General features: G+C 43.5%; 2 protein-coding genes and 1 long non-coding RNA gene across 9 annotated transcripts; 1 reads left to right on the top strand and 2 right to left on the bottom strand.

The window, feature by feature from the left end:
• Window positions 1-36,715: 36,715 nt before the first annotated feature.
• On the bottom strand, window positions 36,716-39,192 carry BARX1 (BARX homeobox 1). The gene is made up of 4 exons (XM_052678574.1): window positions 38,898-39,192; window positions 37,611-37,899; window positions 37,436-37,520; window positions 36,716-37,233 (listed from the first exon to the last, which is right to left on the bottom strand). The coding sequence occupies exons 1-4, from the start codon at window positions 39,100-39,102 to the stop codon at window positions 37,069-37,071; spliced, it is 744 nt and encodes a 247-aa protein (XP_052534534.1). The 5' UTR covers window positions 39,103-39,192; the 3' UTR covers window positions 36,716-37,068.
• Window positions 39,193-50,840: 11,648 nt separating this feature from the next.
• LOC128078472 (uncharacterized) lies at window positions 50,841-51,655 on the bottom strand. Its single transcript, XR_008205662.1, has 2 exons — window positions 51,001-51,655; window positions 50,841-50,912 (listed from the first exon to the last, which is right to left on the bottom strand). It is a non-coding gene; the product is annotated as an uncharacterized LOC128078472 (long non-coding RNA).
• Window positions 51,656-51,769: 114 nt separating this feature from the next.
• PTPDC1 (protein tyrosine phosphatase domain containing 1) lies at window positions 51,770-70,094 on the top strand. 7 transcript variants are annotated; one of them, XM_052678724.1, is made up of 10 exons: window positions 51,770-51,836; window positions 60,880-60,972; window positions 63,640-63,811; window positions 64,427-64,507; window positions 64,652-64,770; window positions 65,522-65,659; window positions 66,260-67,467; window positions 68,190-68,375; window positions 68,757-68,867; window positions 69,536-70,094. In XM_052678724.1, exons 2-10 carry the CDS (start codon window positions 60,888-60,890, stop codon window positions 69,650-69,652), a joined length of 2,217 nt encoding a protein of 738 aa, XP_052534684.1. In that variant the 5' UTR covers window positions 51,770-51,836; window positions 60,880-60,887; the 3' UTR covers window positions 69,653-70,094. The 7 variants fall into 7 exon arrangements, with proteins under 7 accessions (XP_052534684.1, XP_052534685.1, XP_052534681.1 ...); XM_052678725.1 differs by lacking the exon at window positions 51,770-51,836 and adding an exon at window positions 63,001-63,112 and having other exon boundaries at window positions 60,887-60,972; XM_052678721.1 differs by lacking the exons at window positions 51,770-51,836; window positions 60,880-60,972 and adding an exon at window positions 62,604-62,928.
• The last annotated feature ends 1,327 nt before the right edge of the window (window positions 70,095-71,421 follow it).

The raw sequence follows: 71,421 nt of genomic DNA, 5'->3' as shown, positions 1-71,421 counted from the left end.
CTCAGTTTGCAGATGTATGCTGTATTTACAGTATATGCCTGATTGTTAACATTCAGTTGTTAAAAATGCAGTTTACAGACCAGCTTTAGCTACATCATTAGTACATCTTGTTCTTTGCAACATTTTCAACACATAAACACAAAGCCTAACGCTTAGCAGACTGCTACATTTTAAAGAAATATTTTATTCAGGAATTTGAAATATTTTTGTTCAAGATTTTTGACATGCCTGTGCTTATAAACATCCCGTGCTACAGTAAAGCAGATACAGAAAGGTAAGTTGCAATGGAGTTGAAACTTGGCTTAAACCATGCTTTGGAAAACAGGACCAGTCAAGGATTAATGAATCCTTTTCTTTCAAGTAGGTGGCAGTGTCACAGTCCCACCTCAGCACACTCAAGGCAGACAGCAGAAGTTCTGGAAGATATCTGATCACATTTCTCCCTCATTTATTTAACCACATCGGCTACTGCTGCAAATATTATCCTTCATTAAAGCTCATGATCAAGAGCCTCTCAGCAACAATGTCAGAGCTGTCTGGACTTAGTTCCAACATGACTGATGCCAATTCCATGCTCCTAAAGACAAAGAAGTAACTGAAAGTAGACTGCAATCCCCAGGTACAAAAAAGGACGTAATCCTGTGTGCTGGATATTTTCAGGGCCATGTTTTTCACCTCTCTGACAGAGGATTATCTCTTATTTTCACCAGTAGGAACAATATTTCATAAAGGAGCATGTTCTGTGATAAGACAGCTAGAGATAGGGCCAAATCTTGAAAACAAAACTAAAGAGAGAGAAGTTTCCCAAAAGTTGTATTTTAGGAAAGGAAAAGTTAAGACACAAAGTCATAATAATTTGTTTGCTTGTTTAACCAGGAACCCTACTCAAATTCTGTCTCAACCCCAAGAATCTCAAATAAGAATGAATATACAGAGAACACTGAAGACATAAAGAAGTAAGAGAAGTTAAATTTAAGCAGTCAGAGAAGCCATACTGAATGGTCAGAAATAAAAAATAAATAACCATATACATGGATTTGATTACTGATCAGGAAAACTTTAAAGGAAAGAAGTAGTACAGTCCCTTGTAACTGCCATTGCCCAATCAACAGGAACTTCACCAACAGAAAGAGGAGAATACCCCCAGCAGGCATTTTTTGAAGAAGCCATCACTGCCCCACACATCCTCTTTGCCAAACAGTGCAGACAAATAGCCAAACCCTGTAGACTGAGCCAAACGTGTTCTAGAGACAGCAACCAGTCCTATAGAAAAGTACTTTAGCTGCTTTAATAATGCTCAAGCACCTGGGATGGTACAAAAAGGAACACTCATCCTATATGATTCTTTTCTTTCTATAAGAAAAGCTACGCCAGGCTAATAAAATGCTGTATCTTATGAAAATTCTTTACAGCACTATATAAACATTCAAGTTGTTTGGTTCTTGTTATAAGAGTACAGTGTCCACCTACCTTCTTGCTTCCATTTTCAAACATACCAGCCAAACTCTAGGGGAAGACTACGGGATTCCAGACCTCCACAGCTTTGGAACCAAACCTCAAGATACTTGGAGGTGGAAATTTTGGGAAGTCCACTGACAACCAATTAGTATGTGTCAACCACCAAACACGTCTGCAAAACAAAGTCTCATGATCTGGGTTTCCATCTGCTGGTGAAGAGAACTACAATCTAAGATCTAGAGCTATTGTATTTCCACAGTTAACAGAAAGTACATTTGCAATTGTATTTACGAAACATATCGGAGCACCTTACTCTATTTTTGTGGATAGAGTTGACTGTGATTCCTACTGAATAAAGTTACCTCACAGTCCAAGACACGTAGACTGGACAACAGCAAACCTTATTGTCATGAGAAGCAACACAAACTCCAAGTTACAGAGGCACAGACTTTCATTATAAAAACATTTTACCTCTAGCAGAGAATTTATATTCGAATTCTCAGTTAGAAAACCTTTTGAAAAGGTACTTGATTTCTATGCTGCTCAGCTCTGCAACCCATTCATGGGAGCAGCTGGACGCACCCAATGCACCTCATCTGTGACGCTGACCCTGCTCTCTATTCTGCCTTTCAGCCTCCTGTTTTGTGCAAGCACCTCTCTAGGTAAATCCTATCATTGAAAGCCAACCAACGGGGCAAAACAGTATAAACAAGGGAAGTCAGAAAGGCCCATACGTAGAGAGAAGACAAACCCTACAAGTCCTGTTTGTTTTTAGATCTGTTGATTGAATCTCTCCTTCCCAACAACATATTTACATACATAAAAAGAAACTAGATTGAGAAAAAAAAAGAGACTATTAGGCATGTCTGAACACCTACATTTCTAGATCAGAAATTTCTAGATCATTTCTAGATCATTCAAGGCTGGATGTGCCTCTGGACAGCCTGGTCTAGCAGTTGGCAACCCTGCATGTGGCAGGGGGTTGAAACTAGATGATCTTTGAGATCCTTCTCAACCCAGGCCATTTTATGATCAGGTCTTACTAGCAGATATAAAAAAATAACATTCATTTTTATTATACTGTATCCTTATCCCAGTAGGCTTTGATCGTGCAGAAGCAACTGAAGTAAATTTCAATTTTACTAAATAAAATTGATGTAAAATTAGAAAGCAGAAAACCTGCAGTAAGAGAGAGAAGTCCATGAGCAGAGGAAAAAAAAAAAAAAAGCAACATGATGTCTTGGGAAGGAATATATGATAAGGAGAGAAACAACTTCCAAACACTGAAAAGGTAATGGGTGGAGGAAACCATAGAAAAAGCTCAAAAACTGAAGTGAACTGCCATATAAACAGTCAAATAGGGCATGGAGAAAGAACAGCACAAGGACAGACCAAATGCCAATGAGGTCTTTGATTACGCACACACTTAAATTCACTTGACTTCTGTGGCAGAAAGTCATCTGTCCAGCTGGAAATATGCAGATCATAGCAGGCTTTCAAGCAACTCCAGATTTGGATTTGTTTTTCATCTGAGTATGCCACTGGAGAGGGAATTTGGCTGCAGTGCCACAGAGGATGGAATACCGATGGTGAAACAGCATGCAGATAATATAGAACTGATGAATTCACAGTATCAAAAACACTATGAAAATCTACCAGACAAAAACAATAAGAGTTACATTTTCTGCTAACTGCAAAAATCAAAGAGTATAAGGTGCTTAGAAAGGGAACATTTTTGACAGAAATACTGGGGCTAATTAATGACATACTGTAATTAAACACCTTTTTACAGTCAGTGGTCTCAATTCTGGAAAACTGAGCTTCTCTGACCAGAGCTATTTGTATAAAATTAACTTAATTTGTGTTAGTCTCTTAAGCCCAAGGCTGCACACTGACGGCACTCAGAGCACATGCTGGAACAACAACAGTCACAGAGGTAAAAATTCCATGAGAAATAAAGGAGTTCACAGCTCCTGCCACACAGTTTTACCAACTGACCAGAAAAGGAGGCTCAACTCAAATGAATAACCTTTCCCACCAGAAAAAAAAAAAAAAGATACTCACAAACCTTTAATTTCAGGAAGTTTGTTCTTATGTAAATAGCCCACGTTTCATAATGGGCAGCTTTAACTTTTTAATGCATTATTTTGTAAGAGTCTACGTACAAGCCTGTACCCTGAACACAGGTCCTTTATGCAGTAAGACATATGTAATGTTACAGGCAGGGACAGAAGTATAAAATTAAGACTCACATAAGGAGGAAGCATTTTTCAAGTGAGGAATCATCTGACAGTTCTGCTTGAAACCTTCTGGTTGCAGGGAAATATGACTGCCCACACACTGCCACCCACCCCAGATTCCAGTGCTGCTGCGTCCACATGGATTTGCAGCAGGCACCTGAAGTTCTGCAAAGCTTCCAGGACTTTGTCCCCAAGCCACATAAACATGCATTCCAACCTTACGTTGACACACCACCCCAAAGATGTGAACAAAAGAAAGCTCACAGACAGACGAAGCCAATTCACTGGGAAACGTTTACGACCGATTTTATTCTAAACTTGAAGGCACAACAAACTGTAATCACTGACCTGTAAACACGTTTCATATTAACCCCACAAAAAATGGCCAAGCAATTACGCAAGCGTAGGAAGCAATTGTTAATAACTTATTTTTTCAGAAACAAGATCCCAAATTTTCAGGAATGGCTTCCAATGTAATTGCTGTGAAACCTGAAGAGCAAGCACAGCCACTCTGTAAATAAACAGATTTTACAATTTAAATAAATGGTTATTTTTTTCCCTATAAAATAAAGTGTTACCTGATGCCTGAACATTTCATATGGCACAATAATTAGGCTTCAATTGCACAAAGAAAGGAACTACTTTGTACTGGTAATGGCTAAATGCTATAACAATTTGTAAATTAAACTGTGCTGTAATTGCTGTAGAGAGCTATACAGTAAGTGAGTCTACAGCAGTATCAGGCTTATAAAACAGGGTGGCACATTTTGCATTAGGCTGCTTTAGGAACTGCAGCTGCTTCAGAATGCAGCGTGCATTAGCAGCATTAACCATAACTGCAGTTCCCACAAGCAACACACAGCGCCTCACAGCACCCCATCTCCAATGCAGTCACCTCTAATCCGCACCACCAGAGATTTCAGAAGCCATTATCCAGGTTCCTGTGCATGTAAAGGTACTCATGAGTTTGCTCTCTCCACTCTGGTCCTCGCTCCACATTCCCTCCAACTTAATTTCCTAGCGGTCTCTTTCTTTACTGTGCTGGCTTTGTGAAGTTGAGTGCAGACCAAACCTTTTCTTCGTTTCAAGTCAAAAACAAAACCATACAAAGTCTGATATTATGAATTCCACTGTGCTAACTACCCTCATTCTACTCCGAGCATGCTGAATAATTGGAAGAATAAAGAATGGATGTAAGAATTAAATTACACAAGGAATAAAGTATTTTAAGAAAAAACAGCTAAGCAGAAAACTACTTAGCTGGAGATTATCTAGAAAACACAACTACTATGTTGCAAAATTATGGAGTCAGAAGTTCTAATTTGCTTAACGGAATCCTTTTACTTGTTTTTATTTTATTAGAATAAGAATCTTAGTTGCTTGGCTACGCTCATGAAGTTGTTCCAGAAAAGCTGATGTGCTGTTTAGATTGTCTGGCCTAATCAACGATAATGTCTATAATTAAATCAGAATGCTATCATTCAAACATGCTTAATTTAGAATATATTATAGATTTAAAAGTGTAAACAGTGACAAGGAAATAGTGAGCTTAATACAGCAATTAGAGAAAGGGTTTCATTAAGGGTCACTCCAGCATATGGATTCCATTTCACAGAAAATATCTGCCAAAGCCACGCAGAAGCCACAGGGGTTATTCTGTTACCACGGAATGCGAGTGCATCTGATCTTACAATGCTACAGGAGAAAGAGAGCGTGTAAATACTTGCTCTCTGATGTCAATGGAAAGCTGTCCACTGAAGCCACTGTCGATCAGAGTAAGAAAAGGAGTCGCTTCAAGATGCAAAATTATTTCAGAAGCAGCAATGGATTCCTCCCAGTTACTTAAAGTCAGAGCACCTATTGCCGGGCTGTTCACCGCAACGTGGCTCAGTGCCACTCTTAGCTTACCAGGTAAAATACTCTTCTCCTTCAACTACAGCACTGAGGAGGCACACGTGCTGCTCTCAAGGCACGCACTTTGCACAGCCGCCAGGGCATTGATTCCTCTGTCATTAGAAGCGTTAGACTGGACCTCGTGACAGCATCCTTCTGTAACTTCATCAGATTCCTTTCAACGATAAGTTTTAGGTTCCTCCTTATTTATTTAAAACAAAAACTGAAATAGAAAACATTGCAACGTGCGACTTCTTTGCAAAGCAACCGACAGCTCTGTCAGAGAAAACTTAGACCTCAAATCAACTTTTCAACAACCTCTTCCATACCGCGCTTCAGAATTTGCCCTGTGCTAAATTACAGACACCTTCTCCTCCTTAACACACGACAATCCGTTAAAAAGAGAAGCCAAAAAGCCCGCAGAGCTGCAGGCACCCGGCGCTGCCCCACCGCCCATAGCGGCGCTGCGCAGCGCTGCTCTCGGGCGCCCCCTGATGGGCACCGCGCACGGCGAGCCCCCGCCCCGCTCGCGCCCCTCCGCTTAGGAGCGGGAGGTCTGCGAGGAGCTCCCGGGCTGAGGCGGCCCTGCGGGGCCGTAATGAATGGAGGAGGTTCAGGTGCACCGTGCAAAACCTGATTTGACATCTGAAATGGAGTTAAGGTTTGGCCGGTGCTGTGATGCTAACGGCTCCTTCTCCTCCAGAAAGGACCCTTTTCTCTAGATTGCTAGACCGAAGCATAGCCTTCCGTTAGAAAAAGGCCGCTTCACGCCAGGGAACGGCATTAATTCCGTATTCGGCCCGCTCCCCGCAGGCACAGAGCTGTACTCGTCTCCTGCAGTCGCCGTGCAGCTCCGTGCTCGGGTCCTCTTGGGTCCGGAACCCCTCCTTTCCCACACACGAGGAGCCTGACGGCCGAATTCCCTCTAAGTAGTTCTAATATTGGTTTGGAACAGCACTTAAAATGCGATGATACTAGCTCATTAGAGTTTGTGTTTCCAGGATGTTTTGGGATTAGTGGTTAAAAAAAGCAGTCCCAGAAAAGCTAGAGCAACTGCTGTGTATTAAAACAGGATGGAAAAAGTTATTCTATTGATGCCAGCTATGTTAGTCCACTGGCTAAATGATTAATGTTGATAATTCCCCTCCAGCAGACTCATTAAACCTGGACTTATTTTTCTTACAGACCTTTGACATTTCCTACTTTCTTAATATCAGAGGTAATGACAGTGGCGTGATTATATACTTATTCCTTTCCACCTTCAAGCAGTTTTCTTTGGCAGGAGTTACTTTTTAAGCAGAAAACCTGCACACGAGTATTCATTCTTTCCCAAAAACTGTTACAGCTCCATTAGCAATACTAAATGGCAGCGCCCGAGAGGAATGCACAACAACTCCTCTAAAAACTCAATAGTCGAGGTATTCAGAGCAATACCTTGAGAACGATATTTTCAACAAAACTGCAGTTTATAATGGTTAGGGGGTTACTGCCCCATTCCCCCACGTTTCTTTTAGATCCTGTTGTCAGAAAATGTCCAAGTTAAACAAAGAAGAAATTACAGAATGAATCTGGAGCTTAGCCTTGAAGAATTAGGTTTCACTCTAATTGAGATCATACGCTGCATGTGCAGTTTTGGCACATAAGCCATATTAATCAGAAACTCTTTAATCGTGGATAATTTCTCCTGTGTGTGCCAGATCGGGCATTCTGCTGCTGGCCCAGCTTCTAAGTCTGTTTAAGAGTCCACCTTTGACTTCATAAACACCCGCTTACAAAATTGGGGTCAACTTCCTCCTATAAAGGTATGCTGCGCTGGCGCTAAAAAAAAAAATTCCCTTAATGATTAAATTGCATCTCACATGGAAATAAAAATGTGCAGATTCCAAAGGAATGACTATTTCTAGTGATTACAATTTGCGTTGGAAGTAGCCCTCACTCAAACCCGTCTGTGAAGTACACAGCAGATGAAAACCAGGGAAGATGATCCAACAGCCACAGTTTGAAATTTGATGACTGCACTGAGCATCATTTAATCTACTGTTATTATACTACTGCAAGTCCAGAAAGAGTAAACAGGGCACAAAATAGTTTTGTGCATTCCATTTAAGATGCAGTAGGCAGTGTGAGTAATAACACCTACTGGATTTTCTTACCTTTATTACAGGAATGAAGACGGAACTTGCAAAGCAGACAGCGAGGTGCCCCATATGCATGGATGAAACCCTCTTCCCACCAAACTAAAGTAAATTATGAACTTTTATTCGCTACAACCTCGATGGAATCCACAAACTTATTCCAAAAGTTCGGCTGTTTTGCAAGAGGTGAGATTAACTGCATTCCTCCTACTGAAAAATGCTGTTCCTTGCATCACTTATGTCTTTCACTGGATTGTCAGAATACTTAAACTTTAATATTCACAATGAATATGTAGAAGCATAAAACCTAGCTGAGATTTGTCATAAGGCACAAGCAACCTCGTACAATAAGTGGATCTTTCCATACATTTCTACACCTGTAGGTTCAAAATGAGCTTTTGTCTCCAGAGCTACATTTCATATTTAAGTTACTCAACAGCATGACTCCCATGATAAAGATAAAATTACTACTCCAGAGTTACCCTGATAGGAGTTTTAAAGTAGTAAAGCAAAACAAATTGCAGCACAATGCATAAACAGAAAAAGAAAAAATTAAGGGAATCCTCTCTACCCAATCATACCACTTCCATAAACATCAGATACTCTGCACTAATGTCCATAACTTGTTTTAGTGGTGACTGCTAGACTTTCCATTATAAAATTCCCAGCTTCTGATGCCCCTCCTTCTTCCTACAGCTCTATTAACCACCTGCAGCCTGCCTTATGCATCGCATCCCTCTTCTCTCGCACTTCTCTACATTAAAATATTGTGTTCTCTATCTCTCTTCAAACATTATGATCCACCTTCCTCTCTGCATTTCATGGAAGTACGCTGTTCCAAATGTTAGTCTGTTCTTATTTCAACCTTTTAGTTCTACAACACTTTCAGCAAGAAGGAAGAGCCAATTGTAAGATTATGCTAGAAACCCAGAAGTTACCATTGGACACAGAAGCTGCCAAGAAGCCTGTATGGCAAGCACAGGCAAAGCAGGAATGAGAGAAAAATAAGGAATTGCTGTAGCACTACCCACTTACTTTGCTGGTTGCTTTCCTTATGTACCTGTAACTTGCAGGTGATTTCTGCAAGCAATCAGTACACTTAGTACATATGTAACTCTGCTCCTCATCAGTTTTACCACACATTTTAATGAGAGAAATGGACCAATGGTACGTATTTATAACAAACAAGCAAACTTTAGGTATAATGACAGCCAACCCCTCCTGTTTCATTGCTGAGCACCATGCCATATGGCATGAGATACCCTTGTGACCAGGTTGGGTTGGCTGCCCTGGTTCTGTCCCTCCTGCTGGCCAGCAGGGCAGCATGGGGAGCCACGAGCCCTCAGCCAAGTGTAAGCACTGCTTTGCAACAACCAAAACATAGGTTTTTAATCAACTTTATTCTCATCCTAAATCCAAAGAACAAGAGCACACCATGAAGGAAACTAACTTTATCCAAGCCGAAACCAGGACAATGACTTATGAAAACTCCAAATAGTACACGTTGTATCTTAGAGGGATTCCCAATGATTACATCCTTCTTCCTATTTATATTGCATTGCTCCAAAAGAAACGCAGCAAAAATAAACCCTCAGAAGCACCATGAGATGCACAAAATCCACCTCGTTGTATTTCAGTTGCTGCCCTACACCTTCCTCTGAAAAAGCACAATACAATTTGAACAGAAAAATGCTTCCTGTTCTGAAAATGATATTGTAAACTCTTCAGAAAACAAACAAACAAACACACACAGTATTACAGAAAAATGGGAATGAATGCTTCAATTTTACCAATTTACCAAGACTTCCAATTAAAACTAAGCCTCTATCAGGCTTCACTGGAGATCACTCTCTCAGAAAGCTGATTTTTTTCCAAAATAACAAAGACAGATCCCAATTAAAAGTGTAGAGATTGCTACCAGGGAGGTTCAAGCAGTCCCCCGTGATGAAACAGTGGTAATTCTTGCGCTTCATGAACAGAGGTAAGTTCTGTTAAATCCACCTCCTTTTCTAACTGAACTGTGTTTCCATCTGAAGCAGGATTATGGCTATGTGGAGATTCAAAGAGAATTCGAAGAATTCCTGCATATTACAGAGATTACCAAAAAAAACCCAACCAACACCTCTAAATATCTAAAAGTTTCAGTATCTTTCAGTGGAAGACAGGCTGTGAAGTAACTACCAGAGGCTTTTGTGGTCCTTGCACAGAATGGGAGAAATTCTGAGGAAAGAGTGTGAGAGTTTCATGCTCTTTTAATGCTTTTCTAATGGCAGAAGGCTCCAACCGGAAATAAGCAAGTCTGCTGTCCCAGGCAGTTCAATGTTTCCACCAGGAAATAGAAAAGGAATGAGCACATTAAAAAAAAAAAACAAACCAGAAGGATGGCAGAGAACAGAGAGAGAACTGCAACAGATTCTGCTCACTCAGGTAACCTGGAACGAGTGCCTTCCCCTTCTGAGTACCCAGGCCACAATCCAGGTGCTAACAGCTGAGATCTCTCCCAGGCAACCACTTGTACAATCAACACACAGAGGTTGGATTTAGTAAGATTATCACAGTGGAAAGATAATCAGAATAAATGGAAATGCTCACCAGTGTCATAGGCTCGCAGTAAACTCCACAAGGAGCAATCTCTAGAAGGAGACCCTTCCTCAGGGGCAGTCAGCCCTTAAATGGGATCCAGGAGAGGTGCAGCCAGCCTCCACCCCTTCCAGTACCACAGATGATTGCCTTCACCTGTGCTCCTGCAGCTGACTCATCGCTCACCTCAGGTGGTCAATCAGAGGTTCAGGCCGTGATCAACAGTTCCCATACCCCACTGAATGCTGATACCATGGTAGATAGGTCAGAAGCAGAAAACATATTCAGTTAGTCATAAAAATAAAGCCAGATCTCAAACTCAAAACCAAATCACCTCATCTCAGAGACTGCACATCAGCAGTCATGGCGGCTGCCTGTGTGTACTCTCTTGGCTTGCAAAACAGGTAATGCCACGAGGTGAGAAATCTGAGTTAGAATGATCTAAATAGCATCATGATTTGCTGTGGGCCAGGAAAATTAAGATTGAGGGTTACCACTGATCATTTGAAGCACTGATTTCAATCACAGTAATTTTATTACAGGTTACATGAAAACTTTATTACAGGCCATGAAAACTCTGTAATTGTGTGCAGTCTGGTAAAGCTGTGCTGTTGGTTGTTGTCTTCTTGTTTAGGAGTCAGGAAAAGAGATCTTTTAGATCTTTGTCAGATGCTGAATTTGATGTTTACGTCAGACCAAGGATCAGGTAGGACTTAACCAGTGCTTTCAGAGTGATTCTTTGTTGCCCCCTGATTCAGTACAGCTCAGTGCTGTAGTGAAGTCCAGGCTTCATTAAAAAACCTGGGAATGGGTTAGGGAGATATCAGACTAGAAATGGGTAACTTATAACTGCTGAGAGCTGCTGTACAGTACAAGCCTGTAGTCTGACTCTTGAAGCCTGTTTTGTTTAGTTACAAGCTCAGTTTCTGCATTTTTTCTTCACTTAAAAGCTTTAAACCTCCTGTATTTCAAAATGGTTTTAGAATGATGTTGGCTTTTGTTAAGCATTATACTTTTTCTAGACTTTACCAAATTTGCTGTGTAAATAACAAAATTCCATTCATAAACTGTCTTATCTAGAAGAAAAAAAAAAAAAAGAAAGAAAAAAATCCTCTTGCATTGGATCAGCTAATGACAAAGGGTAAAATAAACTGCCTCCTTGGTTTTGAACTGGGAAAACCAGAACCAGAGAGTAGGAAACAAAGGACCACCTCACCAGATACAACCCATGGCAAATTAGTTCTTTCCGTCTGACTTTCAAACTATCGTGGTTTTTCCTTATTAGTATACCTAATTGTAATAGGAAAAATGTGTAATATCACCAACTTATGGTGAAACTGGCACTAGTTATCTCACTATTTCTTTTAGTAACACTTAGCAAAAATGGTCGAGTAAACCTCCAAAGCATAACAGCATGCTATTAGCCAAACGTCAGAGCCATATTTCAAAGCTCATTGCTTGGAGTCAAAGAGAAACTCGTTGCAAACAGCTGTGCTCATCAGTAATTTCTTAGTATTTAATATAAGAAAAAAATATAAAGACTGAAATCTTTGATGGAAATGAATGGAAGTTGTATCCGGATTTCAGCAGGGCTGAGGTATCACTGACGGAACTATGAAAGCCTTTGTCAATGGATGTAAACTAGTAAAATGTGCCCTCTGAAAGAATGTTAACTTCCAAGTCTCTTGTCAGATAATGGCACTATTCACCAGCAAGAATGACATGTTTAATCTGATGGATTGAACATCCTTTAATCCTTCCAGCTATCCATTAAACTGTTTATTCTCAGTGTAAATTGTTCCAGCCATAAATTTACACCAGCTAAAGTGCCTATCATGCTGGTTTACGCTTGGCCACGTCCACAGATTTTGTGTTATCTGACACACATCTACAGATTTTCAAAGTAAGCTTGTACTGTCTAAATTTTAAATCCTTAGGCAGGCCAAATTGAAGCTTCATTTTCCAATAGGAGTATTCCAACATTTAGGAAAAGCAATCTGTTTTTAAGGGTCATGCTTCTTATATTGCACCTCAAATGCTTGTGTCTCCAAACTGGAGGAATTTAGCCAAAAAACTCATTGAAAATGTTCGTATTTGTATTGCTCTGGGCTCAATTAGTATTCACTTAAGTTAGCACGATTCTTGACTACATTTTTTGGAGAAGATTGCAGTCTCGTTAATAGTAAGTGTCCATTATACAGTGAAAACAAGGCAAACATTTCCTTAGCACAAACTACTGAAAAGTTTTCTAGACAAGTCCAAGATGTTCTTCTTGCCTTTCTGCCCCCAACCTTCCCTTGGTGACATTTAACCTTTTTCTTTCCAGTTTATGGGATTTTTGTCTGCCCTATAGGGCATTAATTCTCCCTGCTTTATTCTGCTGTTATTTTGAGTGGTAAAAATTTTATACCAAAAATTTGTCACATCTCTTAATATATTTATCAGGAATTTTGTTGTGTGTTATTGACTAGAAGTAAAACAAACTTGAGTGCTAATAGGAATCGACATTACTCTCCTTTTCTCTAACTTGCAAGCAGCAAAGGAAACAGCAATGATGAACACACCAAATTCATCTGACATTTTGAGGCCAGTCTCTGATATTTCATGTACTCTGTCACTGTTTGCTAAGGGGCATGATATTCCTAAATGTCAGACTCAAAAGCACGGCGTGTTTGCTGATCAGTACAAACATGCAATCTACCAATTTGCACGCTATACGCTTGCATGATAACTATATCACAGACAGCATGAGCCAACTACAGTTACCAACTAGGATAGCAACTCCATCCCAGCTGCAGACTGGATTTTTATGGAGCAAATCCCACATTCAGCTCCTGGGAACTGACAATGGCAGAAGTTCTATGCAAAATCCAGGAAGCAAAAAGCCCAGGTGCCCATTGAGTTCTGCTCCTTACCTGCTCTTTTTTTTTTTTCACATCTCATTCACCCAGCACCTTGTTTACCATGGTCACCAAACATCCTGTGTGATTCACACTCTGCCAGGCAGAGGGCTACTGAGAGTAAAGGAATCATTTTTGTCTTAAAGTCAGTGATTCTTTGCCGTCATATCTGCCTGGAAGATTTCAGCAGCCTAAAGAGAAAATGTGGGTTTTTTTGTGGGTTCTTGATGATTATCACTGAAGTATTCAGAGAAGTAGTTGCAAAACGCTCACCCGAGTGCCAAATTTTTGTATTAAAACTTGCTTTTGTCTGTAAGTCTGTTTTGGAAGCATGCTCACAGTTTTCATCTAATGCTACAGCAATGGAAAGTAGAGGTGTATTTTGTTAAATACAAAATCCAACTGTCATTTTGAATTATATGTGAAAACAAATCTCCATACGGAGATCTACTTCACCATTTTTTCATATAAAGCTCTGATTTTCAGTCTTTCTATTTCCAATATTGACAATAAGCGAGGATTAGAAATAAAGTTAGTGAAATAATTGTTTTGCATCACTTCAAAGCATTTCGGAATTAGCTGCATTTCACGTTGTTTTCCCTTTTCTGAATTGGTTCATTGACTGGGGACATGTTTCTGCAGGGCATCAGGAATCACGTTCCTTATGTTTAATGTGCAGCCTAGCCATCCATTTCATCCACTTTTTTTTTTTTCTTTTTTCCCCATTTCCTACCACACTTCCATTATTTGATAGAGAAGTGTTCTTTTTTGTTTGTTTGTTTGTTTAATAAAGACTTGATTATTTGCTAGTTTTGGGATGTGCCTTTTTAAAATATACTGGCATGTTATGCAAGGCTTTGGAAAGAAAACATTACTCCGAGACACAATTTTAGCAAAGCCTGTAATTTTCTGTATCCCTTTTCCCTCAATTCTCTTCAAAATTGCAGTGAAGATGTTGACATTTAAATTTGATCTTCCTTTAGAATTTTTCCAGCTCCACCTTTATTAACCCCTTCCTAAAATTAGCACACTTATGTCTGTAAGATATCAAACAGGCTATTTTGCAGGAGAACTGCAGTTAGGAAAGTTCAGTCTGACTTTCAAACATTTCCAGTTTCTTTCAAACACACCCCAGGAGGAATAAAACAGGAAGTGGCACCTAAAAGTTGAAGCTAACATGAAACATCATCAGTGGTTCAAAATTCTGATTCTGGAAATGGACGCTTAATGCTTCACCACAGAACCATCGCTGTTTAAGAGAGAACCAAAACTCTCAAACTCCAACTGACTTAAAGAAGAAAAAATCCTATTCTGAATTACCTGAGTGGTTGAAGCTGATGACAAGAATTGCACATCAGGACTGCCTTATTTCAATTTCTGCATTTGAAACAGATGAAGACCTTACTCCCTACACATCAAAGTTCAGTACATGCCAGAGCATTTGATATAATTTGCAGCCAGCTACGAACACTTGTGTAGAATGAGAGTTTATTTTAAAAGACAATGTCCTTCTAGGCTCACTTCCCACTCTATTAAATAACTTCAGCTGCATACTGTCTAAGCATTTAGAAGAAAAATCTTAATTGTTATTTTTTTAAGTTATCTCATCGGTGGCTCTCTGGCACATCATCAAGCAACAGAGATATCCTGACCAATGCAGTGTGTTTGCTTCTAACCACCTGTAGCTTTCATGTCAAAAGAGAAAAAGCTTCCAAAAAATCCAACCCAGTTAATTTAAATGAATTTGCAAAACTGACAGAAGTTATACTTGTCTGTAACATCTCTTTTAAGGAGTAAATGCAGTTCAGATTAGTGTGGGAATGAACATAAGCTCAACATGGCAGTCTTCCATGTTTGCATTTGATCACCATCTACACAAGAATGCATGAGGAATACACGCAGCCCATTTGACAAACACCACTACTCTTGTAGCACCAGGCATGAGGATGAGCATTGCACAGCCAGCAATAAAAAGGGCAACAGCTGCTAAAATCCCCAGCAACTATTTGTCCCAACAAATTGGGATGCTGGAAGAGGAGCGTATTACTCAATCCATTCATTTTAAATCATTCTTGTTTGTTTGTTGTTTTTGTTTTACTTACTTTACTTTATAAATGCATATTTGCTCTTTGCTGCCGATCCCAGATTCTGTTATCAAAGTCTGCATAGAATTCTCTTTCTTACAATCAGTGGCTGAGATCCACCACTAACTGCCATCTGCCTTCTTATTTCCTCCAAGTCTACTAACTACAACACATAAACAGCTAGTCTTGTTTGCTCTGCTAGCTCATTTAATTTTACCTAATTGTTGCCAAATCAAACACCATTTTTACTCACATAAAGTTAAAAGAGTGACATGAGAGAAAGAGGAAAAGAACGGTTTTACTCACTTTGGATTTGTATTTTAGGTAAGATATATTTTTGCAGTCTTGCACATTTAGCGATGATTTTACTTTTAACCTATCTCAAAACAAGATTATTTCAATGCAGCTTGAAGTAGCACTGAAAAATCATTAATTGAGTCTTTGAATGAAGGGAAACATTACAGAAATTGTAATGCTAGCAAAAGATGATGCAGAGAACTTCGTTCCTAAGTATTTGGGAGAGAGGACTGGGGAACCCATTTCACACTTACCAGACACTTCAGTGACTACTGAGGCAGTATTTAAACAGCAGGAAAACAAAAACAGTAAATCATCTCCACTATGACTGGCACTGCTGCAGCAGACTAGATCAGTTCTTGGAAATACAGCAGGGCTTACAAGCTCAGTTAAACGTGCCAGCATACAGCCTTGAAGCTAAGAAAGATTAATGGAGAAAGCCTGCATGCCACCTACTCCTAGTGATGTTGGTATCAGTGCTGAAGAACAGAAAATTGATTCCAAAACCACAGCATCGTGTTCACACACAGAATGCTGGAGGTGTCGTTTTCAAGAGACTAAATTCAAATTCCTTCATCACCATCACATAAAAAATTTGAGGTTCAATTTGCAGTATGCATGTACGTTCTTTTGTATGTCAGAAAAAACTCAGCTGCTGTGCTAACATGGACCCTTATTGCAGTCTTTCAATACCTAAAGGGAGCCTACAGAGGGGAGGGGAATCAACTCTTTGAAAGGGTTGATAACTGCAGGACAAGGGGAAATGGTTTTATGTTGAGGGAAGGGAGATTTAGGCTGGATGTCAGGGGGAAGTTCTTTACAGAGAGAGTGATGAGGTGCTGGAACAGCTGCCCAGAGAGGCTGTGGATGCCCCAACCTGGAGGTGTTCAAGGCCAGACTGGATGGGGCCCTGGGCAGCCTGGTCTAGTATTGAATGTGGAGGTTGGTGACCCTGCCTGGGGCAGGGAGGTTGGACATTCAGGATCCTTGAGGTCCCTTCCAACCCTGGCCATTTTGTGATTCTGTGACCCAAAGCATGCTTGCCCCAAATGTATGAAATGTAATTCATGATTGCAAACAAAAGTTTCCTTATTTCCTTTTCTTTGTGGAATGCATCTGAGCACCTGGAGAGCTGGTGCTCCTGCTTTCTGCCTAATTGTTATGGTGCAACATGGGCTTTGCAGAATCACAGGCTGCCTGTACCACTTATGCTCCAGTAGTAACTCTGGCTTTCATGGATTTCTAAACTAGTTCAACAAATTTGTCCTAGAGGCAAAGTAATGACCAATCTGCCCTTGTCATTTTTGTCATTTCAGGAACTATATCATTGCAAAAGTCAGTTCTCACACAGGCTAAGCTTTTAAACAGTTCCCTGCTGGGGCATTAATATTTCTCCTGGGCTGTTAAATACTTGGAACACAACCCAACATATGGTCATAAGTAACAGGTGATGACCAGATATGCCTGGGGGCATTGAAGTTCCCATACTGTCCTCCAGAAAATACTATAATGCCTGTTAAGTAGTCAGTACTATTTGCAGTGCTTTCTCTGGGGCTTTCTTGTTCTTTTCTCTACTTTAACCTCCAACCAGTGACTACTGGGGATAAAATGATTTCAAATCCATGTATCCTTCAGAGAACTTACTATGTTTGGTGACTTGAGTTGTCCCTAGCATGAGAGTAACAGTACTATTCTCAGTATTGCTGTACTACTCTTTAACAATAATTACTATTTTTTAGGAAGAAAAAAGACTCTTTTCAAAATACAACTTAAAGAAAGCAGGAATTACGTACCAAAGCAACAACATATTTTAATATTTGTACTTGATGCAATAACTAAGAACATAGTAAATTTATGCAAGCCATTTAAAAAGAACAAAGAAAATAATTCTACTTGATGTTAAGGCAAGCACTTCATTGTAACAATTGTCGTATTTTCCTGTTCCTAAGTGCAGCAAGACAGACTTTTGTCTTGCATTGGTAACAGTAAAACACTCTGCATTTCATCTCACATTCACACTTTAAGTGACATCTCTGTAAAAACTGGGAAGTTACTTTCTTGGTACACCATCAGTGATGTCTAAAAAACTCACTTCTTATATAAAAACGTCTTGTTTCTGTACATTTGTAATAAACATTAGATGATTTAGAAACCTTCTTATATTCTGCTGGGAGAAACTTGGCAATTTTTGTGCTGAAAAGCACATTCATGTTAAGAAAGTGATAATTAGCTTTTGTAAGGATCCAGATATGGGTTCTACACTGAAAAGGTTTCTTCAAGTGAGATGAAATAGGAAGTAAACAAACAAACAAAAAGTACTCATAGGCATTATCAAACTAGTTCGCTTGGTAAGATCTTCCTTTCTAGCACTGTACAGTTATGTCTCAGCTTCTGCTGGGAAGGCATTCAGAAGCTGTGTCTGAAGTTAATATTCCCGTAAGATAAATGTGATAAATATTGCAGTCTTAGTCATTTTCAGAGGCTGTTGATGACACAGGTCCATTCAGCAGCCCATCCACCTTCCCTTGCTTGAGGCAGCTTAGGAACCCAAAGACAATCATCTCGCTGACCATAGAAGAAAACAAGCCTGACTGTCTCGTCCACACTGATCGAAAAGAGGTTTGGGTCTGACTTTACAAGTGTTTTGCACTCAGAGCTTCAGCTGAAATCAATGGTAGCTGAGGTAACTCAGCACTTTTTAAAATTAGGTTTCCTGTAAAGATTTATAGCAAGTATTTATTTCCATCTCTTTGCATTATTTCCTATATGTATGTATTTTAATTCCCAGGAAAAACAAAACAACAAGAACACAAAAAAGTCAAACACATGGAAATGTTCATGGCATCTCAAGGGACAAGAACACTGCAAAAAGCCAAATAACAGATTCTATTCATTTGAAAATTAGTCAAATGCATCTACAGTTTTAAATGATGGATAAATTGGAAATGCATTATCTTGAAGATAAAAATAAAGGTATTGAGAATGTCTCATCAGCTGTTAATCCTACTGGCTCTGTGTGAATTACTATGCTGATACAAAAACTTCACCCTTTTTTTTTTGTCACTATTATTTCTGTGTGGTTTTTTTAGGTTGATTAGTTGGGATTTTGTATGGTTTTTTTTTTTGTTTATTTGGGTTTTATTTCTTGCTGGTTTTTAGGTGGATTTTGTTAGTTTGTTGGTTGGTTTGCTTTTAATGTAAGTGCTGCCTACATGGTAACTCAGACATAGAGCCTAGGCCCATTCTTCTACTGTCTTTGACAATCCTTACTCTGAAATTTTAATTCTTATTCTTGCCGAGGTTTCTCTCGTTCCCAGTGCAAGTTTTGGGCTCTGTACACAGTGAGCACTGACTTCAGAAACTGAAATAGTTCTGCAAGACGTGGTTTCTGTGGTCTTCTAAAGGAAGACAAAATTTGATGCTTATGTTATTAGAATAGTCCTATTCACTCTTACAGGAAGTCTGAATAACATCCATAACCACCTGTTAAATTACCCCCTTATCACAAGAAGCAAGTCCCCCCCAGGATCAAACGCTGTTTAGAAAACTCTTAAAATTGTCATTGATATTATTAAGATCAGGCTATCGGATCACACACAAACTGAGATAACTTACAAAGCAATAACTAAAAACTAATGTTAGATAACCTTCTGTAAGGAGGTTATGTCTGTATATGTCTGTACGTTAGGGACTCAGAAGACAGAAGCCCTGAGCTGACAACCCAAGCTCCCAGATGCTCTTCTGCCATGTCAAAAGGCTGCAATTTGCAGCCACTTGGCTGCAGTACAGATAGCACTGCCTTGATGCAGCAACTGAACTGGATGAAAGACTCTGTGTATGTGTGGGGAACATAAATGGGATATTAATTATTAATTTTGACAAGTCTGAATGCCTTAATAATGTATTATTTTAAGCTGCAGGGTTTTTAAAAAGCCATTGAGGCTAAAACAAGCTGACTTTGTGGCTTGGGCTCTCATTCCTCCACTTATACCAAGCGACAACAAAATAGGTTGTGACAGACTTTGGTGAGAGCGGTCTTGTTTTGTATATTTAATAAAGGGTTGATAAATACAATGTTTAAAGCATAAGGTTTGGAATAAATCAGCCAGAACGCACTATGTGTTAACCAACCTGACACACAAAGCAATTTAAATTCATACTTGCACAAACTGACTCATTTGTTGATCCCCTCCTGCCTTATTACTTCCAGTAACGTAGTACCAATGCAGGTGACATTATTTTTAAACACAAATGTAGAACTGGTGCAGCAAAATGTGTCATATACTAATCCTACTTGATTCTGCAAATGATGGGAACTATGTTAGACCTCTACCATGTAACAACCAGCCGTTAGGAGAAACTGCAGGTTTCATCTGAAACTGGGAGGGACTTGAAAGTCAACAACTAAATAGAGCACAGAAATAATAATGGATATATTTTAGAATTGAAGTCAAGTTGCTTCTTCCTTTCATCCTATGCAACTTTTGAAAGGTTTTCCAATTTGATTAATCATACTTGTTACAATTTGTAATATCAGGATGAAGTAGAAAGTTCTCATCTCCAAGAATGGTCACAATACTATCTGTTGTCTGTGCTACCTGTTAGTTATGTTTTACCTTGAGCATTGTAATGATTGGTTTGGGTCTTTTGATGTTTTGGGGGTTTTTTTGTTCGTTTGTTTTGGTTTGTTTTGGGTTTTTGTGTGTGTGTTTGTTTGGTTTTATAACCAATAGGAAATTCAATTGAGCAATATGTCCCAAGTCACATAGTTCAAAAATTCAGTGCCAAATACATAGGAATATTTTAATGAATTTGATATTTTCTGAGTAGAAATGGAGAGAGAATTTTGGAGTTAGAGGAAACAGATGAGAAAACAAATTCTCTTCCTACTTAATTCTACCATCATCACACACAAAATGAAGGTAAAAAAAAAAGCTGACCCTCCAGTTGGTCAGTAACCTAATGAAGTCTGTTCTCCAGTGGTTTTCTGCTCTATACTCTTCTGCAATTCTACTTTGCCCCAGTTTCAATGCAAACAGAGCTTACCAGCAAATCCACTAAATCCTCACACAGCCACAGGGGTTAATGACTTCACAAAAGATGCTGGAACTGGCATGAATTGGAAAGGTTGATAGAAAATGTGCTCGTGTATGTCTTGTTTCCTTAGAACAGAGATAGAAAAATCAGAAAACAGCAATGTTTCATTGCAGCAAACAGGAATTTTGGAAGGAAATCAATCTTCTGTCAAAGTTGCTTGTTGCCACGGCCAAAGAACAGGTCTGCCTATGAACTACTTCCAAAGACAAGTGCCCCATAGTTTCCTCTTACTTCCTAGTTAGGGTAGTATGGTTCAGTCGTGATTGGACTCAATGATCTCTAAGGTCATTTCCAACCTGAGTGATTCTATGATTTTATGATTCTAAATTCCCTTTTTTCTCAGCAGTCACTCTTAAAATCTTAACAGCAACATCAACCTTTATGAAGACAAACAGACCATTTTCTTCTGCATAAACAATGTGCTTGCAACCAAGGATACATGCAAATGCTACGTCTTTTTTTGTTCCAGTTAGTAAACACTAAAGATCTCCCTATAAATAACTGTGACACATCAGTTTGCACATCTCCATATCTTTTATCTTCAGCTCTGCTATTCCCTTGCTTCATTTCAGAAAATGTGATCTTGAAAATGAAAACAGTTCAGAACTAGGCCACTATTTTGGTAAGTCTTTAAAAGACCCGAAAATACCATTTGTGCAGACATCTCTAACAAGCTTAACTAGTCAGTATGTAAGGCAGCAAGTTGGCTGCTGCTGGCATCCTACCCACAGAAGCAGAGTTCTGCACCACTTATTGGTGTTGTGGTTGACCAGTCAATACTGCAGAGTACAACTACAGCAAAAATTTAAAAAAGTGAAAAAAAAAAAACAACTAGGCACTCTACTCTGCAAAAAGCAACAGGGATATCTATATAACATATTTATTATTATTTATAGGAAGGTGCAGTTAACAGGTATCAACCTATGCATAATAAAAGAGAGCAAAAGGGAAAAAAAGAAAAAAAAAAAAGAGCCTGGCAATATCAGAAGATCAGCACGTAGTGCTCCCTGGACTAAGGCAGCAGACTGATCTGTGATTTTTAATTGGTGCAAATTATTCACCATTCTCTGCAGCTTAGTAAATAATCTGTTTCAAGGGAAAAATAGGTGGAGTTCTGTCAATCTAATTCTCAGAAGTGGCAGTCAGAAGTCTGCATAACAATATAGCAGCTAACCTGTGTGCACACGTACATCTCATTGTCTATTTCTAGTCCTGCTGGATAATGATAGCATGAAATGAAAAGAACAGTTGAAACTCAAGTTGCTAAGACAGGAAAAAACATTTCTTTAAAAGAAAAACTCACAATAATGAACTCACAATAAGCATTAACCCCTAAATTATCTGAAACAATAAGAAGAGCATTCAGTTAGGTATGATTAGTAGAATTCCCTATACAGTAATTTTCATTAAATCTAATATTAATTGGATAATACCTAGCATTACCAATTAAGCCTAATATTACCCAACCCCTTATTATTAAAGCAGAGCTAGCTTTAAACCGCATCCTAAGACCTGTAAAGGCAAGAATCTTGGTCATCTTCTACCAAGCACTGCTAATCTCGAGTCTGTAAAACACATTCTTAAAATGGATTCAGCCAAGCCCTGAAGCACGTGCATAATTCTGAGCCCTGCTGGAGATCCAGAACTTCAGAGCATGCTTTTAAAACAGGATTTTTTGCCAAACTAAAGGCTGAGATTTAACAGGAACAAAGCAACCTAAAATTTAAGCAAAGCCCTAAAAATAGCTGTTTCTTTTGTGAGGAAAGTATTGTCGGCTTCTTCCTGTGTGTTCAATTAATCAAAAAAAAAAAAAAAAAAAAAAAAAAATCCTTTTAAGCAAGGATTAAATTGCAGTTAATACCAAAAACCTTAGCAACGTAGGCTATTTAAATGGCTTTTGGACTGAATAAACTTCTGCCTCTGTTTTTATACCCAATTCTGAACACAAGAATTATTTCCCAGTCACATCTGAAAGATGCATTATAAGTGAAATAAACGTACCTTCATCTGTCTCTGTATGATACAACATTCTTCTGATGTTGTTAACCACGCTTCAAACACTGGAGGAAAATGCTTGCTCCTTAAAGCATCCTGCTACAAAACTGGAAGACTTTTATCCTCTAAATACACTGCTAAAAAATCTGAGTCACAAGAGTCTGTGGTAGACATTCATATTAGGCCAAGTTGTGTCCTGCTCAACACACAAAGTTAATTCTCAGCTTTGAAAGCTAAGCAGACAGATGTGTCACCCAGAGAGATAAAATAGAGTCAGTAGGCACAAACATCTGAAATGTTGCCCAGCTGATTCCTGCCCCAGGCATTCAGAGGTGCAGTCTGACCCAGCCCCCAGCAAGCTGCTTCTAGATATCTCCAGCCAATTCACTCTGATTTCACATTATGCAATGAGAACAGGAAAGAAGTTTCTCTGTTTACAGAGACACATATTTACAGTGTTCATTCTTCTTTTTGGATATGAGTTCAGCTATAATCCATATCTTTTGTTCAATTACAGATATGAAGTCAGAAGATTTCACATTTCCCAGACTCGACTCCAATGAAGCAGTTAGCAGGTGTGCTGCAGATGGCTCAGCATTGGCACGCAGCTCCACACAGGTGTTTTATTTTACATTTTGTGCTAGCCAGCACAAAATCCAGTCTTCTGGGGACTGAGATCCATGTTTGGTCCTGAAGATCAAGAATCTTCCTCGCTTCCTCTCTCACTACCAGAAGAGGCTACAGCTTTATTTATAAAAAGATTAAGCTATGAGCCCTGAAATGTTTGGGTTAGATATTAGGAGGAAGTTTTTCACACACAGGGTGGTGAGGCACTGGAACAGGTTGCCCAAGGAGGCTGTGGATGCCCCATGCCTGGAGGCATTCAAGGCCAGGCTGGATGTCGCTCTGGGCAGCCTGGTTTGGTGGTTGGTGACCTGCACACAGCACAAGATGATCATTGTGGTCATTTTCAACCTGGGCCATTCTATGAAATGTAATACAGAACACGTGGATTACCTAGGGAAAGTCCATGTCAATGAATGGAGGAGTAATCTGTGCCCTAAATGCCACCCAAGTACCTCAGAGCATGGCAGACTGTAGAGGAGATGTACTGACGTAATCGTATTATCAACACATTATCCTGAATGGAACCTATATAAAGCACAGTTCTGAGTAAACGTTCCTTCACACCTGTTGCCTTTACCTTCTGTAGATCTACAAACTATGTAGATGCGGATGTAATGAATCATTTCCTCCACGTGACTTCCCTGATGAGGTGGTGCAGTTATGACCACTGGAGTCCTCTCCTCACTAAATGCAAGCAGCAGCAATGCACGTCACTTAATGCCTCTCAGCCGAAGTGCTTTAAGTAAATCTCTACTTCCCAGCCGCAGCTGATGGCACAGTTTCCACCCTTTTACTGCTGAAGAAGTTGCTAACAAGTATCCAGCTAAGCCACACTGAGCTTCATTAGATGTGCGAACTCGGATACTTACGCAGAGAACGCTCATTTTGCATTAAGTAAGCAGACTGCATTCTGCAACAATTTTCAACCAGTCACTAACAACCCGAGCAAGAACTACCCTGGCTATCTGCAATTACCATGTTTATGCCAGCTCCTCTAATTTTCAACCACATTTTAAAGACCATTGCCTTGTTATTGACGTGGAACAAAGGCTAAATTCTGCTGTGAAAAGACTAAATTGTCTTTGAAAATCCTGTTCTCTTATATTTCCTGCTTTCTGTACAAAAAGATCTCTTTAGAAGTAGGAGATGAATATGCAAAAAACTCTTTAAGATAATCAAACTCTTTAAGAACTGGCAGAAAACAAATCACAGTAATAAATGTCTTGCATCCAGAGAAGCTGAGGGTATCCCAAACTACCTACTAAGCATTTATTTATTTACGTTTTCCTCAAATGTTCAATGAAATTTAAAAAAAAAAAAAAAGTTAATTTTTGAATGATCTTCTGGAGCTGCCACAGATAAGACAGAAATCATTTGCAGACATATAAGACTAAGGAGTCAAATTAATAAGGAAACCAGCTTCAGCCAAAATCTTCTTCCTAAGCTCAGAAGGATATGCAGCTATTACCCATGGAGAAGTTTCTTGCTTAACAGCAGTGTCTGACAAAACAGGTCGAACACCACATAAAAACAAGCAAGAAACCACTGCAGCACCGAAACCAATGACTGTCAACAGAGATCCTTTCATAAATACAGAAGATGGACACTTTCATAGACCTTCAAATATTTGATATGCTTTTTAATAAATATTCAATAGGAGCATAATGCTATTGTATATTAGACACAAATAACACAAAGTGAGCACCTATACTGACAAATAGGCAATTATTACCTAGCTTAGTCAGGTATATCACTTAAAAAAATGGCAAATAGCAATACAACAAATCACAGCTCTGTCTCAGACCTGATGTGAGGAAATGTGACTGGCAGTCTTTGGGAGTAAAGACTGCAGTGACACTCATGGTAATGAAAAAGTAATTCTTCAGCTGCCTCCAGTGAAACAAGTTTCTGCTTCCAGTGGACAGATGAAACGTGCTGAAATCATCCTTAAAAGTGCCATTTCAGTGGGACAGTCTGAGAAGAGACTACAGATAAAACAGACATTCAAAAACTCTGTTACAGGTCAGAGGTGAAGCGCGTTGGCAGGGGCCCATGAGGAAGTTCAAGCAAGCATGGCCATGATGTTCTTGTTCTGCAGCCAAGCAGACAGTCTCCGAGGCTGCAGATCCAGTATTTTTCATAAGCACAGGATTCAATTAAAAAAAAAAAAAAGTGATTTAACTGTGAAAAAACGAGTTTCTGTTAAATGCTAAACAGTTGCATCCCTAATACTGAAAGCTCGCTGTGCCTTCCATTGCCAGAGCCTTCAAATAAACTAAGCAAACTTGCTTATATAGCTGGAAAAAAAAAAAAATTAAAAAAAAAAAAATCAGATATTTGAAATGCTGAGACCGTGCCAAATGCATCCCAGAGCCCTGTGTTACCACGAACTGTCCAACAGTCATTGCAGCTGAGACCAGAGCTGGTTTCCACATTGCTTTGTTTATATTGACTGCATTTATGATGCCTCAGAAGTTGCCAGTAAAATATTTATTTAGCAGTTAAAACGTTCTGCAAATGATTTTGCTGTCCCAAAAGATAAATATTTCTCAGCATGCTGAAATGATACATTGGTGTTTTTGTTAAGGAAATTGCATGTTGATAAAATTTTCTCAGATTACACTCTGTCGTTCCTTTGTATTTGAAGTGGCCACATTAATTTTTTGTGATATTTATTGTAATTGTAAATTGCACTGAGATTAGAAACATTAAACTTACCATAAAATGAAACACATTTCAGCTATTTCCGAATCATCTATTTAAGGGCTTGAGGACACTTTTGATCCTTCAGGTGGATCCGAGCACTCCAAGCTTTCAGGACAAGGATCCAACACAAACCAGAATCCCACTCTTAACCATTTGGGAGTTATTTTATTCTCCTTTCATTTCTTCGTTTTTATTAAGTTATTATCCAGCACTACTTCAGTGCATCCCTGTGCTGCAAAATTTCAGTCTGTGGTTTGCAGCAGATTAGAAATTTAAGCAGACTGTAAAAAAAATAAAGAGACACCACACTGCTATCTTCTCTCCTTCCTTTCACTTCTTTTATCTGCCAAATAACATCACATCCATGGTTTTGGTTAAGCTTAACGGATTTAGGCAACAGTAGTATATCTCCAGACAGGGCCTGAAACTGCAAACAAATGAGAGTTGTCAGTAATTGATGTTATCAAGGTTTCCATTACACAGTCAGGTCTTTGTGCCTGCTCCCAGACAGGCAGGGCATTGGAATTACATATCAGGTCCACGTTAACCAACACCACATTATCCTACATTATTGTACGTGTCTGAAAAGTAGCTTCACTTCCACCCACAGGTGACCCCAAATTGAAATCTTCGGATGCAAAACAGGAGCTATTTTTGGTTTAACATCTGCATTAATGTATTAAACTTCAATTTTTGGCTATTTGTGTATTAGGCATTAATAAAAGCAAAGAGCCATCTGAAAAGTAATAGAAGAACCAGATGTCTTTCCTCACTCTAACACGAAGGAAGCCAGTCTTTGACTTCTCTGCATATCTGCAGAGGTATTGTGGCTTAGCAAGGCCAGGAGGGATGCTTGCTTCAACAGACTCAGTGCCTCATCTAGTACAGAAAGGACCTCCAAGGAGCATCACACCTGGCAAGTCAAGTTTTACCAAGAGCATAAAGACACCTCAGGTGATGTATAAATACATCAATACGTGAAATTCTCACACTGCATGGACTCACACAGAAAGCTGCTCTTTCCAAGTGCAAATAAATACACGCACATTGCTCAATAAAACATCTTTAGTTTGCTCCTTAGATTGCTGTACCATGGGTCTTTATGGGTTGTTTCATAAATCCTGGTGTCAAGAGACTACATCGTCTTCATTCTGGAAGCATTAAAAAAATGAAGATTTTGCAGGATTTTCTTATGTATTTTCTTTTATGTAAGTGGATTTATTGTCATTATTACTATTACTTAGTAATATTTAGCTGCATTACCTACAACCATCAGGTAGTATCTCTAACCAATCATATTATTTCATGTAATATTATCAATATCTGATCATGTTATATCAATATCTGTGTCAACTGAAACAGGTTTCTTAATTTTATGCTTAGAGTCTAATCCACAGTGGATCACAGGCAAAGTAGAAGACACGTTTTCAGCTGGTGCCATCTGAAACTCATTCCTATCAATAACAGTAGTTTGCACTTACGTGCTTGATTTCCCAGCCACAGATCTCAAGCATTTTATAACAGAAAAGAAATAAGCATTACTCACATCCATGGCCTATTTAGGCACAAAGACTTTGATGAACATGCCTGCAAGTCACTGCAGCATGCTGACCAGCATTCCAGTTCACCCCTCTAAAGAAGAAAGCTATTCCTAGCTCTGTCATGGTCTTCCTCCTCAACCTTTGGTCTTCAGTTATATCTTACGACATCCTGAACACATTGCCTAGATGCAGTCAGAATATATTTGATAAGATGGCAGGATCCCAGATATCCATTTGAATTCAGAGCAGTTCCAGATTCATCAGTCAACAAGAAAATTATTCTACTTCCCCCAAAATTCTCATCTTCCTTCCTCACCAACCTTTTAATTCATCAGATTATCTGGGTTTATAATAAAACCATTTTCCAGCATTTAGAGGGAGACCTTTTTCATATCTCCCTATGCAATAAACATTCTTTTTGCCTTCTTTTCTTCCTGTAGGCTTTTTTGTGCCATCTGACTTTACCAAGCATCTCTGTGAATCCATTGGGAACCTGCATGGACATAAATTAAACATTGAACACACAGGAAAAGAAGTTCTGATTCTAGCTGCTTTCAGACCAATTCTTCTAAACAGGCGATACAAACTTTTCAGTAACTGATCTTGAACATCAATGAATTCCAGCTCTTAAAATGTGCATTCATTAAGAGAAATCAAACCCAGCTTTATAAATGAACATGGTTGCAACCACAATCTACAAAGAGGCTTCCACCCTTTTCTCTGAAAGCAAGGATGCACCCCTCAGCCAGCACACGAACCAGAGTAAAACACTGAGGCCTCTTCCACAGGAATTTAAATAAGTCCTCTGGTAATTAGAAGGCCTGGGAACATCCTGAATCAAAGCTAACCAACAGAGGGCAACAGGATTGCGCGAGGAGGGATTATTCTGAGGCAAGGACTGGGTTTCACTCCAAGGACACTGATACATGGGGATTTAGGATATCACAGACTGATATGAATTTACAGCCAGAACTCTCCATCATACATGGAGACACACAAACCAGAACATTCCACACTAGTGATTTTTTGTTACTTTAAGAAACACTGTACAAGATCATTGGTAGATACTCTTCAGCTATGAACTAGGACTATCGCATCACAGACCAAATATAGTGTCAAAAATCAGTACAAACTCCCTGGTATGGCTGAGACGTGGGGAGAGCAGAGAGATGCTGGAGGAAAAGTTGGCACAGTCCCACAGAACAAAAAGTTGCACAGAGAAAAGGAGGATATTGTCCTTGTCAGAACATGATCCAAAATACATCAAATGAAATTAGTGAGTGGCAAATTAAAAAAGCAAACAAGAAGTCATTCTTTACATGTTGCACAGATAAAAAAAAACATGTTTCCAGACAATGTGGCATATACCAAAGCCTACTTGGTTGGAAACAACAAATAAATGCAACAGATGACTACAGGCTAATTGGCACTTTTACCTCAGAAAACCCCTGAGCAACAAATGCCTGCAAAGAGACAATTTACTTACCTCTTTTTTACCTGTCACTGAGCACATGACTGACTACTACCAAATGCAGCACACAAAACAGATTCAGATCTGTCCTCAGATTCTTAGGAAATCCTGCTTTCTTACTGTCACCTTTCTCAGCAGATAAATACTACCTTGACAGAAAAGTGGTGAGGGTAGGGATGCTGAAACCTTCAGCACACGCTGATATGAATAAAGATTGAAGTGAGCAAGAGAAAGTATAGATAAATAAATGTGATAACTGAATTATCTCATTATTAATCTTCTAATATTTGAATTAGAAGTGGCTCACCAGCTAATGTCAGCTCTTGCAGGTACAGCTGCACAGGAACTAAAGGGATCTGATAGAACAAATCAGACTCTACTCATGTGGACAGAGATTGGCAAGTGCAGGGAAAACACTTCTGATTTGGAATTAACAGGACAGGACCTATGCCCACATCATTCTGGAACAACCATTATTTCCTATCCTCTACCCCCTACCGAAGCTTCTTTATCAAAACAGCGCATATATGGATTCAGGATTAAACTTACAAGTTTCTTGTGGGATGAGCAAGTGCTTCCCCCATATGCACCTCCCAGCTGTGGCAGATCTAGTTGTAACACCTTTAGCATTGAAAATTACCCTTCCTTTGAAGCTTTTGTCTGCACTGAATGCAGAAACAGAATGTGTATCTGACAGACTTTGTGGGACATCCAAGGACACATTTACCATAAATACACAAATAAAAATATAATCAGGGAAACGCACCTGGAAAACATGAGATGTGCAAACCTAAGGTCAAAGAAGAGAATTTGTACAGAGTATATATAACCAAGCCTGAGAAAGCAGAGAATTTTATTCAGAGGGCAGAAAACACAGCTTCATGCCAAAGTCTTTGGCCCACTTTTGGGTATCACCAATTATGGGCTCTCTGATAGAGAAGTATTCTCTTCTTATCCAGTCCAAACATAACTATTCCAAATTCGTAAAGGGGTAAGACCTTCACTGGAGGTCATCTCATCTAATAGACTGTACACAGTCCAAAACATTTGTTTTAAAGACCTCATTTTTCTAATTTCTTTTTTTCCAAACCCAACGAACAATACAGTTACTTTCTATTAACTGTAGCATTTTAGAACTTCCTAGTTCTGTCAGGATGTCAGTTGCTTTTATAAATCTCTTAGTAAAAATTAAAGATTGCAACACACACAAAAGAGAACACAGCAGGATGACAGTGCCCACCTGACACTGCAACAACCAGAAGACTGATGTTGGTCAATGAGTGGAACTCCTAAGAATCAACATAGTATAAATAAACCCTCAAACACACTGTGACTGTTTTAATAATGGGAGGTCATACAATACTTTTGCTTACAGAGGCTTTTTTCTCCCTGATAGATGTTTCTGAGCAGCATTTGCACGTGTGGTGCTTTGCTTCTCTGTTAAACAAGATCCAATAGGTTTACACTAGAGGCTACAAGGCTCACAGCAAACCACAAGGATCTCATCATTGCCTTCATGGCAATCTGCTTTTCATTCTGAGAAGAGTCATCTTCTGAAATAAGAATTAAGTACAGTTTCTAAACCTAAAAAATACACCATACAACAGAATGAAAAGGGATCTACTGAAAGAGTAAAGATCAAAGGGTAGAAGGAAAGTGCAGCAAGTTAAAAAACGGTTGTATATATAAAAACCCTGCTTGCAGAATGGTGGAAAGCAAGGAAACAAGAAAATGCCTTCTACGTGTTTAAAAGCCTGGAAAACAGAAAACACGACCCTTTCTGAGAAGAGGAATTTGTGAGCCCAGGGAGGAGACAGTTGGTATGACTTTCTGACCACATGAATGCCGCAAACACCCTCTCCAATGCTACAGCTCTTGGCAGCAGACCATCACTCTTCCACTTCATCTACAGCTTTTCTGGCCATTTGTGAGAATTTCTGGCTGTCCGTGGGCTCAGTGGGAGCATGCACTACGCACTGAGTCCATCACCTTCCAGATTCCTCGGGCTACTTTTGCGCTGTAAAAACAGTGAAAGCAGAGGGGAGTATCAGAAACCCAGAGCAGAAATATAAGCACGAGTCTTATTTTAAGTATCAGGAAAATAGATGTAAGACCTTCATAGAAACCTGTTGTCATTCAATATTTCCTGGTCCACTGGGATTAGAAGAACAGCAAAACTAAACAGAAATTCCCTGCATCGAGGATGCTGAGAGGTGGCTGACCCAATGCTGCATGCTGTCTCCAGAGCACATCATCCAGCAGTACCAATACAGCTTGCCCTGACCAAGCTTGCCAGCTCCTAACAACCTGTGTTCCTTTGAAATTCAACACTCTTTCTTGACTTCTGCTCCTCATATTTCTCCAGAATACTATCAGATTTCTTTCACTGCTTCCACACACAACTCTCTGTCTATCCTGATTTCTTCCTCTTCCTTTGAGGGAGGGAGAAAAGAATTAGAATGAATAAATGGCAACTTTCCCTCTCGAAATTCGTCACTTACCATGACCTAATAGTGTGCACCCACCCCAGACTAGCAACACTACAATTAAGCAATCTATACAGACCCAGCATCACCCAATCCATTCTGCAAGGAGAGCTGTGTGTTAAGCCTGATACATTCCTCCTTCCCCACTCCAAGTCATGCTTCTCCCACACAGCCTGTTTTCACACTGCAAATACAAAATTTGGCTAAGACAAAGTTTCCTGAAGACTGTCACAAATTCCTTAACTTCCATTCAAAGAATCAGTTCTCTGGAACAAAGGGAGAAATCTTGACTTACAGAACTTATCCTGAACTGTGGATCCTGGGGTTCAGCCTTCACGTTGCTCCTGCTGGGGATGAAAGAGTCAACCAGACACTATTTTGTTTGTACCTGCTAGCCAGCGAAGGTTACAGACCACTAATTGATGTGGTTATGTAAAGTTTGTGATGTTCTATGTATTTTTTAAGGGTTTTGTTTTTGTTTTTTTTCAAACTTCCCTGTATTTTTCCATTTAAACTAAGGATATAAAAGTTAAATCCAGTGGGCTTAGCTGCAGTTTACACACTGGGAAGTGTAAAGCACTGGAATTTACAAGCTTTCTGTACCATACACACACACACATTACAGCTAAACCAAAATTCTGCAAATATTCATTAAAATTCAGAAGCAAATTCAGTCATATTTATAGCTGCTTCACTTTTGATTTCTGCAAATATTTGAGCACTTGTACTTTACTAGTGCAAATACCAGTGAATAATGAACTTTAATTTCAAATCACCTATGACCTTAGCAGAGGACATTCAGATATGAAACGTGTGGTCTGTATGCTATTCCGATGAGAAATGCGTGCTGATCAAGAAACAAGCAGTACTTCTAACTTCTGGAATTGGAAGTATCAAGTCTGAATACATTTTCACACCCATTAACAGGGAACTTTCATCACAGAATTAAAAACAAAACAAAACAAGGACAACAAAAATCCTCACAGTGGCATCTCCATCTCAGCTGTGGCAGTAACACACCTCGAACAGCCAGAGCCAGAGGAGGCTGAACAACAGCAGGAGCTTCTGAACCTCTGTGGGGACTGGTGCACAGCCCAGAGCTCCACTAGGGCCCAGCATCCTAAGGAGAGCCCCTGCCCAGCAAATGGGAGCATCCAACAGCCCAGCTGTCGCGTTGACAAAAAGGAGAAGAGGATGATCATTGTTCAAGCATTTACTGAAAACTATTTTAATGTACTTCAGATACTATTCAGTTTGGAAAGCAATGTAAATGGGAGGTTAGCATCCAAAACTTGTGGTTCACGTTCAGCTCTTACTAAGTAGCTCAGAAAATTCCAACTGGGGGATCAGCTGGGAGCTGGCAGTCAGCTGGGCGGTAGAGAAGGAAAAAACCCCTTAGCCCAAATGGAACAGCCAGCTTCTTGCTTGCAGACCTTGCTGTGTTTTGGGAGTCACTTCCTAGACCACCAAATCAGACGTAACCTGCTGCTGTAGGATGACTTACACACACTTACCTGACACAACAGTCACACTACACACGGTGCGAGTTTGGAGGTTGCTGTAAGCCATAGAAGAATAGCCACTGCAGGGCTTGGGTTGCCAGTTCTAATGATTGCAGAATTGCCTCCAGAAAAGAATCGGAGCTGCTGTGACACAAAGCTTTCAGTGTGTAAACAACCGCTGCACAACCGCCTCTTCTCCTCATGGCTCTGTTTTCTTCATCCTCGCGTCTCTGACGGAGAGGGATTTTGCACGGGCAAGTTCCCAGGCTATCAGCTATGAAACATTAGATTGGGATCAGTTGTCACAAAGAAACATTATTTTAACACAATTTTCCACTGCAAGTCATGCTCGAGTAACTTCTGAGTATGATAACAAGTATTTTTCGAGTATGAGTAATGCTGTAAGAACATTTGCACCTGAACCCAGCAGGCACTCTGTGGCACTCAGAGCCTCCCTCCTTGAATAGCACCCTTACATAGAGCACACGGGCTTCAGTATCTGTTTAGAGAGCGAGCTACACTGCCAGCAGCCCTGGAAATAACCAGCTGGGGGGAAAAAAAAGCGTCGGAAAAATAAATCTTTTCATTGCGGCTAATGCCCAACCTTCAGACACAGATAATCTCCTCGTGTTCATTCAGCTTCCGTGTCATTTCGTTCAGGCAAGTTTCCACGTTCCCAGCCTAAAACCTCTCTTAAAAACGCTACGGGCTTATTTTGTGGTTTGTTAATATAGGTGCAATGTAAACAACGGATTTGAGGATCTCGCATAGAAAGAACCCGTTTGGTACATAATCGTGTTTTAATGGACGGCGTTTGTAAACCGGTGAAACCGTACCGGGCTGTGAGCGCGTGTTTCCATCAGCGCGGAGCTGGGCGCTTACTCACACACGTCTCGGGACACGAAATCCGCCCCCTGACGAACGCCATCGATGTCACCGGAGGCGGTCATCGCACGGCGGAGCTCCGGTTCTGGCGATTCCCTGCGGATCGCACGGAAAGGTGCAGCCCAGCGGCGGGCACAGCCCCAACCGGCCCACGGCTGCCCTGCACCCCGACCCTCCCCGCAGCCGTTCCCCTTACGCGGTGCCAAGGGCCTTCCGTCTGTCTGCCCGCGAGGCTGTTTGCGGCCGGGAGCTGACGGAGGGCAGAGCCTGGCGTGGGTTTCCTCGAGAAGCTTCATAAAAAGCGAATGTAGGGCGTCGGAGCTGAAAACTCACCTGAAGGGCGTTTTGTTCAGAGAGCCGTCATGACGTTCGCCGATTAACTGTGACCTGATCGGTGCTTAGACGTACGAAGGAACCGCTTTGATGGTGCTTTTCCAGCCCTCGGTCCACGCCCTTTGCTTTGCTTACAGAGAAAACATCGCCCGCGGCACCTCTGCTGCTGCGCTGACAGCGGGAGAGCTCGCAGCAGCGGGTGCGGGCCCGGCAGGGCTCACACATAGAGCACAGCACCGTGCCCAGCGCTGCGAACGACCCCGGGCGCGGACAGCCTCTGCACCGTGGGCCCCGCAGCTCCGAGCCGCTGTGATCGACAGCCGGCTGCGCTCCGTGCCTCCGCGTCACGCTTCGTTCAGCTGTGAGAGGTAATTAAGAAACGGAGCCATTGGGCTGCATTGGGAGTGTCTGCGTTGGCACCAACCTGCTCGCTGCCGTTCCCTCCGGGCGGGCGGCGGTGCGATGCGGCTCAGAGCGCCGGGAGCGCAACGCGGAATGAGCGCAGCGGAACGGCTGCAACAGAACAACGTAGAAACTCATTAAGACATCAGTGGCTTACAGCGAACCGAGTATTTTATACAAAATATATATATATTAAATATATATCGATTTTTTTTCTTTAAGTCGGATATAATTTCGTTTTCTTTCGGCTGATTTCTCACGTAGTAAGAGGAATTTGGTTTTAATTCTCATCCGTGTGGCCGCTCTGTTCCGTTCGCACGTCGCCGTGGTGCGGGCAGCTCTTTCCGAAAGGAAAGTTTGTCGTCAAAGTCAGCGCTGTTAAAACAAACGTTTTTAGGAGAATAATTCCACCGATGCGGAGGTCGCAGCAGCGCGGTGCCCCGCACACGGCTCTCCATTCACACCCCGCTCGCACACCATCGGACTGCCTGCTGGCAGCCAACATGAATACCGCTCGGGGCCGCCCGTCCCGCAGCCGCCAGGAAGTTCCCGGCCGGGCCCGTAGTGCTGGAAGCTCCCCGGGGAGATCTTTCCTTCTGCCGGGAGAAGCCTGAAGCCTTACTGCTCCACCTCTGCAGCTCCCGGGCCGGTGGAATGCTGCCATCGCCCCGCGGTGCCACACATAGGAAAGCGGCTCCGGGCGGCTGCTCGCGGCTCCAGAAGGGCTCCGTCGCACCCCGCCTGCCCCAGTCCCCAAACCGAGGGCAGCAACCCGGGAGGACGCGCCCTGGTGCCGCTGCGTTCCCCTAGCGCTGTCTGGAGAAAGAAAAAAAAAAAAAAAGAAAAAAAAAAAGAAAAAAGAAAAAGAAAAAAGAAAAAAATAAAGAAGTAAAATGAGTTTTCTTATTTAACGCTTTTACGGACTGTGAAAAATAATCACTTGTTCACCACTTACTCAAATGTGAAAAGAAAATATTAACACGATATCACAAGTGCAACAGGAATAACGTTTCCAAAGCGCTACTTAACGTTGGGCACAGCCTGTCTGTCCGTTAAGTCAGGTAAAGGCAGCCGGGAATCCGCCTTCTAATTACACGCGGTTCCTCCTTTCGGCTGCGCTGAAGCTGCTGTGCTGCAGCAGAACCACGGGCTGAGAGGAGACGGGAAGAGGCGGACGGACCGCGGGGTTCCGCTCCTCGAAAGCGCCGTCCTCGCCCTTCCCGACGCTGATCCCCGTCCCCAGGTCACGCCGAACCTTTCCAGCTGATTGTTTGTTTAAATCCAGGAGTCGTTTCAATGTAAGAATAAAAGCTGGCTTCCTGTTTACTCAGCACGGCCGTATCCTACGCTTACCGACGCCCCATCGCTCGGCCCGGCGGTTTGCTTAACGTGCTCCGGCAGCGGGAACCGGGAGCACCTGGGGCAGGCAGGGCCGGGGGAGCGGGCTAATGACCGCCCGTAATTACACAGCAGGCGAGCAATTAGCGCCCTGCAATTAGCGTTCCGCAGCCAAGGCTCGGCCTGGCCCTGCAAGGAAAGCCCGCAGCCCTCGGGGCCGGGCCCTGGGGCGGCTCTCCATCGCTCCCTGCCGCTCGCCACTTCCCGCAGCGCTTCTGGATTTTGTTGTTGTTGCTCTTTTTTTTCCAGGACGATGATAATTACATGTCGCTGTAGATGTTCTATCATTCGAAACTTCGACGGAAAAAAAAGTACAGCAAGGAATCAGAAAATTAAAAATAAAACAGTGCCACGGCTCCTTGCTACGTCGCCGCAACGAGCGCAGAGCCCCGGGGTCGGTGGAAGTTTTCTGCTCCCTGTGCCCGAGCTCTGCCCAGAGCGGCACCAACAGCGCTTTCCCAAAGCGGCGTTTAGATGTGCCGCCGCATCTCAGCCGCCTGTTAGACGGCAATGACGCATTTCTTAGAGAAATGACGACCATCGTCTCCCCCTCTGAGCGCGGCCGAGGCCCGGGTGGCCTCCGGGTGTGACGCGTGGCCGAGAACGAAGAAAAAAATAAAACAACAAACAAAATCAAAAACATAAAGAAACGATTAAAAAGAAAATAAAAAGCATTACTCAGAGCAATAGTCCATAAAATACTTTATTGAAATAAAGTAAATATCTTCGCATTAATAAAACCGATCATAAAATGCAGTTTTCGAGTAACTGGGGGCACCACAGGGTTTCACGCAGCGAGCAACGCCGAGGGCGGACCCGGTGCCCCCCGGCCGCAGCGCACCGCGGATCTCAGGGCCGGGACCCGAGCCGTGCGCTCTGTGCTCCGACCGCGGCCCCACCGCCCTCTGCCCCCGTCCTCTACCGCCCGGGCCGCTGCACACAGAGTTCCTCCCGCCCGGGGCTGCGCGCTCCGGGGCCCGGCGCGGCGCTGGGAGTCCCCGCGCACCCGGGCGGCGGCGGTGGGGCCGGGCCGTGCCCTCACTCCTCCTGGCTGACCTCAGCTGGCGAGCCCAGGCTCTCGGGGGGTTTCTCAGCGTCCCGGGCGCGCTCCTGCTCCGAGAGCTGCTCGCTGCTGGGGATGGAGTTCTTCTTGGGGCGGCCCTTGGGCTTGGTGGGGGACTCCAGGCCTCCCCCCTGCAGCACCTGCGGGGCGGGGAGGTCACAGCGATAGCCGCGTAAAGCAGCGCTCCGGTCTGCGGTACCGGTGGGGGAAGGTCCCGCTGCCCGAGCCGTACTGCGCGGAGCAGGGAGCGTGCTGTGGCCGCATGGAGCGGGGACATAACACGTATCAAAACATACATATATATACTTTTTTCCCCCTGGAGGGCCCGGCGCCGGCACTTACTATTTTCTTCCATTTCATACGCCTGTTCTGGTACCAGGTTTTCACCTGGAGCTGGCTGAGCCCCAGCGATTCGGCCAGGTCTATTCTGCGGGCGGGAGAGAGGCGGTAAGACCCGGCCCGGCCCGCGGCTTCCTTCTGCTCTCCGGACGATGCCCCCGCGCCGCCCCGCCGGTACCTGTCGGGCGTCGAGAGGTACTTCTGCTTCTCGAAGCGCTTCTCCAACCCCATGAGCTGCAGCTCTGTGAAGACGGTGCGGCTGCGGCGGCCCTTCTTGGCCTTGCTGCCCGGCTCGGGGCCGCCCGGCTCCAGCTTGCCGCGGAGGTGCAGCTCCAGCGGGAGGTGGGGCGAGGCGGAGCCGCCCTGCAGCCCCGAGCCGGCGGCCAGAAGAGCTGAGCCCAACCCCGAGCAGCCCAGGGGAGCCAGCGGGAACTTGAAGACTGCCGCCGGCTCCGCCTTCAGAACGGCTGCGGGAGAGAGCGGCCGTGAGAGCCGGGCGGCCCCGGAGGCTTCTCGCGTTGGGCTCCGCGCACGGCCCCGGGCCCTTCTCCCACCTCAGCCGCGGGGTCACGCCGTGCCCTGCAGCCGGCGGCAGGCAGTCACCCACCCAGCGATCCTCGCGTTACCCGCGGAAGCCTTTAGGAACCATTTAGGATCTGGTGCCGACTGACAGATTCAAGCGCTGCCGGGCCCACAGCCGCACAGTCAGACTCGTGCTCGGCCCCGACGTGCGGGGCCCTCCCGAGCGCCCAGGGATCTCGCACGAGTGGGCAGATCACGCTGCCCTATGTAGCACCGCGACCGCTATCCCAGCACCGAGCACGGCCCGGGGGCTTCGAAAGCACAGGCGGGCCCGGCCCGAGGAACACACACGGGCACACACTGGTGCGGGCCGGCATTTCAGACCCGTGTCTAAAACAATCCTGAATTCCCAGAGCTCCAAATACAGGTACTTCCCCATTACGGGGCTCGATGCTTTCCTGATTTCTTTTTTAAGAGGAAAGCAAAAATTTGGAATCCTCCCGTTCCATTCGCTTCGAGGGATAAATGAACTGCGTCTCTGCAGATAAAGACAGCTTTAGAAGCAAAAGCGTTTGCGATCGCAGATTAAATATTCGCGTTAACATAAAATAAACGTAAAATAAAATAACAAAAATCAACAACAAAAAAAAAAAAGCCAACAAACAACCCCCTCCAAAACCGAAACACAACAAGAAATCTGTCCTTAATACCCTATCCTGCACCACGTCCCGACACCACACCGCGCGGCTCGTACTCTCCATCCCCCATCTCTCCACGCACAGCACCGCTCCCCACGGCCCCACCGCCGCCCGCGCCCCGCACATGCGGCCCCGTCCCCGCCCGGAGAGCTGCAGGGAAGTTCCCAAGCTCTCCTCCCATAGGAGCGGCCTCACACGCGCCGGGAACCGCGGCCCCGCTCCCGTCCGACCCCGGCGGGACATACCGAGGTGGTTGTGGTAGGGCCGCGCCGATAGCAGCGCCTGCACCCCGAACTTGAGCAGCTCCCCTGGCGGCGCCGCGCCTTTGGCGTCGGGGGGGTCGGTGAGGATCTCCTCAATCATGAAACTGCGATAGCGGTGCGAGCGGTGGTCGGGAAAGGCTTCGGCCGGGAAGTAGTGCGCAGCCCCCAGCTCCAGCGGGTGCTGCATCCTCGCCGCCGCCCGGGCCGTGCCGAGCCGAGCCCGGCCGCCGGGCCCTAACGCAGCCCCCCGGCCGCTGGGAGCCGGGCAGCGGGGGCTCTGCCCATCGCCCCTACCCCGCCCTACCCCTGGGCAGGGCCCGGAGCGGGCCCCCCCCCCCCGCTCCGGCTCCGCGAGTGCCTCGGGACCGCCCCGAGCGCCGCCGGCCCGCGGCCGTTCCGCCGCACGCACGCACGGGGCGCGGCACCGGGCAGCACCTCCCCAACCCAACCCGGCCTGACGGGCAGCGGCTCTATTATACGGCCCCGGGGGCTGCGGAGGGCGGGGGAGGGCGCGGGAGGGGCCGCGGAGGAAGGAAGGGGCCGGGGCGGGCGAGTACCTGGAAGCGGGAGGTTACGGCGCAGCATTTGATCAGCTGCCATATAAAGCAAACGGGCCCCAAGGCGGGCAGCGGGCAGGCACACACCCAACCGAATGCGGTGCCGGAGCTGCCGTGTCCCCCCCGCCCCCTCCTCCTTACGGCAGGGCGCTCCTGGCACGGCCCGCCACCTGCCCGCCCCTTCCCCGCTTCCTCCCCTCTTCCTCGGACACGGCCCCGCTCGGCCCCGGGCAGCGCAGCGCAGCGCAGCGCCGGCCCCCGCGGAAGGACCCGAGCTCGGCCACATCCCTATGGAGATGAGCAGTTGGTCGGGAAAAGAAACAAAGCGCAGCGCGGAGTGGAACGCTTCTCCCGGCGTTTAGAGCCGTTTGACGAACGTTGCGCTCGGCACAGCGGGGTTCGTTCCTTTCTCTCCAAGCCGTGCCGCGCACCACCGCACGGTTCGTGCTCGCTGCCTGAATGCCCTGAGCGGGGCTCTGCGGAGGGGGTACAGAGCCGTCCTCCGGTAGCCGCCGTCGGGGCCGATCCCGCAGCCCTGCATCCCGTCGCTGCCCCGGGCCCGGTGCAGCGGGAACCCCACACGGAGCGGAGGGCACTGAGCCGGGCCGGTCACTGTGCCGGTGTCACTCTCGGTCTGCAGTGCTGTGCCTCCTACAACAGCCAGGTGCTCTCAGCTGCTCGATGCTCCGTCCCGCACTGACTCCCCCGTAACCCGCACAATGTGCTGGCACGAAGCTGTTCTGCTCGGATTTTCTGTTTTCTCCGCGTCCCGTCAATTTAAAACGACGCTCTACAACCCGTGAGAGGGCTTTGGGGAACACCCTCCCCATCCCCCTTTTCCACTGCGGGGTCTCGAGCGTCCTCGGCAAAAATGTATTCCCCTCCCCTCGCCTCCACCCCGGGGCACAGCACCGACCGGGCACTTCCGACAATTCGTGGCCCCGCAGACGCCGACACGGTCGAGGGTCGGAGCCGCAGCGGTGCGGATCGGTGCGGTGCTCCGCTGCGGGGCGGTGACGCTGTTCTGCGGGAAGGACGGGAGCTTTCACCCTCCGGCTGCACCCTAGGATAATGGTTTAAAATCGCTGCAATGCGAATCTCTCCGCCCAAAGAAAATACGTTGGTGTATATACATGTAAATATATAGAACTATTTTTAATCGTGACTCTTAAAATGACGGAAATCGTTTAATTCACAGAACCCTCAAATTCGAGCACCGATGTCGCACCTCCCGCCCGGCTCTGCGCCGGGGGATGCGATCCTCTGCTGCTTCCCAGCCAGCCCCATGCCGTGGGGACGCGCTGGACATTGTCTGCCATTCGGCAGCTATGGGGCGAACGAACGCAGCCCCGAATTACGCGCACTTCGTTTTCCATCTACTGCAAGGGAAGCGCCGTGGTCTTCTTAAAAAGAAAACGCTCCGCATTTGACGGGTGCTTGTGTTGTTTGCACCAGGCGAAGCGTTTATCGTACCGTTAGAAATGCAGGATATTCCTAAAGCCACCTCACTGTTCGCAATTTGTTTCTATTTTTTAACCAAAACGTTCACATTCGTTTCGGGACTCATAGGTCCCTCCTAGGGCACACTTCACAGCCCTCTGCCGCTCACTGTCACACCGCGGCTGTTCCGAGGGCTGAGGGAGAAATGGGGGGAATGGAATCCCCGCGGTTCCGCATCTCTCCCGGTGCTGCGGGCGGTTCATTCCCGTTTTGAAGGGAAGGAGAGTTTTGTCTTTTTTCCCATCTTTCTTTCGTTAAGATCCCATTGCGTTTCCCTGCTCAGAGAGACCATAACACGAAAATTAGCCAGAGAAACGCTCTCGCATCGCGGTACTTTAGGAAACGCCCTGAGTGCAACGGGGAAAGCGATTTTGTGCAGAAAGGGCGACGAGTGGGTATGGATTAGACAGAAGTATATAGATACAGATAGATACAGAGATTATATATATATATATATATGGATATGGATATGGATATGGATATGGATAGAGATGTAGATATATAGATATAGCTATGGAAATAGAGATATAGAGATATGGAGACAGAGATGGAGATGGAGATGGAGATGGATTGACCCCACCGTCCCGTTCCCCTCTCCCCCCCCCCTCCCCTCTCACATCCCCGCACCACCGGCCCCGTCCCCACGGCCCCGGGGCGGCCTCGGAGCGCTGCGGGCCCCGGCGCTGCCTTCTGCTGGCACTCGGCGTCCAGGAAATCCGCAAAGCGGTTGGAAAAGAGTGGAAGCCGTGACATCACGCGGGGCAGGAGGGTGAGGGAGCGGCTCCGTCCGAGCAGCGCGCTGCTCTCGGGGCCGCGGGGAGCTCCGTGCTGACACGCGGACCTCAAAAGCGATGCTCGCGGCCACGCGGCCCGGCCATTCCTTCCTTACGGCTTCGGGCAGAAGTTGCGGAGCTCTGTGCCCCCGCACAGAGGCAAATCCCCGCTCCGCCGCCTCCGGACCTCTTTCCTCCAAACCCTGCAAACGGACGGAATCCATCTCCGTAGCTGCCGCTCTCTGGAGAGATCTGTGCCCGTACCGGGAGCTGCCCTCCGTGCGACCGCCGTGCTGCGGAACAGCACGCACAGTGAATAGTGTCCTACTGGGATAAACGGTGAGTCCCTCACTTTTCTTACTTTTCTTTTTCTTTCTTTCCTTTTTTTTTTTTTTTCCCCCCCTTTTAAAATAGCGGAGTTCTGCTTGTTTGTTTGTTTGTTTGTTTGTTGTTTTACTGTTGTTTTCCTTTGTTTTGCGGTTGTTTTGGTGGATTTGTTTTCCTTTTCCTTGCTTCACAGAGGAGGGGAGCAATTCTCGGAAGCACAAACCAGCCGCGAGCGTCGGTAGAGGCAGCGTTGGGGCTGAGACAGCTCTTCCAGGCACTGCCCCATCCGCACATCGACCTCGGGGCTGACACGGGGCACCGCTGGCTCAGCTCGCTCAGCTGCCCCGATCAATGTCACGGCTGTCAGAGGGCCGCGGTTACGCTTTCCCCTGCTGACAGCTCATACAGAGCTGTCTTTCTCCCTTCTCCACCCGGACCTGCTATCAAACCCAAGAAAACTAGCCAACCGAAAGAAATAGCAGAGTCGTCTGCATTGCTCGGGGCAGCTCCTGCACTGTCCTGCCCAGCAGCGTCGCAGAGGAGCAGTTCTGGGGTGCTGTTATGCCCATGCTGACACAGTGCTGACACGGTTCTGGTACGGCCTTTAGCACCCAGCTCTCCACCTGTCACACACAAAACCAACGTATGGCTTTGATGCACAGCTCCAACACGGGGAAATGGCGCCGAGCCCCTCAGTGACGTGATGGGGAGCAGGAGCAGAAATCTTTCATTGTGGGACTTCGGGATGGCTGTGCCACACTTCCAGCCACAACCAAACCCTGCACAGCACTGCCACAGCCACGTATGGGCACGGAGCCACGTGCAGAGCTGCAGGCAGCGAGTGTGCTCTATGATGGCCGGGCACAAACACACCGTGAGCCAAAGGTGGGTGCACCAGGTCAGTAATTACAGCCTGTCTGAAACCACAGCTATGGCTGTACCAGTTATTTCTAGATGCTAAACAGGCCCCAAACAGAAAGGGGCCTGAAAGGAACTGTCCTTATCACCCCGGTGTTCAATTCAAGCAAGCCCCACATCTGCTGCCGAACAAGAGCTGCCCTCCTGATATCACATCATCCCCTATGCTGAGAACAGGTGATGAGTGCTGAGGCAGCCCACTGTTCACTGACTGGAATAGGGTAGTTTATAAAATCAAGTTAATGATTACATCTGTGTGGAGCGGGGCCTCCAATTTTAACAGAGAGACGAAGAAACAGAGCAAACCCCACATTCTGTGGGTTTGCAGCAGTGTTGGTCTCTGGTTCCACCTGGTTGTGCCTTTATGGAGCAGCGGGGAGGTGCTGCAGGCATTTAACACAATAATGGCTAATTGAAACTTTTTATTTCTAAAATAGCACCATGTTTTATACATATTAAAATCATATTAAAGCTGACTTGCCAGACTCTCCTGAGCACCACTACAGCCAGTTAAAAAGCCTGTTAAGAGCCAATTAAATTCTATAACGAGCACACAATATAAAACAATTAAGTGGTGGTGGCTCTTTTCTGTTAGCTTATTTCTCTGCCTTTGCATTTCTACGCAAATCTTATTTTAAAGTGTTGTACAGACCCACCAAAGTGCGCTCCCAGCAGAGCAGGAGCAAAATGTCTCCCCACTCTCATGGAACTAAGTAGGCTGGAGCTGGATGTGCTGCAGAGTGCGCCCACTGAACGCTGAATAAAATCACACTGATGAGAAATGCTTAAAGTAAAGTTCCCAAACTGAACACCCAGATGTCTGAAGTCCCTGCAGGGTGGGCTCGGTGGTGCCAAGCTGGGCACCAAGCAGTGCCTGATGTCCACGGCCCCAGGCAGCCTCTGTGGCCACCACCAGACCAGGGCATGGCCAGCAGCTATGCGGAGCTTCACCTGCAGAAGGCAATGGGAACTGGGGATCCTAGGCACAGCACACACAGAAGGTTAAACTGATTTACTACCTTGGGATGGAATAATGTTTTTAGAATAAAATTATGCTACATGGATTAGGATTTCCTGTATGCTGTTTACATTCCTGAGAGCCTTTATCTGTTTTAATCTCTATAGTTTGGCTGAGATTCAGTGGATGCTTAAAAATGAAACTTTTGCTGCAGGAATCTTGGTCATAAGGGTGCAGGGCTTGGGCACAAGGAAACTGAGGGATGGTAGGGAGCAGATGGCACTGGTTTGCCACAGATGTGTGCATGGGGGGAGGATTGCCTTTCCTGTGACACGGAACTCCACAGTTGCAGCAGTACAGGTGTGCTGCCCAGAGCCATCTCAGTGCTGTACGGCCAAGCTGAGCAAAGGTGCTGCGCCTCCTTGGTGCCTCACGCCTTGGCAGGAGAGATCCCACTAAAACCTTCTTTCAGGACTTTGCCCAACACTGGTCATGGAGTGGTGCGATGACACGAAGGCTGGTTTCACCTTGCTTGCTTCAGTGGGTACTCAAACAGCTGTGCCCTCAGTGGAGGTGCACACCTGGTGATCTCCCAGCTTGCACCAAGGACTCCAACAAACCCCCATCCTGGGACCCCACTCAGGGTGATGCTCACACTACCAAACACCTGTTTTGGTTCCTACTGATGTTGCTGTGGTGCTAAAGGAAGTCAGGCAGCTCCTGGTCTGCACTCTGTGAGGGCAAAGGCTGCCTGCATCAGTGCAGTGCCACCACCTCAGGCCAAATGAGAGCTGTTTTCTGCCCTGTCTGCCCTGCAGCCTGCCGTTTGATACGACACATTTCTACTTACCACATCCAGCACAGAACCATAAACCCATACATGGACACAGCCGCTTAAGAAGTTTAAACAATTTTGCTTTTCTGTACGTATATTATGACACTTCCAAATTTTTTGGACGAAATTCCACCACCCGATAGCGATCTGAGCCGCAGACGGGTTCGCTTAGCTCAGTTCTAGGCCTCATCCGCCAGCTTCTTCCCTTCGCCTCCCGCTCACTGCGCAGGGCCGGGGGCTCCCGCAGCATCCCGGGGCTGGGGATCGAGGGCCGGGTCCGCGGCTCAGGGCCGGCGGATCTCGGGCCGCGGGTGCCCTCTGGCGGGCCCCGCCGCAGCGCCAGCCTCCCCGGTACATCGCCAGGGATAAGAGCAGCATCGCAGCGTGTGACCGCCTCAGTCGGATCTCTCCGGCAGCTTTTTCATCATTTAGGTTCCAAAAAAGAGGACTCAAAAGCTGAGACTGTAAAAAGCCTAATTAATGAGGATCATTGTCTCAAAGAAAGCTTAATTAATGAGGATCATTGTTTCAAAGAGGTTTGACGTCGGTGGCAATAGAAACGCCTCTGCGCATCGGACCGTTGGGATACTGGCACCAGCAGACCAACTGCAATGTTCTGAGATCCTCCAGCACCAACGAAACTCCTGTTTAATCTCAGAGATGCCATGGAAGAACCAGAGTGCACGGCAAGACACAGGAGAACCTCCTCAAACCCATGCTGCTGGTCCCTCTTCCTGCACACCAGCTCACCAGCTGCCTCCTCCTAAAGCTCCAAGCTGTACTAAAGCAGCATGCTCTTTCCAACTTCTCTCCCTCACCTCCCCTCCACCATTTTGGTCCTAACTCCTACTCCTGCCTCCCAAGGCTCTTTGAGATCTCAGTCCATCCCAGATGCACTCCCAGAGAGCTCACATACCAAACCAAGACAGCAGTTTCCCAAGCCCGTTGCTCTTACAAAGCTCCCGCACGCTCCCTTTTCCCAAATCCATACCATATGCTCCAGCCATGCTCTCTGCTGATACTTTCTTTGATTCCAAGGCAGGAAGCTGATCAGCACTGTTAGGATTGGGCCCAAGGACTCCAAAAGCTCTGCCAGCCTGCCCTTGGCCAATGGCTTCCAGCACAGCCTTGTGCTTGCAAACAAACGGCACACACTTGTGATGATCCCTTGTCTTCTCCTGACCCCTCATTTGTCACCCTGCCAGCCCTCCCGTAAGACAGCACCACTCAGCTGCAAGGAAGGGTTCCCTTTCCAACACCCTGCAGCAGACAGCCAACCGTACTCAGAGCTTCTTTTCCTTCCAGTTCATGCTGAGCTCCTAAGCAAAAACTAAACGGTGGTGATCAAAACCCACACCCCTGGGAACCAAATAATTCTGCAGCTGTTTCCTGATCTTTTTAACCAAGCCCAAGTTCCCTCAGCCTCCTCTCAGCCTGCTTGCTGCTGAGAGTCCCAGTGAGTGGGAACTGGGCATCAGCTTCCAGCTTTCCTCTCCGAATGACAAGCCTTTGAGTTTTAAAGGATAGCCTGTCCTCCAGCAAGCTATGGAAGAGCCTTTCAGTTTGACATTTTTATAAACACCAACCTTTTTATCCTCACTGTTTGTTGTTGGAGGAAATCCCTTCTATTTCTTACGCATGTATAACATACAAAACAATTGAATTAATACCATATGGGGGTAGAGGGGTGAAAAGTCACGTCTACAGCCAAAATAGTTCAGGAAAACTGTACAGCTGAGGTTTAAGATTGCCTACAGTGACTTTGAATTTTGTTTAGACATCAGTGTTAATACTTCGTATGGATTATGTGGAGATTACAACAGCATGTGCTGCACGCTGTGTAATTTATGAACTATTAAACTTAATTCTTATGCTTTGGGGTTGTGAGTTATAACCGAGCAGAATCTAAACTACCACCAAATGGAAGACTTTCTCTTTTTCTTGATTAACATAAAACTTCAGTGAGTTGGCAGGGTGTGCAAAACCCAAGGCCGAATACTTGCATTCTCATCCTCAGCAAGCTGATAGCTCAGGTTTTAGAAATTTCAGTATCTTCTACACCCTTCACAAGTATAACAGCAGCGATAGAGTTCCCAGCAGTGCCATCTGACTGGCTGAGTGCTGTATGTGAGACTGAGGGTGGCAGTGAGGAAGTGCTTTTGTGCCTCTGAACGACAGAGGAAGGGCTGATGGTTACACTGAGTACTGTGGGTGTGTTCATTCAGAAAATCTGCAGGCATCCCGGCAGCATTGACGACGAGTCTGCACAGTCCTCAAAAACAGAGCTGCAATTTCTTGATTGTGGTGGAATGGAGTGTTTTTTTCACCTAGCTTGACTAGACACCAACCCAGCGGTGACAGCAGGGAGCTCAGGGCAGGCCAAGCCTCAACACTGGCTTACTTGGGCTCTCGTGAATGACATTTCTCACTCCCAATCCACGAGTTTACACAGCAGATCTCCTCAGCTCCGCAGAGGAGAAAGAAGGAACCACTATAAAAAATATACCTGGAAATCCTGAGCAGCAAAGAGGAGGTGCTGCTACTGCCCCGACACAAAGCTGCAGGCAGAGGTGGCCCCCACAGCCCTCCTCAGCCCTATCTCACCCATCTATTGGCACTGCTCAGAGAACAACCAAGGTTTGGCCGGATGGAGCTTTTGTTCCTTATGGATATTCAGCATCTGGGGCTCTATCCAGCAGCTGAAACACCATAAGGACTTCTACAAATTACACCCTTCAATAAATTATATTTTACTTTGACACATTTTGGTGTTTACAAGGTTTACTCGGGAGATGAAACAAAAGTTAATTACATCAACTGATACGTCAAGAAAATGGATGGATTTGATATCCCCTCCAGATGGGCTTCCTTTGCCTGGCAGCACGCACTGCACATCTTACAGCAGGAGGCAGAACGCGTTAGGAAGGCACATCTCAGCCATCACACTGACACTTCTTCATTACAGCGTATTTATTTTTTGTCACGTGCTTTGACAGAAGTCTCATAAAGTGTTACGCTCCTTCTGTAGGGTCAAAGTCTGGTGACCCTCCATGATTTTACAGAGAAGGAACATAATTTTAGAGGGCATGTTTATTATTTCTGAAAACAGTCCGTTTTCTATGCCAAGAGAACAGTTTTTCTGGACATACTTAGATGACAGCTCCACTCCACTGGCTCGCCCTCCTGACGAAGTCTCTCCTGCCAAGTGGTTTTGATCACAGTCTGGCAAACAACACCACATTAATAGCAGAGCTGAGCAAATAACCTCCAAAAAAAAACTGCTGATTTTTTAAAAACTTCTTTTCACTGCCTGCATGATATCCCCGAATCAAATGCGGTTTCCTTGAGCGCTGAAGGACTCTAATTTTAATGAAGAAAAAATGAAATCCATGCTATCAGAAGGGCTGTTTGCAGAATGGTTGGCAGTGATGAAGCAGCCCGTCTGCTGAGACCTTCCTGCACAACTGCACGTGGCTGTCAGTTCGAGCTCTGGAAACACAGCTTGCAGCTGTTTGTACTGACACAACCTTCACAGAAGGGGGCAATGAGATCACAGCCAAAGCAAACCTGCTTTAAAATATAGCTCCCCAGCAGCACTCCCATCTCCACATGAGAGCTGCCCCTGCCCTCTGCATACCCAGCTCGAGGAGCATCAATGGATTCGTAGAATCAGGGAATCATTTGAGTTGGAAGGGACTCCTAAAGGCCATCTGGTCCAAGTCCCCTCCACAGAGCAGGGACACCTAAAGCTCCATCAGGTGCTCTGAGCACAAGCAGCCTGACCTCGGATGTCTGCAGGGATGAGGCACCTATCACCTCTCAGGGCAATCTGTGCCACTACCTCACCACCTTTATCCTAAAAAACTTTTCCTTATATCAAATCAGAACCTCCCCAATGAGAATTCTTCCTTTGAATATGTGTAATTCCCTCTGTCAAAGCCTAATCCTGAAGTCTCTCTGGGTTCTGTTCAGTGCCTTGAAAACCATTAACACAAGGCTTCACATCTGCAGCTCAGCCTTCCTGATCTCGCCTTCCTACACAAACTTTGGGACAGATTGCTCTGCTTTGGCAACTAAAACCAGCATAGAGCCATCGTCCCACTCTGCTTCTCAGCCATCCCATGCAGTTTGTCAAGAAGCAATTCCTCCTTGTCCTTGTTCTATCTTTCCAGGGGAAAAATAAAACAAACAAACAAAACAAACAAACAAACAAAAACTTCTTTAATCCCTCCTCTTTCAACATTTCCCTTCATTTCCCTTAGGAAGCGGCCATTCCACAGTGTAAACTTGTTTTCCTTAGAGGGAAAGAAAACTATTATTTAGTTAGTAACCCACTCTGCTATCAGATAGCTGCTTTCATGCACTCAGAGGCTCTTAGCAGGCACTGATTATTAAGAAACTGATCACATGCGTGCAGAGGTGACTGAGAGCAGTCACTTAGCATCACAAGGATTATGGCATGTATCCTTTGTAGGTCCACCAACCCAAGCTAATGTGGAAGCCATGGAAAACCCCCTTTAATTGAAGGCTTATAAAATCAAAGAGAAAAAAATTTAAAAACACCAAAAAGCTGGAGCCTGTAGACTAATAAGCTTTAATCATCCCCAAATCACCACTAGATTGAACTACACCTCACTTAACATATTTTGTTTCTAATGCTCAAGGCAGAGTGGTAAGAGAATATGGTTTAAATTAGCTCCCTGCAAACTTACAGCTGCTATGGTATCCTATTAAAATTTATTTCCTTCCATTGTGGCTCATATTAAGTTGCAGCTATTGGGTTGCATGCAACTCCAACCATTACAGACTTTATAAAATGAAAAGTACTTAAGGATTTTTTTTAGAAGATCCAAAGATTACCCACGGATGAACGATGAAAGCAGATTACTAAAATAAAGACCAGGTCACATCTTCACTACTGCAGCAGCATTTCTTGAATGCCTCTTTGGAAAGCATTGCCACCTTCCACTGAGCACCCCTCCAACTTCAGAAGCAGCCCCTGCAGCTATTTTTTCTTGCTACAGCTTTATTTCACTGCATCTGCTGATTACCCCTTTCAGCCTTTTGTTCCCTTCCCATAATACTGACGTTCACTGTGAACAAGAGAGACATTGTCCCGTGCAGTGATGCGCCTGCATAAGCACTGCAAATCAAAGGCTTGCAGTGAAAGTCTAAATCATCTTTGTAAACGCTGTGTTTACTCTGGAAAAGGACACTGTGACAGTAAGCAAGTGGGACTTGAAAAAACAAAAGCAGGAATAACACATTTAAATTCAGTGCTTGCACAAGAGAGGGAAGCAGCAGGAGCTACTCGGATGCAGAAATCATGGTACAAGTTTGAAGGCAAACATCCTGTGCTCCTCACAGCGTCTTACTCACCAGATTAACCAGGTACAGTTTTCACCAGCTAACTGCAGGCTTTGAACTGGAAAGTGCTCAGCATGTCTCGCCAACAAACACTCTTTATTTTGGCAGAACATGAGATCAAAGTGCAAAGCATCACAGGTGGATCTCCAAAAGGCGTACGAACTACTGCAGTGAAGCACAGGAACTTTGAGACGAAGCAATTTGAGCCCCCAAATACAAGGCACATAGAAGGAAGTATCTTAATAAGGAATAAAGTGTGAAGAGTTGAGAATGAATCACACAGACACACGCTGCTAATTTGCCACAAGGTGGCATGTGCTGATAATAATAATAAATTTCAGCCAGGTAAGGTTTTTAAGATCCAAACAGCAGGACATAGATCTGGGAAAGGTGGGTTCAGCCTCATGGAGTTACTCCACGGGTGTCTGCTTTGAACTCAGCCCTACGGAATCTCACTAATGTACCCAGAAACATCACCAAACTTGAACGCATGCTTCTTCCTGCAGGAAGTTTGTGTATCATGTAATTACACAAGCACCAATGTGGGAGCAGGTATCTGAAGTCACACACAGCTCAGCATTCCAGGCCAGGCCCAGCAGAGGCTCCACCACCTGCCAGGGCTGCCCATGGCAGTGCTCCTGCTGAGGAGCAGATCGAAGAAATCGATGCCTAGAAACTTAACAGCACAGGTTTGTTACCGTTCAGTCAGGCATTCTTTATCAGCAGTGCCAGGAAGCGCTGGGGATATTTCCACCATGAGTGCTTCAAAGATGACATGATTCAGAGTCCATCAATTTGCACAGATAGTACATATTCATCATTACCCATGAGATAATTAACATACACACACCTATCTCGGGCAGTGATTTATCAGGTTTCCAGTCTTCTATTCCATGGTCTCTTCTACCGTCTGGTGTCCGTTTAGCATCATGACAGCCCATTCAGCAGCCTTTTCCTTCATCCTGTGGTCTTCTTCACTCACCCTCTACATGAACTCTCTTCACTGACACATGTTCAGTATGAGAATGGCTATAGGAAGTAATTTACAGGTACCAAAATTGTAGTGTTTGCTCACTCAGCCCTTATTTCTGAGCACCTGCTTATTCTTGGATAGAGGTAAGTTTGGCAGCCTGCCTTCTAATGCTATACACCGGGGTGCTGGAAGACAAGGAGGCTTCTTTTGATGCCTGGCAAGCCTACTCACATGGTTTCAATTATTGTTTCTTTTGCTGTAAAGCCGAATAGCCTTACAACATGCTTTCTAGTCTATAATGCTACATCCTTAACTATTCACAACATCTAAAAGCCATTACAGTTTTGCAAGCAAGAACTAACCACGTAATACAATTCAACAGCTGTATTTCTAAAATTTTGCTACAAATCATTGCGCCTTTACTTCTTCAAGCCAGCAGGAATTCTTCCTCTCACCCAACCTCGCTACTGACGCAGCCTGGGAATCTGCCTCGGGACGCCAGGCAGCGCCTACGGGAAGGAAGCAAAGCGGTGCCTCGGGAAGCGGTAAGAGATGTTACACCGCATCCCAGCTTCCCACCGCCGCCTCCTCGCCGCCCTCCCAAGGCCCGGCACCGCCACACTCCGCTCCCCCGCCAGCAGCGCATGCGCCCGGCCCGGCCCCGCCTTCCCCACGCCGAGCGGCGGCGGAGCGGCGGCGGAGCGTCGGTGCAGGTGGGTGCGGCGCCCCCAGCCCTGCGCGCGGCCGTCCCGGCGCCGTGCCCAGCGCGGCCGATCAGTGGCGGCGGGTGACGCCACGCCCCGGCCGGAGGCGGCCGCGCCCGAGGCGTCCCGGGCCGCCGGGGCAGCGCGGGGCGGGGTATCCGTTGGGTAATGGAGCCCGAAAGGACGCGCGCAGCGCTGATGCTGGCGTTTGCAATGACGTGTTGCTTGAAACATCCGTCCCTCTGTGCTTGTCGTGGGCGGTTGGTGTAATAAAACATACACAGAGCCACATGTGCGAGGAAACAAAGGCAAAGCGAGCGGCGGAGGCGGTCCTCGAGGCCGTGCTGTAAGAACAGCGCTCCAGAGCTATAATTAGCGGTGTAATCCTCTTACTAGGTTTGAGACAGCGGCAGCGCGGGCCGACCCTAACGGCGGGCCGACCCTAACGGCGTGCCTTCAGGTCTCCGTCAGAAACACGGGAACGGCTCCGAGCGCGGTTTGCCGGGGAGCCGCGAGCGGACGGGACAGCCGCCGAATGGCGCGGGGAGACGCGGCGCGGGATTGCGGTGCTGCTGCCCCGCCTCGCACAGCGCCGGGGTGCTGCGCAACGCCGCGTTCGCACCGCAGAGAACGGGAACGGCGGTGCCCGAATGCTGGCTGTGCTTGTTTGTCAGAAGAACTTGTAAACGACTTTGCTCCTGGTTTTGGATAGCTGTTTGTTGTAAATAACATAAAATCGTACCTGCTCCTTCAGTTTCTCTCCAGTGGAGCACTTCCTGGCCTGAATTTCATCCCGAGAGCCAGCAAAGCCCTCATGAGCGGCTGTGTCCCTCCTGACACTCCCTGATGCTCCCTGGCCAGTTTGCTGACTTGCTCTGCTTCTTCACTCCAGCAGTCCTCACATGGCAAAGCTCGAGCATTTTGTTCCTTGCGTGTGTTTTTAAAAGGACTGCCTACCTCCCATCTCCTTCATTTCCTCACCAGTCCCTCTTTGCCACCTTATGTGCTGTTCTTGAACAGCTGAGCTTTGTTGTGTGTTTCCTCCATACCTGTTCTGCTGCAGGGCCTATGTTTGCTAGATGTCATGCATACATTAAGCAGTGCTTTTGGAAAGGTCAGCACAAATTAGCAAAGCCTGTGGTGGCTCTTCAGAAGTTGTATGAGGGAAGGAATTAATTGCCTAACTTTGCTGTTTTCCAGCAACCCAACATTTGGTGTTTCAGAAATAGAGCTGCTAACCCAAAGCAGGCAATGACTGGATGAGGGCTTTGCCTCTGTGCTCCATGGTCAGAAAATGAGCTGTCTCACAAAGCAGAGCTGCAGTGGGTTGCTGTAGCCCAGTGGCAGCTCTCCTCTCCCTTTTCAACCTGTATTTCCTTGAAGTTGCACTTCTAATTTCAAAGCCTGTGGCTGAACAAGTGCCTGTAGCCTGTTTCCATAGCTGGTGGTCACCTGTTGCATTGTGAGCGCACTGAATGATCTATAAGTAACACGTGATGCAATTTGTCAGTTTTAGAATGCTCTTGAACTGAAATCTTCAGTTCTGCCTTTTCCTAACATTTCACTGCATTTCTGTTGTATTCCATCTTGTCAGTTTTATCCAAAAGTGGAACAAAAGAGGAAAGGAATGAATGTAGGAAGTACAGATGACAAATGAGGCCGGGGCTCCTCAGTGGGCTGTTGCTCTGGGATCTCATGAAGCATCTACACGTGTATGTGTCTCACAAGAGTAACAGTGCTGGTGTAATTGAGGTGCTTTTATGATCAATTTACAGTGTGATGGCAAAGCCTGTAAGAAGTCTTTAAAAAAATTTCATACTGTTTCTGAAAAACACAAGAATGAAAGCATTCCCTGCAGTGTTTTCACGCAAGCTGAAAATGAAGCTACATTGATTTTCATTACCCAAACTATAAGAAGAGCAAAAAGCAAAAGATGAAGCTGGAGAAGTTTCAAGCCAGCTAGAAATCTAAATATGCGGCTTGTGCTAAATTCAAATCCACCTTAAAGAAAGATAAGCTTTAGTAAACTAGAAGGTTTTAGAACAGTTTGGTGCTCTTGTGTAGCAACGAGAACACCGCAGTCTAAATGATGGTCAGACATTTCAGTTGCATTCGGTTCACTGTGAGTCACTTCACTGCCTGCCTAATCTGATGCAGTTCTACCTAAGGACATGGGACAGGTGCCTCTGCTTATCACACTGCAGAGCTGCTGCTGGGAGGCAGCCCATGTGATGCTGGGGGAATGAGCTGCCGCAGCCTGGTGACCCTGCTCTGCTTACCTGAAAAGCCTGTTAATGTCTTTTAGTGGTTTTCACAGTTCAAAAGAATTTTCCAGAGGACATGGGATTCTTATTTTGTTTAAATAGGAAAATGCCAAACATGGAGAGAAAGATTGTTAGTTTAGTCACCACCTTCCCACCTACTCTGAGCACTCTTCCTTTGAAAATAGCAGATTATTTCAGCCTAATGGCTGACTCCCCCAAAAAGTCATCCCTAGCACAAAGCCTCATCTTAACAACAATGCAATGACAGGGCCTGTTGGAACAAACATGTTTGGCACCCATTCCTGGAACTAGCTCAGCTTTTCAGACCTCTGGGAAAAAATCAGTTGTTCAGCTGAATGAGCTGCCATTCCTTCTGAAGAGTGCAAGTGCAGGAATGAGAGGCAGCAACTCACTAATACCTACGGATGCAGCAGAGCAGCAGGCTGCTGCACCAAGCGTTGAAACCATCCAAAACCAAACCTTCCTCCAGAGTCAAATAAGTGAATTGCTGTTGTATAATCAGTGTAAACTTTCCAAAAAAGGCTATGCTTCTATTAAGAATTCCATTTAGTTAATGTTTCTTAATTGTCTGAAGCGTATTTCTGTTCTTTCATCTGCTAACAAATCTGCTCACTTCCTCCTACCAAATGCTTTACCAGATTTTAGAGCAGGTTCCCACCAAAGGCATTTAATTTGTAGGAGCTCAGCGCTGCGTTCTGCCTCTGAGGCAGTGATGTGCTTTGGTTACTGCCCAGGGTCCACCTCAGACTCTTTAAGTCCCATTTTCAATTAAGACTTTTTTGCACAGATGGCCTGATATGTGTGTATATGTATGATGTCAGCTATTTACTAAAATGATCAGCTGCAGTTGAGTTCATGCCCATGATTTCTTTTGTGTCCCTGCAATATCAGTACAAAAAAGCGTGATGTTAAGGACTACCTGGTCCTTTTTTCAAGTAGTTGCCTTGTTCTTCTTTATTACCATACAACAGTAACGGTGACAACTTGCTACATCATTATTTCTGAAAATTACTGTAACCATTTGATCCTCTTCTGTGTGCTCCATCTCCCTCCTGACAGCAAGGCAGGTGTTTATCTGAGACAACACGTTTGGAATTAACACATATGTTGGCATCAGCCTCCAGTTGTCTCCTGTAACTTGTTTAAATAAAAAACACATCCCCATCTACAGAAGCTTGCAAGCATACTTTTTTTTGCCCTCTAAGTAACTGGGAGGTATTAATGATGAGCAGTGAGTAAGCATTTAATTAATGCTAGTTTGTTTGTGCTTTGTTTTTTGGTTTTTTGTGTGTGTGTTTTTTTTTTTTTTAATTTGTTTTAATAAGACACGTGGCGAAGCTGTGAAAATAGATGAAATCTGTTTTCTTGTCAGATAATACTGTAGTTGATTTGGTGAAATAGAACATCAAATCTCATTTTATTTAGCTTGTTTTATTACTTTAGTCTGGCTTGTATTAATTAAATCAAGTCTTTGGTTTTTTTAGCAGATCACATCCTTTGCATTCAGAATAACTTCTTTTTGTTATGCTTGTGGGATGTTAATGCAGAGAATTTGCACTCAGTATATATGCTTTAATGACAGTCTTTGCTATACTGGATGAAAAATGAAAAAAATTGTTCAGGGTGTAACCACAGATAGGAACAGTAAGGGATGAATCTGATTTTCTTTTCGTGGTGCTTTAAGGTTATGTATCAGTTGAACTGCAGAGATGCGGGTGCGTTCCCACAGTGACCTTTGTAGCTGTGCTCACCTGGCTGGTGCGTGCAGACCCACGCTTCTGGGGGCATATAGCATGTGGAGGTGAACGGAATGGACAGAGCAGGGTGGTGTGAAGGGCTCTGTTCTTTGAAGAGCTTGGCGTGGCCTCTTTGCCTCAATCCCTCTGAAATCTAGGCAGACGCAGAAAGCAGTTCATGAGATGATTATCTGCATAGCCCGCAAGGCATTCCTCATACAGTCTTAAGTTAAGAAAAGATAGTTATTGGCTCCTCCCAGATTACCACCGTGAATCCAATTAACCACAGGAAACACTGCAGCAACATAATTCAGCATCTCTTCTGTAAACGGGGTGTCCCTACAGCGCATTTCTGGGGATGGTACTGCAGCCATGAAGGGATCAGCATTCACTCACTCTTTTTGCAGGGTCACAGGTAAGATGTTAGACTGAAATTCCTGCACTTCTGTTTGAAGACTCACTTAAATTTACTACGTTTTTGACTATTTGAGGTGTAACCCCTTTACCTTGTAGAGTTCCGTTTTAGATCTTTTCCACTTTCAAATTCCCTCAGTAGCACTGAGCAGCACTGAAGGTATTCCATTCTTTTGTATGTAGTCTTACATACAAAAATCTGTCACAGTACAGGATCAGGAATATCAGACTCACTCGTGTTGTTTGTAGAGCAGTTCCTTTATTCATTTTCACCCCTCTTTTGTACTTCTCAATAGTAATTACTGGTTGCCAGCCTGTGCAAGGCAGGTTAAGACAACTTCTGTTAACTGTTGCGTTAGCACTGAAAGCTGACGTGACTCAATGAGACGAATCCAGTCAGTTGATAGACCTGCCCATTTTCGGTTGCTATTCATGTAAAAAAAGCTATTAATAGCAAATAGTGAATCACCAGACCAGCACCTACATAACTTTCTAATGAATTAAATTCTTTTGTCTCTTTTGTATGTGAAAGCAGTTACAGTCCTCTAAATACAATGCGTAATGATTAAATGACATTCACCATGAACTAAAACAAATGCTGAAATTTTTTTCCTAAGGGTTAAAATACCACTTACTTATGGAAGTAACAAATCAGTTCTGGCTGTGTGAAATCAGAGCAGTCCTACAACAGCTGCAGTACTGTTCTGCTGTGCAAATTATAAACCTCTGAACTGAAGATGTGTTCAAATTAATACCTCGTCTTCCCTTTGTCCTGTAGTGTGTTTATTTGCCTTTTCCAATTGCTGATGTAGCTCCTAGCTAGTGCTTTTAATTTTGTTTCACCATTCATAACAATCAAAGCTCTTAACCTTGTCATTAATTACAAACAGTCCTCACGTGGTCATATTTTTGCTTCGTCTTGTTAACTGAGTGGTCTTTAATTTCTAAACATCTTAATTAGTGCAGTTTTCAGAACTTTGCGTTCAGGCAATGAAACTTCATGCCACATAATCTGATATTTAGACAGATATCCTCTTGACTTCTGTGGGACTGCTCCCAGGAGCAAAGCCATTCAAGAACATAAGTACTTACAGAACCAGGCCATGGAGTAAATGTTACCTGAGGGCTTAGGTGCTAACCTAGTGTGGCCCCTACCTGCAGTTGCATTGACTGTGTGTTCCTTTAGCAGGTTGCCCATTTGCTTGTTCCGTGTCTGTAAATGCTATAGGGGGGAGAACAAATCACTTTAAAAGCAAGAAAATGCTACAAGTGATCTCCACATTTGATGTGACAGGCATAAGCATCAGCCTTTGCCTCTCTTGTATGTAAGAATGTATTTACAATGGAAAGATTACCCAAGATTTTTCATGATAATACATGAAACCAATCTTTTCAGTGTGTGGTCTGCTGTCATATTCTAGGTTACCAGATCCATACAAATCTGGGGAAATGGGTCCTCACTGTTAGTAAACAGCTCCACAGAAATGGGGGGAGGATTACTGTGTGCTGGCAGCTGCACTGCCACCACTGGAATCATTCCGGTTTGGAACGCAAACTCTCCTGTTTGAAAGCATGTTCTGAAGACAGTAACTGCATCTGTTAAACAACCATATTAATTGCTAAGGTATAGTGGGAATCTTAGCACTTTGGGGCTTGTTTTCTGGCTGCTAAAACATTAGACATTATTTCCTTCTCTCAGTCCATTCTGAAGCAAAAATTCAGCCCAGCAAATGGAAAACACTGATTTCCAGATCCTGCAATCATAGGAAATACTCATCCTGTATGCAAGGTAGAATGACACCTCAGCCAGTTTTGGGCTGTGGTGTAAGTGCTGTGAACTTTCCTCCTTTCTGGGCAGCTGCCCGCCAGCCAGTTGCAGGCACCCATCTTTCAGTTGTCCGACTTGCTGCATGGCTTTTTGCAGCTTAACCTTCACTAAGGGTTCTTTTATTCTAGAGGCTGCATCACCCCTTAGAAACTTAGTGGGAGCACAGACTGATCTCACCTAAGGAAGCACAGTGTGCCTGTGCAATTTCCTCTGACAGAAATCCACCTCTGATTATATGACACAGCAAGTTGGATGTGACAGCTGTCATCTGTTACCAAATGCAATAAGTGAATTGGCAACAAAATCTGAGACATCCTTTCTGCTAGGATCTGGTTTGCACTGAAGTGGGGAAAAGCCCTCCAAGGTACACAGAGAAACACCAAAGCAAGTACAGAATGCATGCCTCAAAGGGGACTGCTGGAATATCCCCTTAGTGCTTGGTGTCTGGCTCCAACAGACCCATTTCCCTGGGCACTGTGGTTCTGACTTCTGACATTTGTTTCAGTCAGCCAGCACTGCAGATGTTATTTTTACTCCCATTTCTTTACCTGTCTTGTTTGTGCAAGCTTAACGACATTGCTTCCCACGGTAAAGAGATGGAACATCAATCACCTAAGACACTGTTCCATTTCTTAAGTTGTGATACCAGGATTAAAAGAGCAGCCTCTTTGCTGTCATGGCAATAGAAAAGCATGGCACAGAGCAGATCTGATTAAGGTGGTATCATGACTGCCACGATGCACGTGACTCAGCTCCCTCGGAGAGCTCATAAAGAACATGACCTGGAATAACATCTGAGGCTTGATTTTCTCTAGCGTCCATCAGGTGCTAACAGATGAACAAAATGCTGAAGAGGACCTTTTAAAACTAAGAATATGCAGTACATTGGAAAAGCAGTTGTTGTTCCTTTGACCCAAACGCTATTCCAGCTCTCAACACTCTTTTTATCAGTGCAGGAATGTAATGCACCTCTGCAGTAACAGCAACACCAAATTAGTCCTTACTATCTCAAAACACAGCCTTTACCCCTTGGTCTCGAGTGGTGTGACTGCTGGTGCTCCCACTGCCTGTGTGATGAGAGCTGACATATTGAAATGCTGCCTGGAGAAGCTATCAAGATTTTTTGAGAGAAGTTTCTGAGAAATAGAAACACTTTTTTTTTCTTTTTTTTTTTTTTTGGCAGTTCAATTGTATTAACCCTAAATGGAACTTCTGGGGATAAAATAGTGATTTCTTGAGCTGCAGTTTCCTCTGACTGAAAATCATCCCTAACTGATTTCAAAAGCCACTGGAAAAAAAAACACAGGGATACTAGAGCTTCTCAGAATGCAAGTACAAGCATGTATTCCTCCCTGTTTATTATGGGATGGACTTGTAAAGTGCAGTCAGATGGTCAAGCAGCTGAGTAGAGAATGTGCATCTCTATTCTACATTAAGACTCATCTTAATGAACATTCTTCAGAATATACATATTTACATAAGGAATGTCTTGCTTAGCATCAATGAACTTTCAAAAGACCCCTTGGCTTTCACAGACAAATGCAATTCTCATCTCTTTGAGGCCACTGATGCAGCAGATATTGATGGGTTACTTTGTGTATGTGTATGCTGTTCCCACCATAAGCTGGGACCATAAGTAAGGGACAGAGCTGTACTCAGTGACACTGATGTGGAATAAAGTCCATAAACACATATAGAAGAATAGTTTCAATATAAGTATGTGTTAGATAATATAATATCTATACATTAAATTTCATGTGAATTGATTCAATTATTTACTTAAAGCAATTACTCAGAATTATGGTTAATATATTATATAGTTAATATTCATGCAGAATGAATGACAAGCAGTTAATATCTCAACACAGCACTGGACTGTTTACCACGTAATAATCCTCATTATTATGATTGCAGTAAACCTGTCTCTTAGAACACTGTGGCACTGAATCTTAGTATTATTTTCGCAGAATTTGGGACTGAAGGTTTATTTAGAAGAGTTTCAATAGTTATAGCATGGACATGCTTTTTTTAGTACTATATTTGCAACTATTTTACTATTGAGATAAGAGAAGTAAGGATGTGCACTCAGGAGCCATGAAGTTGTTTTACTTAAACATCACAGTGACTGATTAATAAGTTCACACTGACAGCTTTCCTTGTATTATATGTTTTTCAGATACAATCTCTTCAGCTTGCTTTGTATTATAGGAAAACATGCTTTCTGCTTAGACAGTCTTGTGTTCTGTTTTCTTATTAAAGGAGAATCTTCATATATGTGATTTCAAACTTGCCAGCTTACTAAAACAGAATGGAGGAAAGAGAACAGAGAAGGCACGTACCTTACACAGTCTGCTTGGACTAAAATGATGAATGGTATGATCTGGAAATAGTGCTATCATCACTGGTTTTGCTGGAACGGCCCCTTGGAAGCTTCCAGTGCAGGATTTATAGTTGTATGTTTGCTTTTAAGAATTTGAGAAAATTGATTTGGCTGTAAAGGTTTCTAGGTGAGTGGCTCCTGTGCATATAGAACACAACTGTAAGGTACAACATCAGCCAGACGCTGGAGCTGGAAATACACAGGTGACTTCTTATTGCTAGGACAGATAGCAGAACTGGTGAATTTTAAGACTGCACACCAAAAAGGAAGTAATGCTCTGTGCCTGAATGCCCAGATCTTAACCTTTGGATGACTTTGTAACCAGGTGCCAGGTACTGAGCTTTAATTCAGCTTTATTTTGCATTTTTGAGCTTGCAAATTGACAGCAAACCTATTACTGTTTCCACAGGTACTGCAATGGCTGCAGGAGTTTTACTGCAAAATGAACAACCATACTCTTCGTTGCTAGAGAGCAGTGTGTATCTTGCAAATATGAGTTCAGGTAATGATTTTATCATCCACTGATTTTGTCAATTACTTATGCTATTGATATAAACAGCTTAAATAAGTTCTGAAAAGAAGCAATTTTCCATAGGGGAAAAATGGACATTATTTCCAAATTTTAAGCATAAAATGTCTATAGCAAAAGCAAACTGTGTGACTTCTTATTGCCACGATGTGTTAAGATGTAGAACTTTTCAGTAACTTTCAGTTTGCCAAGTCTCTTGCTTAGAGAAATTGTTCCATGTTCAGAAGCTGCCCAGCTGAGGGCACAAAAAACCTTCAACAAAAAAACCCTCTCCAATATTGAAAGTTTCTGGGTGAGTACTTGCAAATCATGCTAGACTCAGTGGAAAAATAATGGTATGCAGCATTTTCACTTGCTCATCTCTGGCTCCATTATCACTTGATATATACAGGAGAAAAAATTCTGGGAAGAAAAAGAGTTAAGAATGAAATGTGAGAAAGAATGTAATTAACTCAGAAGCATTTTTTGTTTGTTTGTTGGCTGGACATAGGCAGCACTTGAAGAACCTTCTTCATCTCCTTCCCTTCTCTTCAACCTGACACCCAGAATAAAAGCATATTTAAGTATCTCCCAATGTTCTTATATCGGTTTCATTAGGACAGTCAGATCTTTGAGCCTTAACATTCTCCTTTTCACATACAACATCACCACAGATGTGTCCAGATGCCTGGTTTCTACAGAAATCCTTACTGTGTCTTAAGAGTGGGGCTGCAGTATTCAATATTCAGTCACTCAGTCCCTGTTCAGTACCTGGAAGAAACAGCAGATTTTTGCCTCATGATTTTGTATAAAAAAAGAGCTTTCTCATCCACAATTCCTCTTTAAGGGTTACTGTTTCCATAACACAAAAGGAAAAATCAGACTGAATGAAGTATACAACCTAGGGAAAACACAGTGGGATTCTGTTAATTGACCAAAGCTATGGTGAGTTTTCCTCATCTCTCTGCTCTCTCCCCTTTAACACTCAGACAATTGGATGACTTTAAAAAAAAAAACACATCCACATTTCTGTAATCCGTTCTCCACGTAAGTTGCTTGAGAATGTTGTGCTTTTGAGAGCGCAGTAATCTTCCTGGCCAGCTCATTCTCTTTCTTAGCACGCTGGCAGCAAAGTGGGAGGCAATTTGCCACCTAATATCTACCTTCAAAAGCCTAAAGCACTCAACTGATGCATCTTCTCCTCCCCATAATCTGCTTTATCTCACTCTGTAGGGCTAACAGCTCTGGTTAATAAAAGAGCTGTGCCCTGAAAAAAAATAAGCCTTTTGTTTTGAGTAACAAATTGTGTTTGTTAGAAGATATGAATGGTCCAGAGTGAACAGTCTACAATTCATCGTGTAATGAGCCATTTCAGTAGCAGCACACTAATCCCAATTATTACAGAGCTAATGATGCATTTTGCAGCAGCTCAGCAGAGGGAGAGAGGTGGTTGTGGAATGTAAAACCAGGAGTTGGGGGCGTATAATGTACTTACAGATTCCTCAGGAAGCAGAGCCTCCAAATACATTTTGATTGTTCTCTTGAATATATTATTTTGTGCCTAACTGAGTTCTGAATGTATGTTATTTACAACTAACTAAAATACTCACATTGTTTATGGAAAAATGTTTTGGTTGTTCCCAGTCCATTTTCAAAATTATCTACTTGAAATGCAACTATTTTCATCAGCAGCGGAACACTTTGTCCCAAACAATTCATATAGAATGTCACTGCCACGGGGCTGGCTGGCAGCAGAGCCCTCATTGTTTGTCACTATGGAGACAGCTCAGCCCATGCTGACTAGCTGCTCCAGCAGAAGGAGGGATGCGCATCTCGCTGCAACTTCAGTGCTGAGCAACTTGGCTTTCAGACCCGTGCCTGCTCGGCAGCTGTGCTGTGCTGTCACTGGTGCTGGTCATCATGCAGGGCTCACCCCGGCGGCGCTCAGCAGTGAGTATTTTTAGCAACTTTTTCCAGGGTCGGAGGCATTCTTCCTCCGATCCGCTTCTTCGCATCATCCAGAGGCGCCGGAGCTCAGTTGTTGAGGTTCTCTCATCATCGACGCACCGGGTGATGGTGGCAATATCGTCGCTGAGCCCCGAGGAGATGGATGCAACTTTTCCTGAGAAAAAAAGTAAAGTAGCTCTCCTTAAGACTGTTGGCAGTTCTGTTGTTGTTGTTGACTCTGCTAATAAATACATACACTTCTGTTCTGTTGACCGTATTTTATATATACATGCATAAAATAGTATTTTTTTTCCTGTGTTTTATGTTTTGTTCATCGATTCCTTATCTGAGGATTAATGCATGCTTTTCACTGTAACATAAAATAGAAGCACACCTTCATGCACCTGCCACACCACACGGATGTGGCTCTTTCTGATTTCAGGTGTCTGTCAGTTGTTGCCCTGCACAGGGTGTTGCACGCCGATAGCTTCATCAGGAAAAGAACACATCTGCTGTGACAAACACCAGCTTTAGTAATGCGAGGGTTTTGTTTTTTTCTCAGAATCCTTAGAGTCTGCCTTGAAAAATGAGTTGTAAACATATACTGTACATTTATGCTCTTTATAACTTTATCATTTGAGGTTGAACAAATACTTGTATGGTGGAGATGAATTCACGAGGCTCTTATTGAAGGGGTTTTTGCCTCTGTTATAGGAAGTTCAAGGCGGCCGACGGCAAAATACACAAAAGTGGGGGAGCGCCTTCGCCACGTCATCCCTGGGCACATGCAGTGCTCGATGGCATGCGGTGGCCGTGCGTGCAAGTATGAGAATCCGGCTCGATGGAGTGACCAGGAGCAAGCTATTAAAGGGCTCTACTCTTCTTGGTAGTATGCAGCATTTACTGTCACTAAATGTAACTGCAGCCTTTATATGTATTAAAAGAGAAGTCAAAGTAAACTGACATGAATTCTAATAAAAATATCCTGCACTACAGACAGTTTTCACTGAGATTTAAAATGCAAAGGAGTTAGAATGTGTTCATAACGGAATTTCAAGTGAGGTAAAAACATTTATTGGAGATGAAATATGTTTGAAGAAAGCATATTCATATTCGGCATTACTGATGTGAAGCACACCTTCACATTCTTACTGATCTAACAGTGAATGCTGCACAGAAGCATAACAGCTTTAAAGGGCCAAACAGGGAGCAGCTCACATTTCTATTCAAAGGAATGTTTTACTATGTTAATTGGACTGGCATTCGAACAATTCCAGTAAAGGCTTTTTGATGTGTGATATCTGTCTCCACTTAACAGGATTCATCACTAACACTGTGTGATGAGAGTTTTTTGAAAAAGAATTTCTAGTACATCAGCAGCACGTCTGTCATAATGAAAATAACACAGCAGCCTTAGCTTGGCAAATTAATTCCCAGGAATTAACATAATTACTCTCCTTATTAATGTAAAAATAGTAAATATTATTTTTTAATTCCTCAGGATAACAGATAACATACTGGCTATGGCTCGACCCTCAACAGAATTAATTGAAAAGTACAACATCATTGAACAGTTTGAAAGGTAAGAAAATTTACCCATTGTTTATTGTACATATTACTAATAGAATTCCCAGTCTGTTTTCTCTTTCAGCCTATATTTGGATTTTGGTAAAGGTCCATATTCTCCACTAGGAATAAACACGTATTTCATCTCTTCCTTCCTTAGATGTGGCATAAAAACCATAATTAACCTGCAGCGTCCTGGGGAGCACGCGAGCTGTGGGAATCCGCTGGAGCAAGAAAGTGGCTTCACCTACCTTCCTGAGGCGTTCATGGAGGCTGGCAGTATGTGCACTCCTGCTGCTGGGCCTCATTCATTATTCATTTCAGCTCCAGATATTTTTACTTGAATTTGCATGTCTTAAATAGCTATGTAAGAAATGTTGCACGAGTTAGGGTGTAAGAATCAAAGCCAGGCTGGATGTGGCTCTGGGCAGCCTGGTCTGGTGGTTGGCATGGCAGAGGGGTAGAAACTAGATGATCATTGAGGTCCTTTTCAACCCAGGCCATTTTATGATAAAGCTGGGCAAATATAATCCATGGTGAATAACACATTATCCACTTAGAAGAAAGAAGGGACAACAGCTGGTTAACTTTCTTCTCAGTTCCCAAATATCTAGCCATTTGTAATGACAGGATTTTTTGTGTTTTCATGTGATGACATGCGTAAATGCGCCTCTGTATAAGAAAAAGCTTTTGACTGAAGCAGTGCTTTAATTTCTAAAAGGGAAAAATGATGCTTTACTTCTAGATAGCTCAGTAATTTTTGTATGAATCATTCAGTTTTGTTAAATTTTTTGCATTGCAGCTGGAGTTTGACAGTCCAGTGCTAGCTTCATGCATTTATCAAATTGCAATAGCAAGAGTACTCTGAAATAGGAAAATAATCTCTTGTAAACAGTATGTAGTCAGATTCCCCCAAGAATCTTTATACAATTTTTTTACTATAATTTACTATTAGTCATCTCTCCTCTGCATATAGTACCGAAAACTTCACTTTCAGTAAAGCAAATAACTCATTCTCTTTTTGTTTTAGTTTACTTTTATAATTTTGGATGGAAGGATTATGGAGTGGCATCTCTTACTACTATACTTGACATGGTAAAAGTCATGGCTTTTGCGCTGCAGGAAGGCAGAGTGGCTGTTCACTGTCATGCGGGACTTGGACGGACAGGTATGTTGTTCTGCTGCACGACACCAGAACTGCCATTCTGAAGATGCAAAGCACCCTCTGTTCATAAATTATTAATAATTTAAATTCACTGCAAGATCTCTAAAGTCTTTACAGCTCTTTATAGATCTTGTAAAGATCTTTACAAGATCTATAAAGTAATTAAAATATTAAACAAATCTGTGAAAACAATCTGTCAGTAGCTGGAAGAGATCAGTTTTAGTATGTAAAAACAGCAACCTGCAAGGTTAGATTTTTTTTTTTTTTTTTTAATTTCAGTGCAGTAATTCCCTGCTGCATTCAATGGGACAGTTTCCTTTTGGTGGGAAAAAAAGTCACCCAAAATTTCATTTACTCCTCGCTTTTTCAAGACCTATTTGCGTAAGTTTTTCCCATAGAAGCCTCTACTGCTCTCACTGAAAGCATAGTGAGAATGGATTTACTGTCTTGTGGTCCAACAAAAGCAACTAACCCCACAGCATCATATAATAGTGGGCACAATGCTTGTATCTTCACCTATATTCATTTTCATCCCATAGTTCTTCTGAATAATTGTTTTTGTTTGAAAATTCTTGAACCAATGCTTGTGTTTCTGTGTTCCAGGTGTTCTAGTAGCATGCTACTTAGTTTTTGCAACAAGAATGACTGCTGATCAAGCCATTCTTTTTGTCAGAGCAAAAAGGCCTAATTCTATTCAGACTAGAGGGCAGTTACTGTGCATCAGAGAATTCACTCAGTTTTTGATTCCTCTCAGAAACGTATTTGCTTGCTGTGAGCCCAAGGCACACAGGGTGACGCTGTCCCAGTACCTGACCCGCCAGAGACACCTGCTCCATGGTTACGAGAGCAGGCACCTCAAACACGTGCCAAAACTCATTCACCTAGTGTGCAAGCTGCTGCTAGACTTGGCTGAAAACAGACAAGTGGTAGAGGCAGAGCTCTTAAACATAGCAGATCTCTCAGCTGAAATTGAAAAGACTGTCTCCCAGCTGGTGTCGACACAGCTGGATGGAGACCTTGCCAGGCAGGACAGTGACACGTCGGACTCCTCGCACACCCACTCGGCCACTTGTGACACACAGGATTCTCTTTTCTCCCTTGCACATGAATGTGATCCTCTTTGGAAAAGGAGGAACGTCGAATGCCTTCAGCCTCTGTCTCACGTGAGGAGACGTCTAAGCTACAGTGACTCAGACCTAAGGAGAACTGAGTTCCTCTTAGAGCAAGGAGAAACGGCATGGACGGTACCTGCTCAGATATTACTGTGCAACAAACTTAAGCAGAACAGTGGTGAGGACAGTTCTGCCACAGACGAGCAAAAGCCTCAGCTGGATTTGAACAAAGAAGCATTAGTGCGTAACACGTGTACAATTTGGAGTCAGACTAAGTTTAATTTGGATGGGCAAAAAGATGGATCTTCACTTTATCAGAGAAGGAACTCTACCAAAGAAGTACAACGCAGCAGAACTTTTTCTTCAGGTCTAGCATCTCTCCACTATACCAGGGAGCCTGGAACACCAAGGCATAATTTCACCAATGAGGTTGGCCATAGAAAAGAATGTGAGACTCGTATGTACAGCAGAAGAGTCTATGTCTCAGAGGATTCTGATTCTTCTTCTTCTTCTAAAGTGAACTTTTCCATTGGATGTGAAAGCCAAGGTAGCAAAGATCCGTCAGAGGCAATTCCACACATTGTTCTGCAGTCAGAATTAAGTTTGGAAGCTCGAAGAATTTTGGCAGCAAAAGCACTTGCAAATATAAATGAATTTCTGGAAGAGGATGAAGTGAAGCAGAAGGTAGAAATGTGGCAGGTAATTTTTAATTTCATTCAGTGTTATGTATTCTGAATATTCCACTGCATTTAATTCTTAAATGGCAAAAATGCCACCACTTTGAAATGGCACGCTGGGACACAGATTTATGCTCTGGTTAAGAAAATAAAAATTGTATTTGTCAGTTAGGAGTCAAATCTTTCAATAATATGTGAAATGAACCTACAAATTTCAGTACCCAACAGGAAGTTAGAACATTTTTTCAGATTGTGTTCATCCATTTCACTAACTAATGAAAATTGGTGCTGTTACCTCTGGTTTAACTTAGCTCCTATAGCATAAAAGTGCTACTGATTTTAAGTTAGAGATATGTTGTTTTTAATCTGTGCTTCCTCTGAACTAATCAGAGGATTCTGCCTATAATTCAGTAGAAACTTAACTGCTATTCTCAAAACCAAATCCTCCCAGCAGGAAGTAGGAATCCAATGCTGTGTTATATATTCTGAGAGATAACAGCGAGATTCTGAGCTGCACTATTTACATCACCTTTCTGTGTTAAAGAATCATTTGCATTACTGCTGATTAACATTGACATCATGGAAAAAATTTCCTTTTTTGTAACCATTAAGTCTTCTTTTCATATTGGAATGTAAGCAGCCTAATACTGTTGCAGTTGAAAGGAATATTAGCAAAAGTAAACAGATGATGCATTTGTAGTTTCTTTTTTCTTTTTTCTTTCCTTTCCTTTTTTTTTTTTAAAGAAAGAACTGAATTCTCGAGATGGAGCTTGGGATAAAATCTCTACTGAGAGAGATCCTTTCATCCTCTGTAGCTTGATGTGGTCCTGGATAGAGCAACTGAAAGAGCCTATTATATCCAAAGATGATATTGACATGTTGGCAAAAAATTCCATAGAATCACAAGATGCACTTAACTTACTGAAAAAGGTAGATGTTTTATATGTCAATGCATTGTTTGAGCATGTTTTGTTACTCTATTCATTTGTGACCTTTAAACATGGTAATTAAACATTCAAAAGGCACCTTCAATCTCTTTTAAAAATCAAAATGGGGATATGCCTGATCACCCAGAAATTTCCAGAGCAGTATGAGACACACGAGAGAAGATTTTCTTCCATTGTGACTGTCACAATTATATAGAAAAGCTCTTTAGGCTTGTGAAAATTCCCTCCTCACCTCCTACACCTGAAGGTTTCAATACAGGAGGGCACAGTCTGGTATTTAAACAGCAATAAACAAAAATGGAAAATTAATTGTTTTTCATGAAAAGATTTCTTCTAATGAGCTGCTGTTCCTTTTATCCACCAGGAGCAGTGTCAGACTATCCTTTGTATTTTACACTGTGTGGTGAACTTGCAAACGCTACCAGCTGATGTGGAGGAGGCCTTACTTGTTCGTGCTGTTAAAGCTTTCACTAAGGCAAGTAACTGTCCAAGGCATGGTATTTGTTTGTTTAAATCATGAACCAGCAGAGCAGTAAAAGTGACAGCAGTCCCTTCACACTTGGTGTACCCCTGCTGTCTCCATTCAGAATTTGTGGTTACCATCCTACATAAAAGATAGGGAATATTCTCAACAAAACCCCATTCTGTCACTGGAGCCATAGTCCTTTCGTCTCCTTTTTCTGTCTCTGGATCACTTCCAATTCATGGACTACTTCATATTAGGGAAAAGATGATTTTTAAGTGATGGGAATAAAAAGGCTCTGAGAGTAGCCTACCAAAGGCTTTGGTGGACTGTATTACTTGGACTCTTCCCATCAGATTAAATTGCTTTCTAAATTACATCGTAGTTCAGCAGGTGGAAGTATTTAAAAAGAAAGTTCATCATTTTGCTTCCTAATCTCTTGTAAATCTACAGACATGCCAGCTGTTAAAATAATCATAGCATTTCTTCATTGTTTTAATGTTTAGGCAAAACTGTTTACCATTAAGTACTCCATAATGAAAGCACTCCGTGTTTGTATTTTTTTTTTTTTTTTTAAATAAACCTGAAAACTGATTTATTTTTTTAAATGTTGCTCATCTCTGCATTTTGCCATGTGATGCCTATTTAACAACTGCATTTCAATTTCTGCCTTTTATTAGACAAGCTTTGATTCTGAAGATGGGCCGTACATTTACAATACCCTGAAAAAAGTATTTAAGCAAACACTGGAAGAAAAAAGAAAAAAGCTGAAGGAAGGAACAGAGAATCCCTCTTGATTTCTTCACGGTGATGCTGAAGGATTAGATGACTACCAAATTATTTTGCATTTTCCAGCTACTATAATTTGTGCTATTTTGCATGATTTACCTAATGTTAGGTGGCAGCCATTCTTAACATTTTATTTTTTTAGAGGGAGTTTCATTGTGAACTGTTCTATCTACATGGTTCTAAGGAACAGCTCCTGTTTGACTGTACTGCAGCTTTTTGATTTCCAGTACTATTTTATTTCACAAAATGTTCATTTGTTTTGAGCTGTATTTATTATTTAGAAACCTCTGTAATGGGCAAGCTATGCTTTGTAAAGTTACACAGTTGCCATAAGTCCAGTGCCATGGTACAAAAGGTTTGAATGGACTGAGTTAAAGTTTGTGTATTCAGTATGTTTACATTAATGTTACTTGATTTTTCTTTGAGGACAATAAATACTGACTGAAATAACTCTCCTTTTAGAAAATTTAAAGAAAGAGAAATAATTAACAGATCTTGAGGTCTGCTGTTAACAGCAGATGAAATAATTGCCACCAGTGCATTCCTCAAAGGTGCTCCACTAGAGAAATACATTAAATTCTTTAAGTTACAAAGGTCTCAATTTAGAAACTTCTGTCAAAAAAAAGGGCTTCTAATTTTTTCCTTAGTGGAAAATGAGTTTTTTCTTCTTAAATGCTTTGAATAAATTATTTTTTATTAAACTTTCATAGATTTTAAGTGAAAAAATATTTAATCATCAGACTTCTGGCCATATTTACGTTCAGCAAAAACTTACACAATAAGTGTCGTAAAATAACACTCAAAAATAATCAGTGAAGATCTTATGATCTCCAATGCACTTTATAGAGCTGTTTTCATCTAATAAGACAGAAAACAACTGGGATATCATCATATCTGCAGTTTTTGATTACAGCCTTAGGATTCAGGCTGGATTATCAGGATGCCAGATTAACAGTTCACCCATTTTGATATATATGTAGTTAGACAAGAATTTGTCATTTCAAAAATATTTTTATTTGGCACTGCAAATGACTATTTGGAGTTAAAAGTAGACCAGTTTCATATGTGTATAAATTACAAATACTTTAACTTTCAGATGATTATATATCAAATTCAGAGAAAGTTCTTTGGTAGAACTTCCTGAAGTTAGCACACTTGAAGGTAAAACACCAGATATGAAATCACATGCATGAAAGCAACTTTGTAGGAGTGGGACATGGTATGCAGCTTAGCTTTAGCCAGCATGCTTAGCAGTGCCATTTCGGAATACTAAGATACATTTGCAGGTGTCACAATTTCCCAGGGAATTACTTCTGCTTATGAAAGCTGAGCAGTTCCAAATAGGCGACACCAATTCCTGGCATGATACACAGTGTGGAGACCAATATGGAATTGTTTAAATGTTGGTAATTAACAAAGACTACATGTCATTAAACCTAGCTAGAATGATCTGTTGCGAGTTAATGGCAGGTGTTTGCAAGGGCAAGGGCAGATGGATATTGTAGAACTGGGTGCTTTTTTATGTACTATTTTTTGTTTGTTTGTTTGTTTCAATGACAAATGTGGTTGCAATTACCAGCAAGTGAACCACACCTGACTGAATCCATCATGGGGAAAAGAAACCAAGAATAGCCCATCTAAATGAATAATCAAGCCCACAGACTTCAGCAGCATCCTATTAAGTCGTTTCTTACCTGAGTGATGTATTTATTTTCCACATCATCTTCTCGTGTTCTTAACCTGACTCAAATTTGTGTGACAGCCTTGCAGCTGTGGG

This window comes from Tympanuchus pallidicinctus, unplaced genomic scaffold, assembly GCF_026119805.1.
Source record: "Tympanuchus pallidicinctus isolate F22 unplaced genomic scaffold, pur_lepc_1.0 scaffold17, whole genome shotgun sequence".
In the NCBI taxonomy this organism is placed as follows: domain Eukaryota; kingdom Metazoa; phylum Chordata; class Aves; order Galliformes; family Phasianidae; genus Tympanuchus; species Tympanuchus pallidicinctus.
This window is presented reverse-complemented; position numbering and strand designations above follow the sequence as displayed.

What these genes read in the sequence shown, in the direction of transcription:
- PTPDC1 (XM_052678721.1), top strand. Translation starts at nt 62,604, where the DNA reads ATGTTTTGGTTGTTCCCAGTCCATTTTCAAAATTATCTACTTGAAATG. An exon ending in ATCATTGAACAGTTTGAAAG is followed by an intron (nt 64,508 to 64,651) that starts GTAAGAAAATTT and finishes TTCCTTCCTTAG; the next exon opens with ATGTGGCATAAAAACCATAA. An exon ending in GGCGTTCATGGAGGCTGGCA is followed by an intron (nt 64,771 to 65,521) that starts GTATGTGCACTC and finishes TTTTTGTTTTAG; the next exon opens with TTTACTTTTATAATTTTGGA.
- BARX1 (XM_052678574.1), bottom strand. Translation starts at nt 39,102, where the DNA reads ATGCAGCACCCGCTGGAGCTGGGGGCTGCGCACTACTTCCCGGCCGAA. An exon ending in TACCTCTCGACGCCCGACAG is followed by an intron (nt 37,521 to 37,610) that starts GTACCGGCGGGG and finishes TCCCGCCCGCAG; the next exon opens with AATAGACCTGGCCGAATCGC. An exon ending in GTATGAAATGGAAGAAAATA is followed by an intron (nt 37,234 to 37,435) that starts GTAAGTGCCGGC and finishes CCCGCCCCGCAG; the next exon opens with GTGCTGCAGGGGGGAGGCCT.